The sequence below is a fragment of the Musca autumnalis genome, unplaced genomic scaffold, assembly GCF_047663935.1.
Source record: "Musca autumnalis isolate F117 unplaced genomic scaffold, ASM4766393v1 scaffold_4, whole genome shotgun sequence".
In the NCBI taxonomy this organism is placed as follows: Eukaryota; Metazoa; Arthropoda; class Insecta; order Diptera; family Muscidae; genus Musca; species Musca autumnalis.
Window position 1 is genome coordinate 156,314,710 of NW_027411977.1, and position 72,089 is coordinate 156,386,798.

At 36.7% G+C, this 72,089-nt stretch overlaps 1 protein-coding gene and 2 long non-coding RNA genes across 4 annotated transcripts; 1 reads left to right on the forward strand and 2 right to left on the reverse strand.

The window, feature by feature from the left end:
- The first annotated feature begins 501 nt into the window (after positions 1-501).
- Positions 502-26,820, forward strand: LOC141401792 (uncharacterized). Its single transcript, XM_073982289.1, has 7 exons — positions 502-870; positions 923-1,265; positions 25,364-25,905; positions 25,962-26,172; positions 26,239-26,391; positions 26,460-26,636; positions 26,692-26,820. The coding sequence occupies exons 1-7, from the start codon at positions 644-646 to the stop codon at positions 26,731-26,733; spliced, it is 1,695 nt and encodes a 564-aa protein (XP_073838390.1). The 5' UTR covers positions 502-643; the 3' UTR covers positions 26,734-26,820.
- Positions 26,261-28,306, reverse strand: LOC141401796 (uncharacterized). Its single transcript, XR_012412441.1, has 2 exons — positions 27,116-28,306; positions 26,261-27,031 (listed from the first exon to the last, which is right to left on the reverse strand). It is a non-coding gene; the product is annotated as an uncharacterized lncRNA (long non-coding RNA).
- Positions 28,307-36,796: 8,490 nt separating this feature from the next.
- LOC141401382 (uncharacterized) lies at positions 36,797-39,092 on the reverse strand. 2 transcript variants are annotated; one of them, XR_012412326.1, is made up of 3 exons: positions 38,529-39,087; positions 37,454-38,478; positions 36,797-37,392 (listed from the first exon to the last, which is right to left on the reverse strand). It is a non-coding gene; the product is annotated as an uncharacterized lncRNA (long non-coding RNA). The 2 variants fall into 2 exon arrangements; XR_012412325.1 differs by lacking the exon at positions 36,797-37,392 and having other exon boundaries at positions 37,638-38,478; positions 38,529-39,092.
- Positions 39,093-72,089: the final 32,997 nt, after the last annotated feature.

Consider the following 72,089-nt stretch of genomic DNA (forward strand, 5'->3'; position numbering starts at 1 on the left):
AGGTTCTGAATACAACTTTTATTTATAAAAATTTATTATTGTGATGTCTCAACGATAAAATCATTTTTTAATTTTTTCATTTGTTAGGACTATACACAATTTATACGATATATAGATAATTTTACAATAATTTTAGAAACAAAGTTGTAAAGTTCTATGTATGTATATTGTCGTATAGTTTTGATGACTAATTCAATTTACAACAACTTGTAATGAAAATTCATGTTCGACCAGCTGCGCATATGCATCTACCTTGATTATTGTAATATGTTTGAAATCACCAAAAAATAAACAAAGACATAAATATTTATGTCTTTGAAAAAAATAAGTGTATTATATAAGTGTATTGCTGGATTTCGTGAAATCCAGTGGATTTTGGAGGCAAGTATAAACTTGGCATAACCTTTCAAACAAAACCATGGAGCAGAGCTTATTTTACTCGACATTATCGGCGGTCGTTTGAAAAATGAGCGGCGTAGCAACTCTGATTAGCGAAAAGCGTTTATAGATCCCTGTAGATGCTTGTATCTACATGTTGTTTTATCAAAACATTAGTTTTGCGGCTGAAAATTTGCAATTTGGAAGTTGTGTTTGTTGAGATATTCGTGAACAAAAGCCATAATTGTTCGGAAATCTTCGAAACATGGATTTATATAATGAAAAGGAGGAAATTATTAGCAGCGATGAATATGAATACAGTGACGATGATGCTCTTATGAATGATGCTATTAGAGCCCAATCGAAAGTAATTAATTCCCACTCTCAAGTTAACGAAAAGCCATGGGGATTTGACCAAAAACAGAAACAACTGAGTTCATTAATAAGGAGGAATAAAATATCAGTAATTTATAAGAACAAGTCTATAAAATGGTATGTGGATTAAAACGAAAATTGTCACTTTTAATACTATATTTCGATTTAGGTTAAACAGCAAAAAACATCGGGAAAGATATAAACGTCACATTGCTAGAAATGCTTCGGAAATAAATCAAAGTAATAAGCTGGGAGAGACAAAATGTGAAATAAGTTTAAATGTAAGGGACGAAGAAGCGGATAATATTGAAATTTATGACGAAGATAGTGATAATGAAAATTGTGTGGATATCGGGAAAAATCTGATAGATGAGCAAGCAAAGACAATATATGCCCCAGCAGCATTGTCGGAAAAGGTGCTGAATGGAAAAGAAACTGGAAAAACCACCGGCAACACAGATACAACAAATGAAGTTTTAAATAAAAAGCGGGTATTGAATCAATCTTCCCAGGTAAATATTTTTAGACAACAAATCTTATTGCAAAGACGAAAATTGTAAAAATTTGGAACAAATTGAATATTCTACCAGCTGACGGAAAAAATCTGAAAAAAATTTCAAATTGTAAGTTTTTTCTAAGTAGCCGGCCTTCGGCCGGGAATTTAAGACTTTCTCCTATGGACAGGAGCCAATTTAGGGCACGAAAACAACATTTTTTTCTAATTTAATTTTTTTTCCTACTTTAACAAGGGAATTTTCGGAACTTATGGACTTCCCCCCCAACAAACTTTATATTTTTGATCAGGACGTAAAGATCTACCTGTGGTAAATACTTCAGATTTTTCCGCCAGCTGGTAGAGTATTCAATTTATGCCAAAATTGTCATATTAATTGTTCGTTTATGGCAACAAATGATGTAAACAAATCTCTTGACATTTGCCCTCGAAATAATCCGTCAAACAAAATGTATTTGCAATTTATAACAAATACGGACTAAAATAAGAAATACCTACTACTTTTAGGTGAAAATAAATGCATTGCAAAGGGAAAAGCAGTACTATAAAACAAATCATTTTTGCAAATTTTTGTAGTCATAATGCATTTTTATGACTTTTGCAGCTAAAATAGGACTAACAGTATTGAATTAATAAAGTGATAAAAAAGCTGTCATGAAGGGTAAAAAACGCTTGAGACCATATTTACAATAAACAATGACGAATCGGCCGCAGACAAGTGTGCAAAGAATGAATATTTGATTCAATATGTATTGTCGGATAAAGGACCAATGCAAAACAGTCCGATTTTGGCTTTGAAAACATCAAAATGCCTCTGGAAAGTATGGGGAAAAATAGAAACGACATACAACAGAGCTCTATTTCCTCCCTCAAAAGTATTGGAATGACTTAATTTTTAGTAAATGGATAGATATTATCCTCTACTATCATAATAAGTCCCAAATCACCTACTGGAGAAGCTGGAATACCGAATATTCGGGTACTATATTCTTTGCCAAGCTAAAAAGTATGCAAAATCAAGTTCACTGACATAGAAATTACGTGATTTCATGTTATCTTTTGCATTGGTTCAAATGAAGTCGTGAAAGATCCGATCTTTTCATCAGCACTTGAACCAATTCAAAGGAAGTCGTGATAGATCCGGTCTTTTCATCAGCTTTTGAACCCATTCCACCGATCCAATAGAGATGCATTTTGTGTTTTTATTTATACACATGTATATTTTCTTTTACTTATCTAAATACGTTTAAAGCTAAGTCCCAATCATTTAGCAAAAAATAGAGTCGGACTGCACTCTTTGGTATTATAAAAGTTTCCTTGCCTGCTCTAGAGAACCCTAGAGCCAGATTGAACAGAGGAACGAACATACAAACATAATAATAAACACTGTTACAACAACAACCATGTAAAATACTGTTACAACAAAAAACTGCAATTTTGGATGTAAACTTTTTGATGATAATTAAATTATAGTTATTTCATGAATTCCTTTGAACTAATAAGGAATTATGGGCCTGTTCATATATGTCGATAAGAAAATGAATGCGCAAGAAAAACTACCAAATTTGAGTGTGTTTTTCAAATTTGTTTTGAAGGAAAAGCAAAGGCAATAATATTTCCAAAACTAAAGTTTGGGTGTGTTTCATGCGCACACATTTTCGTTTCGAAATACATAAACTGGGTGTATATTTCAATACAGCATTTCCAAATGTCATGACAAAGGGTTTATGAAAATGACATGTCAAAGGGTTGGTGAAAATGACATGTCAAAGGCTTGGTGAAAATGACATGCCAAAGAGTTAATGAAAATGCTATTCTAGTATTGGTTAAGATGCCATGCCAAAGGGTTGTTAAAGATGTTAAAGATGTTATGCCAAAGAGTTGGTGAAGATGCCAATCCACCGCGTTATTGAAGATGGCATGCTTAGGATCTGAAAATGAATTGCATCTTTTGGGGGTCACGCTCTTGTAAAAAGAATGAGTGAAGATGCTAAAAAAAAAACGGCATTCCAATTCACTTGCACCCACCTTGAATAGCATCTTTGGCATCGAACATTTTGCTGGGGACATATTAATCTTATTTGTGTGAATTTCTGACGTAATATAACAAGACTAAACTAATAAATACCCCGGCCAAAATACTGATATCAACCCTTGTACAATTTTTGGTTTCATTTTAAGAAAAAAGGTTCGAAAAAGATACTCCGACGAAGGATCAAGATTTACTAATAATTGGGGAACCAATTTTTGCAATTCTTTTATTGCCACCCACAAGTAGTAGATAATTCTTATGTTAGTCCGCATTTGCCATAATTCGCAAAATCCTATGTATATATTGACGGAATATTGTTTCGAGGACCAATGGCAAGAGATTTACACAAAAAACGGGAGTGTTTTACATAATTTGTTGCCATAAACGAACAAAGTTCTAAACTTTTTCTAAAAGACTCATGTTATCTATACAATGTAACAACAATACCCAACTAACTGAACAGTAGTGCGTTTCTCTAACTCATTTTTTGAGTTACCGACAAATGTCGGTAAAATTAATATGCTTATAATTTCGGTAATTAACTATATTATTCGGTAAGTTAGCAACCAATAAAAAGTATTCGTAAAGTACTACCGATAGCCAGAGTGTTGTTAAATTTTATTTGAACTTTTCATTCATAATTTTTGCTTTTTAATGTTACCAATTTTTGTCGGTAACTCAAAAAATGAGTTAGAGAATCGCACTACAGGATATGAGGTTATGGTACAGTTATGCAGTTATGGTTCTAAATCATCAACGATGCCCAAATCACGACAATAGAAATAACCACGACACGTTGCCTGATCCGACTTATAGGGTTTTTTTATTGTTTGAACAGATACCATCTGGAATGGGATGGGCATTACAAACCACCTCGGATTTTTCAACACACCTTTGGGCTTGAACCTCATAGAATTTCTTGCTGCAAGCTTTACGCGACTGTACACCCTTTGAACATTCATAATAGTAGCCACAATCTTTTTCATCACGGAATTCACAAATGCTCGAAACATCAATACATTCCGAAGTCTTTGTATAGACACACATTTGTTGTTTCTCAGAGAAATGCATTGAATCCGGACAATTTGACTTATTGGCATTACAATGTATGAATAATAAATAAATAAAATAAAATTAATAGGGTGATAAATCCACGATAGTATCGATTTTATCGATAGTTTGAAGCGGAAATATCGAAAAAATCGAATGGGGCTGATATCGATAGTTTGCCAGCTCTAGTAGAGCTGGCAAACCATCGATGGAAATATCGATATTATCGATACTTGATTTTTTACACCAATATCGATGAATAGTTTTTTTATATCGATACTATCGAACATTTTGATATAACTAAATAGGAGACGCAGAAACAATAGCCAGAAATTTGTTAAAGCAAATTGTTAACAGACGCGATTGATTCTTCATGCTTGTTGTGTAAATGAATAAAACGATTTCATGAAGTTTTTTACAAGTTTAAAGAAAATGGCGCTAATGGAAGGGTGGGGTAGGAGAGAAATGGGGGCCGCCACTACCAACATGATCCCAAACACCAAGGAGGTTGATGGAGAAGTTACATTGGAATTTTACGGCCATCATTTGTGCAAGATGAAGGGAATGTTCGGTAACTCAAAAATGAGTTAGAGAATCGCACTACAGATACAGAAACAGACGGCGGCATGGCAATTCACCTTTCCTTAAGATATCCAAGAGATGTAACCTGGTTTACATCAGTTTCGCTCTTACCATAAGACGTGATAATCTGAGGGTGTCAGCTTGGGTCTTGAGGCCACATCTACTCAAGAATTGTACCTCATCTTCTATATCAGGATCTTCCAGAGACCGTTGTTTGTTGGCTGATATTTCAGTGGTAAAAGATTCTTTGCTACGCTTTTTACGTTTCTGCAGCTTTTGTTCCCGTTTGTATTGCTTATTCTTGGCAGCCACCTTTTCAGCCATTTTGGAAAGCAATTTTTTAAATTTACTCTTGGAGTCCTCTTCCTCGGTTTTGGGTGTTGCCACTGTTTCGGGATCCTTGCTTTCCTCCTTGTTAGCCAGAATTTCCAATGATTTCTCTTCGACGCTCTTGTTTTCTAGTGGTATGGGGGCCAATTCCGCTTCTGCCATTTCCAGTTTCTTTTGCACCTCCTCGGGATTGTACACATCACTGGCGTCACTGTCTTCCTCTTCATCGTCTTCCAGCAGACTTCGGGTGCTAACGTTGGCTTCGTCCTCCTCCTCATAACTCATCGATTTGTTCACCCTCGTCTGAGTTGGGTTCTTGACCAATCCAACCACGACAAATGGCCGATTCACAATAACAGCGCTCGGCCTCCCGGCCTTAACGCTGATATTGATAATCAAAGGTTATCTCCTCACCCGGCATTATGGACTTGCGACTAAAGAAACCAATTCTCAGCTCTCCATTTACCGTCCACTTCTGGGTCTCGGCATTGGGATCGCAGGAGTGATTAATGAATTGGGAAATATTACCCTTTATGGTGGCATCAATAATGGCATCATCACATCTTCTAAGGCGGCCCAATGATTCTCCTCAGCTTCATCAATGGACGGTTCATCACGAAATAGCACCTAACGTTGATCGAGAAATAACAACTCACTTTGTTCCTGCAAAGCGTAGGCCATATCAAGTAAATGTATTTCACGACAAAATTCTGATTCTTCGCCGGAAGACGCAGTTAGGCAAATGACTAAAGGCAATGCCGTCCATGTTGCCACTTGTGGCAATAAGGGCAAATGCCGCCGGAAGACGCAGTTAGGTAAATGACTAAAGGTAATGCCGCCCATGTTGCCACTTGTGACAATAAGGGCAAATGCCGCCGGAAGACGCAGTTAGGTAAATGAGGTAATGCCGCCCATATTGCCTTTTGTGGCAGACGCAACATTAAAAAACAAGCCACACACAAACTAATTTACCACTACAAGAACAATTTATTTATTGAGAGGGAGAACGCAATGAACAGCTTATTGCTCAAAGAGAAAGTTGAAGAATACACTTCAGACATTATAGAGTCAAAAGATGCTGACATCTTGAAGAAAGATGGTTTTTGAATTTTTGCTCTAAGTCGGACAAACAACTAGAATTGTCTAAAAGCTTATTATGTGATTTTAGAAATTGCGATTTCGCATTTTTTGATGTTTAAGTCGAGTGTGTTGTCTTCATAGGATAGCCGCAATCTGCATTCAAAGTCAACATTTTTGTGCGTACATTTTTCTAAAAAAAAACAACAACTGTCATTCAATTGCCGAGGTAACCGACGTTAAATTACACTGTGCAACATTTTTAAGGTGATCTTGTGCAAACAATTCGAACTGAGGATTTTTTGAAAGTACAGACCCAAACGACCAGAAACCCTAGTTGGGTTTTGTTGTGTCAGATACAGCTCGGATTTTATGGCCCCATCTAAACATGGTTAAATATTGAGTTTTTAAAGAAATTCGAAGCAAATTTGTAGATAAGGACAAGAATGAAAAATTTGGAGAAATAATGCACTCAAAAAAACTACATTTATTGCCTCAAATTTCAAAGTATATGCAAAAATGCCACAATTTTTATACATTTCGCACCTTATCTCCAAAACCGTTAATTTTTTTCTGAATATTTTCTTTTGGAAAAATATTCCCTGGAATGTAATATACAACTCTTCAGAACATGTCATTGTTGTAAAATGCCTCTATGCCATTGTTTTCAGCACATTTTTCAACGACGATTTAATAAAAATGTCAAACTGTTGGTGTGAACTGTGTTTAAAATACGTGTTGTAAAAGATATGATGCAGAAACAACATGAAGTAAGCATTTTAGAGTTTCAGAATGTTCTAAAGAATTGTTGAGAACTTTAGTTGGAAGATTTTTGCAAACGGTTACTTGGTTCAACTGCCAATAGTTTAGCCGATACTGACCAGAATTTCAGCAATTATGTAAAATTTTATAGATTTTCATGCCCTAGATGGAGTTTTTTTATGTGGTTTCTTCAAGAGATAAGTTCTACTAGTTTAGGGCTACAATATTGTTAAAGACAGCAAGCACAAATTCCTATTCGTTTCTGAGATAAAGGCCTGATAAATGCAAAAAAGTGTATATTTAGCCCGGTTTAGATGAGACCATAAAATCCGAACTGGGTCTGACAGGACAAAACCCTACTAGGGTTTTTGTAGTCTAAATACGTACTTTCAAAAAATGCATACTAGAAGTTGTTTGCATTTCCAGTGTTGCATGGTGTTATTTTTTGGCGTTCCGAATGTTAAAAGGCGCGACCTGCTTTTACGTGTTTCAAGTGTTGTAATATTTACTTTAACTTTATTTTTTGCCACAATTGGCAGTCGTTGTGATTTAATATAATGATCTAAAAATGTTCGCCAATAGGTAAACTATAAAGCAGAAATTGGTTGCAATGGAATATCTTCATTATTGCACAAAATTTCGACGGAAAAGAGAAAGAAAATTATAATGTAAATAATTCGTAATTTTTACCAGTTCATTGCTATGGCTAAAAAATTAATTCTACAAAAAATTGTGAAAATCGGTTCGGATTTTAATATTAGCTATATAGGGCCCAAATTACCTAAAATTGGCCAGATATGCTATTAGAGCAATATCAAAATTTTATACGATTTTTATAAGTTTTTGTAGAATTCGTTTTTTAGCCACAGAGCGAATTCGTGAAAATTCGCTTTTGGCCTTAGGAAACTTTGAGGCCACAGTGGCACGTGTTAACCTAATCCGATAGTCCTCAAACTTTGGCAATCTTAAAACATAACTAAACACTTTAGGGAGGTGCCACCCAAAAAATCCGACATCGATTTTTTAAAACCACCCTAGTAATATATAAGTAAATATTTGTTCAAAAAACTTAAATCAAAATTTTTCTTTATAAAGGCAATTATAAATCTTATTCGATGCGGAAACTTTTTTTCACGGAATCGAACTAAAACACGTGTTTTCGTTATCAGGGCAATATTCCGCACATGGTACAGTCGTGGTATTTTTTTTTTTTTTTTTTGTTATAGCCCTAATGTATATATCACAGACTACACAGTCCGACACTAAGCCCACCAGATTGTTATCTTTGTTGTCAAATGTCACAATAATGTAAAATCTATTATATTTTTTGTCAAAAGTTGTTTATTATTGTTGGTTGTGTTTTGCTAATTGACCTTTGGTAAATTTAAGCTAATCGGGCATGTTCTGAAATTCACCGTGCATCCATTTCACATCACATATGCACTTCACCTGTGAAAGCAATTGCTGTTCTGTATTTCACGTGAAAAGAGCTTTCATATTTCACGAAAGCACTTTGGAAAGCTTTATTAGAGCTTTCAAACTTTATCAATAACAATGAGAAAAATATCAGTATGTGTTGGCGCATCAACGAATACACATGCGTGTGTGGGTATGTACGCTTTGTTCTTTTGATTGTTTACGAAGCAGACGTAAACAAAGAAACGAACTCTTACAAGAGCTCGTACATGTTGAATTTAGTACTTCAAGAACAAATACATTTTTAAATCATATTTTGTTAAGAAAATTAAATATTTTTTAAATGTTCATAGAAAACAAATTAAATTTTAGTTCTATGCAGTTATTTGTAGAAATTTTCAATTATTTTCTTTAAAAAATAAGGATTCACTCAGCTCTCGCCATCAAAATTTCAGTGTGAGGAATACACCCCAACTAGGTGTAAAATGTGTTGCAGAACAGCTTTAGGTGTGTTCGATACACGTGAGGTGCAGAGGTGAATGCCAGAACATGCCCGAATAAAACAAGGAGTTTATTGCTTTTCTATCCAACCGTTTCGTCACTTATTTGGCGGCATCATCAGGGGATTTCGTCTACTTAAATGAATAAAATAATACAAATTCCATTTTTTCAAAAACAAAGAAAGTACACAAATTAATGACTTACGATTATGGGGCATGTTCTAGAATTCGCCGTGTATCCATTTCACATCACACATGCACTTCACCTGTGAAAGCAATTGATGTTCTGTATTTAACGTGAAAAGAGCTTTCATATTTCACGAAAGAACTTTGGAAAGCTTAATTTCAGCTTTCAAACTTTATCATTAACAATGAAAAAATATCAGTCTGCGTTGGCGCATCAACGAATACACATGCGTGTGTATATATGTTTAAATCTTGTTACATTGATTTGTATTATACATATGAGACAATTAACAAGAATAAAAACTAGTATCACAGCGATATTACAGTACCCTGCATGCAAAAACTATCGCGGAAGTGACTTAGGCGTGTCGCCCAGTGCGATGAAAACAGTCGCGGCGATAGTCGCGGAAGTCACCATGAAGTGACCTCCGTTGTGAAGAAATGAACCACGCCGGCGTGTCGTCTTGGAAGTCACTCCATCGACACTTCTAGAAGATCATTTCCGCGATACTTCTTGGAATTAAAAAAAATGTATATTTTTATTTTTTAATTTTTTTTTCTAAAGTACGCTCTTTTAGAAAAATTATTCTTTGGAAATTCCACCTACATTAATTTTGTCATTTTAAAAATATGATGTTTTGTAGCCTGACTTGGGAAGCGAACCCGGACCTTCAGAGTGCAAAGCGAGTATGCTTACCACTGCACCACCGTCTCATATAATCATCAGATAGCAAAATGTTATATACATATTTGTTCAAATGTGTTGAATCATTAAATAAATGTAAACAATCGCCTTGGAAGTCACTCAGAAGTCACTCCGAAGTGTCGGCATACGCGATAAAACGATAAAGGCTATGGAAATTGTTTGTGTAATTCACCAACGATCTTCCTTGGCGTGTCTCCGTAGTGACTTCCTAGGCGAGGAAGTGAGAAACTCACTTCCAAATGCTAGCAGGGTATGGTAATGCTTACACTTATGTTGTCATTGTCTTTTTTATGTTCATTGCTCATTCGATCTGTTGTTTTTCTCTTTTCGTTCTTTATCCAATATTATGACATTGTCAAAGTCAGGTGTATGGTCTTTGCTCAGAGCATTTTTTGAGAGTGTTGTCGTTTCCTATTGTTTCTCAATATGTAATTTGTGTTCTCCCATTCTAATACTTAAAATTATTTTTGTTGTTCCAATGTAAATTTGGTTGCAGTGGTCGTTATTCTTTCTTTTGTAGTTGTTTTGTTATTGCTTTTCAATTGGGGCTTTAGTATTTGTAAATGTTCCAGAACATGCAAGAAGCTACTATTTTTTACTATGATAACAATTTTTTCCTTTATGATACTCTTGTGCCACACTATGAAAATTTTCATGAAAATGTTTTGAGTTTATGGGTAAGAAGGGAGAAAGGGAGCTCCTTCACCTCCTCTCTCTCCTAAATGGTAAACATTTTTCATATCATATTTTCAATGTCTGGTACAAGAGTATTCAAAGAAAATAGTAAAAAGTAGTATATTCTTGCAGTACTGCAACAGACCAATTGTGTTTAGTGTTGTATTTGGTTTATAGGCGAACCTCATGTTTGTTGTTGTTTATGATTTTTCGCAATTGTTGGCTGTCAAAAGGCCTGGGATGTAATTTACACCGTAAAAATGTTTTGATTTCATGTTAAATGTGACAGATATTGTTAAGTTGTTTTCTTCTCTACTGATTTTACTTTGTATAATATTGCTCGGAAAGGTGTTGTTTTTCAAAGTGTTTGTTATTATTGTGGTATTTTTGTTGTGAAATTATTTGTCACTGATGTTAAGAATTCTGTACATTAAATTTTGGCAGTATTGACGATTGGCGACTTTGGTTGTGTTGCATGATAATTATTATTCTGCCAGATGCTGTATCTTTGCTATACTAGTCAAAAGTGATAGTATCATTGGTTCGAAGCAGTTTAACGTCTAAATATTATGGTATGGACGTAATCTGAATTTTTCTTAACGTAAACTGAAATTTATTATATTTGTTTAAAGTATTAAGAATTGTTCCCACATCGTCCTTGTTGATTACTGCAAAAATATCATCTACATATTTGGTAATGTATTTGATATTTATGTCCTTATGTTGTGGCTCAGATATGGCTAAGTGGTCTAAAACTATCAGGGTGATAATAAATGTAAACTCCACGTGAGTTTTGTCTTTCTGCCGTTTTAACTTAAAGGAAAAAGTGAGAAAACTTACGGGGAGTTCATATTCATAATTGGGCTGTATATCTGCGATGGTGGGCGAAAGGATTTCCCATTGACATCCCCAAAATTTGGTTATATATTTTATCATCAAATACAAAGTAGTTGTCCTTGAGTCAGAATTCTAACAGTTGAAGGAAGAGTTTTCTTGGGATTTTGGTATGGTTTTTGACTTGGTCCCATTTTCGCATTTCGATTTTAATTGCGGTGTGTACAGGTATATTTGTAAATAAGGATATGACATCGAATGAATTAAAACATCCGTTTTGGCCAGTTTAATATTTCTAAGGACGTCTTTTATTTCTGTAGAATTCTAGAAATTTAGAAATGGCTCCTTATTTGAATAATATTTTTAAAATCCATTTCCATCCATCCATATTCGCCAAAATTCGAAATAAATCCCTTCAGAGAGAGAGAGAGAGAGAAAAAAGTTCGTCAGGCTAACCGGACCGAGTTCGGACGTCCGTCATTGTGTTTGCTGGGTAATATATATTTGGGGTTATTCTAAACGAAAATTCTCACGTTCTCTCTTACTTTCTCCCTTAGTTGGAAAAGCGAATAGACACAACTCACGGGAAATTTTCATACAGAATAACCCCCATTAAATAATAATTAGGTCGTGTCAATAACTAGGACTGTCAACCCGTATCAACCAATCCCACGGCAGCAGGTGTACATGTTCGTATGTTCGTATTTGTTTCGTTTTTCTGTGTTGGGAGCAGCATATCCCGGAATGCCTGCTCCGAATTCTATTGGTCCGAGCCGGGACGGAGGAAAACCCAGGACCAATATATCTGTGCTCAGTTTGTCACATTCGCATCTTCACCCACATCCAACCTTCGGTGAGATGCAATAGATGTCAGGAGTGGGTGCATCTAAGGGGTTGCTCTGGACTCGTCCACGTGAGGGACTACGACAGGGACTATGTTGCTGCATGCTGTGTGAACACAGTTCCCAGTGAGTCGTCGTCGGATTACGAGACTCCCTCGTCGTCTGATAACGAAACTCCCCCGCAGTCCCCTCGACAACAAACTCACACGCAGCCTTTAACACCAGCCGTTGTTGTCCCAATCCCCGAAAATGCAGCCTTTTTGCAATTGAATTGCAATGGACTCCGAGGTAAGATCGAGGAGATAGTAGTTTTTATGAGTCGGAAGAACATCAAGGTCGCGGCGGTGCAGGAAACCAAGCTGAACAACAACCACAGCTTAGAGCATTGTGATGGTTACAATGTTCTGAGGAAAGATCGCACCAGAAGTGGAGGTGGGGGATTGGCTTTCCTACTGCACCAGTCTGTCCAATACAGACCTATCTCGCTTGAGCCTGTCTCTAATGACCCATACATGGAATGTATGGGGGTAGCAGTCAGGTGTGGAGCTGCCGAGATAGAGTTGCTGAATGTATATATCCCGCCGAGAAATAGCTGTATCCCTGATTATAGGCCTGACATTAGCCCGCTCTTGCAAGGTCATAATCGTCTGGTCCTGGGGGATTTTAATGCACATCATGAGATGTGGCATTCGGCCCTCGGAAACGACCACAGAGGTACAGCGCTGGCTGAGCAGATTGATAGTTCTACGTTTTGCACGGTCAATGAGGACGCCCCTACCAGAATTAGAGGAGAGTGTCACAGTTCGCCTGACATAACCATCGTGTCACCTGGTCTGACAAATGACGTTACATGGCAACCCGTTATTTCCCTTGGATCAGACCATCTCCCCATAATTGTCTCCATTAGCAGACCACCCGACTTCATCACCTCTGAACGCCGCACGTTCGTCAATCATAAAAAAGCTGATTGGCCGAGTTTCAGAGAGTTCACCAATCACCGCTTCAGAGAATTGCCCAATCCTTCTGATGTTCGGGTAGCGGAAAGGACGTTCCGGGACATCATCACTGCTGCAGCCGCTCGCCATATCCCTGCTGGTCGAATACCCGAAGTACGACCAAATTTCCCAGCAGAGGCGACGGGAATAGCGAACGAGCGTGATGAGCTTCGTCGTATCAACCCCAATGACCCCAGAGTCAGGGAGCTGACACTGGAAGTTAACAGGCTGGTCGGCGAGCATAAGCGGAACAAATGGTTAAATCATCTGAAGAGCTGCAACGTTGGAGCCGGTATAGGTGAATTGTGGGCAACGGTTAAGTCACGCTCGAACCCTGGAAGAAGGGAAGATAGGACCTCAGTCACGTTTGGCGACGTTACGTTGACTGACCCGAAGAGGTGCGCAAGTAATTTCAATCGACAGTTTGTCGAGCATCCCGAGAGTGACAGGGCGAAGAGAAGAGTATTACGTCGTATCAGATCTCTTCCTGCCGAGGATGAACCACCACAATTTACAATGGATGACGTTGCCAATGCCATCAGAAACGCTAAATCATCCAAAGCGTTGGGCCCTGATGGAATCTCCATGGTAATGTTGAAGCAGCTGGATGAGCCGGGAGTCGAGTATCTCACCAAAGTCTTCAACTTGTCGCTAGCCACCCTTGTTGTTCCCGAAGTCTGGAAAATGGGCAGGGTGGTCCCACTACGGAAGCCAGGCAAGGATGCCAGCAAAAGTGAATCGTACAGACCGATTTCGCTTTTGTCGCCCGTAGCAAAGACACTTGATGCCTTGATCCTCCCCAGTATCAGAAACAGCTATCAAGTTGCCGATCATCAACATGGATTCCGTAAGCAGCACAGCACGACAACAGCGCTGCACGCCATTACCACATATATCTGTAAAGGACTCAACCAGAGACGGCCGTGCGATAGAACAGTGATGGTGGCTCTTGACTTATCAAAAGCCTTTGATACAGTCAGGCACTCCACGCTGTTTGAGGACATTGAGCAGACAACCCTCCGGCCAAGCTTGAAACTTTGGATAGTCAACTATATGTGTGGACGCCAGTCGTACGTGGAATTCAGGAATAAGAAGTCCAAACCCCGTAGCGTGAAACAGGGAGTTCCCCAAGGTGGGGTGATATCTCCGGAACTGTTTAACCTCTACCTCTCCTGTATTCCACCCCCTCCAGACGGCATTGAGATCGTGACGTATGCGAATGATTGCACGATCTTGGCGTCGGGTACCTATCCTGATGATATCTGTGAGAGACTGAACAACTATTTAACTGATCTTACCACCTTTTTCCATTCGAGGAATATGCAGATTTCCCCCACAAAATCTACAGCCACTCTGTTCACCACATGGACAGCGCAGTTTGGACGTGAGTTGAATGTCGTGGTCGACGGTAGCAGAATTCCGACCACAAACTGCCCTAAAATTTTAGGGGTCACATTCGACACTACATTCACGTCGTGCGCACACGCCACAGCTATCTGCGACAAGTTGAAAAGTAGGAACAGGGTCCTCAAGTCCCTGGCCGGCAGCACTTGGGGTGCAGATAAAGAAACCTTGTTGACCACATATAACGCGATAGGTCGGTCTGTGGTAAGCTATGCGGCTCCAGTCTGGTCCCCGAGATTGTGTGATTCGAACTGGAAAAAGATTCAAACTTGCCAGAATGTCGCCCTGAGAACAGCGACAGGGTGCCTCCTCAAATCTTCAGTGGACCATCTACATGAGGAGGCAAAAATTCTTCCTGTAAAGCAACACAATGAGATGCTTTCGTTGCAGTACCTGCTTGGATGTTATCGTGTGAGCCATCCCAATCACCATCTTGTGGGTAGGCCCGCCCCATTCAGGGAGATCAGGAAGGATATCCATGCTCTAGAGGGAGAGGTCCAACGATACAGGAGAGAACCCCTAGATCAACAAGCATATCAAGCAGGATTGAATAGCATGCACACGGACGCAGTTGCCAAGGCCTTAAGCAATTATAGTGTGAATAAAGTACTCGGAGTACATCCTCCATCTATCGCAGCTGAGGAGCGTCAGCTGCCACGACAAACTAGAGTAGTTTTGGCTCAACTACGCTCGGGATATTGCAGTCGCCCAAATTCCTATTGGGCGGAAATCGATCGCGCCGTGCAAAACATCTGCCCTGTATGCGGCATGGGCCCGCACGACACACAACACCTTTTTAACTGCCCCGCCAAACCTACCCATTTAACTCCAGTGGATCTGTGGCTACATCCCATCGAAGCAGCCATTTTTCTGGAACTGGAGATAGACCCAGAGCCAGATTGAACAGAGGAACGAACAAATAAACATAACAAAAACACTGTTACAACAACAACAACAACAACCCGTATCAACAGATTACCTGCTTTAGTGCGTTTTCCGTGCGCGTGAAGAGTGAGGATACAGTCATGGGCATAATTGTTTTGACAAGTTTGAAAAAGTGATGTTTTTGTTATTTTTTATTGGATCAGTTGTTTACAAAAGTATTCTGTTTAAATCATTTAAAAATGTTTTCTATTAAAAATGTTTCTGTAAGGAGGTGTTAAAAGTCATTTTAATCTTAATTATGTACAGTATTTTGTTTGCTTTGGAGTAGTAAGTCATAAAATTTGTTATTTTAACATAAAATGTAGTATACAAGGTCGGAACACTGGGCATTAAAATTGAAAATAAATTGAAATTGAAATATTTCGATAAAATTCTTCTATTGGTTTTTTTAGTTCTCAACAATTACAGTAAAAACAATATATTTCATACACATTTGTACATTTGTAAATGTACAGATTGATATTTCAAGGTTATAGGGGCATTCCAGAGATTTATCACTAAACTCCATTTTGATGGGTTTCTCTTATTACTTCATAATAATTTGCGGATTTCTAATTTTTCATGAGACTCTTTAATCCTACAAAAAATTTTTAAAGGAAACTAGCGGACCCGGCGAACTTCGTCTCGCTATTAAGGAATAAAATTTCATACAAAAATTCAATTTTCGATTTTTCCCATTTTCCGACTTTTCCAGAGAGATTTTCCAAAATTTTCTTCCGTAAAGACCTTCTCCTCGAAAATACGAATAACTGACAAAAAATTTTACAGAAATCGGCCTAGCCGTTCTCATTCTATGAATTACTATACATTTTTTACACCATTTTTATATATATAGATAATTAAAAGTTTGCACCCAATGAATACATAACACTTCAATCGGTTTACCATCATATTGTTATGAAAGATCATTCAATATGTAAAAATAGTAATTACAGTCCACAGCATTAACGATGAAAAACAAGTAAAGGGTGGATAAGGTAATTTTGATACCCAACTTTTTGGAGATGAATTTTCTCCAAATCCGTTTATTTCTGCGGTGTAGCATTCTTATTGAAGACTTCCTAATTGGGATTTTAGTTTAAGTTTTATTTTTAATTTATTAAGTTCAATTTTATATTCTTAATTCAATTTTAACATCATTTACTGTATAATTGATATATGTTTGTATTCATTTTTTGTTTATATATGTAGTTTAATATTCAATGTAGCTTGCTTGCAACCAAATAAAATGGGCATATCCGCCTGGTGGCAAGTTTTTGAAAAATAAATAAATAAAATAAAATATACATTTATATGACCAAAGAATGCTCTGCCATAATGATTGGGGAAGGAAAATGATTTTAATTTAAAATCACATGGGCATTTTTTGTGGATATGCGTTATGAACCGAGTGGAAAAACAAAATATGACCTCAAATTATTTTTTTCTAATGTCTAGAGGTTCTAGTATTAATATAGAGCTTCTTTTGAAATCTAACTTTCTCAGGAATTGGGAATTTTTATGCAAAAATTTTATTTATTGGAGATCAAAGTCTGCAAATCCAAATTTTCTGCCTACATGGTGCATTTTTACAGCGTTTTCAGTACTTTTATTTGTTATGGACACATCCCACAATAACAATATGGCATCGCATATTGCAACACTAGTGGAGTGGCATCACGTCTTACAACACTGTCAATATGGCAACACTCTTAATCAACCGCCACTTCATTCTCAGTAATCACTCTCAGTAGTCTTGTAATTTCATCATATTTTCTAAGTTAGTAGCTGTGAACGCTCATCATCCAATAAATCATTTAAACCTTTAGTATTATTAAATATTGTCTTTTATTTAACAACAATAAAAGCACAACAAAAGTGGCGACGAGGATAGTGGAAAATTAATCAATAATTGCACACACAACAGTTTGCCAAAATGTCTCAAGAAACAATTGTGAAATTGTTAGCAGAGCAACAACAAGCTATGTTGCAACAAACGCAATTACTTCAACAAATGGCTGAACTTCTTCAAACGCAAGGAGCATCAAGTTCATCACAATCTCCACAAACATCGAATTCGTCCAAAGCAGCACTAATGGAATCACTGGCACAATCAATGACAGCATTCGAGTACGAGCCAGAGAGCGGTCTCGAAAGAGAAGCAAGCTCACTCGAAGACCATGACAAAGTGGCTCTCTTATGGAGAAAAATGTCAAACCAAGTACACGAGAGATTTGCCAACTACGTGTTACCAACAAAACCAGAAGACATGACTCTTAAGCAAACAGTCGAGAAACTTAAGAAACTCTTCGGTAAGACAGAAACACAGGTTTCACAAAGGTACAAATGCCTACAGTTAGTGACAACGAAGACTTCAGAGAATACGCAAGCAGAGTAAACCTACAATGCGAACTTTTCAAAATGCAAGATCTGAAAATCGATCAATTCAAGTGTCTTATTTTCGTGCTAGGACTCAAGTCAGCAAAAGATAACGACATAAGAATACGCTTACTAAAGGTACTGGATGATGAAAACACTACACTAGATGACCTAGTGGACGAAACACAACGTATTCTCGACCTCAAAGCAGACAACAGTCTCATTGAACATCAACCAAAAACAGTATCCCAGATAGCATTTAGAAGACTGTTTTTTCAAAAATCACATTGAGGAGTCTTTTTAGAGTCCTTTTGGTGATCAAAAATTGATTAAGTCGCTTGTGTGATCAGAAAGGGACTCGAAAGTGACTCCCTGTAATGATTAAAAAGAGTTCAATTTAAAATACAACAACAAATGTGTAGCAATCACAAATAAATCATTGAGGTGTTTAAAATGTGACAATTTTTTGTTATTTATTGTCACATTTTGATCATCTGGAAGATTGAAAAATGCTTAATCAAAAAAGGGTCATACAGGTGTTTGAAAAGTGATTATAATTATGTATACTCTGATCATATTTTGAACAGTTAGGTGATTAAAAACTGATTGCTTTGTTTTATTTTTATTTGGTTGTAAATAAAAAAATAAAATTCTCATATACACTTTCTACAAAATTTTGATATAAATGTAACGTATAATATTAAAGGTACAGACAAACACAACACAACAGGTTTTGCCAAGTGAAATGAAGAAGCAGTATACTAACCACCAAGCAACATAAAGGATAATTAAAAGACATAACAAAGCTGAAAAGACTATAAAACAAAGGAAAGAAACAAAGAAGAATAAAAAGAAAATTTTTTTAATTTATTTCGTCTAACAAAAAGACTCATAAATGATTATAAACATGACTCTAAAAAGACTCGAAAAAGGGTCCGAAATTAATCAACAAAACACCAATAAATGATTGAAATACGACTCGAAAAAGACTCATTTGTGATTTGTTTAGAAGAGTCGCCTGAGGTTATGTTTTCCTACCGACAAAGGAGTCATTTATGATCAGAAAATGAGCTCATATTCTAGCTTTTTAATCGTGCAGTCGGATCAAAAAAGACTCGAATTTGATTAAAATTTTCAAAAAATGCTGACTGGGATGTTCACTCAACAAACACACAGAAAGTTCCAAGAAACACAAAATACCCAAATCACCTTGCTGGTATTGCGGAGACCTCCACTACGTAAAATTTTGCCCTTTTCAGAAACACAAGTGCGCAACATGTCACCAAGTGGGTCACAAAGACAACTTCTGCAACATCGCCAAATCTGGTAAGAATTTGAAGTCATCGTCAGACAACAATCAAAACAAATTCAAAAACTTCAACAAAGCGAAGAAAGCATTCAACACAAAGGCAGTTCACAAAACGAACAACATTAATTTCCGTGATCTCAGAAAATACACAACAGTCAAGATCAACGACAATCCAGTCAAACTTCAAATTGATACTGCATCAGACATATCAATAATATCAGTCAACATATGGAAAGCCATAGGTAAGCCAGAAGCCTACATAACAGAAGACAGCGCTAGCGACGCAAATGCAAACTCAATCAAGCTTCTAGCAGAATTTGAATGTGACGTCACAATCGACGACACAACAAAAACACTGAAATGCTATATATCAGATATAGATAAACTCAACATCATGGGAATCGACTGGATTCAGGCATTCAATTTATGGCAAAAACCAATAACTTCATGGTGCCATCAAATAAAATTCGATAACGACATTGCACAATTAAAAAGCAAATATCAATCCGTATTTGACAACAGCACCCCAGGTCTGTGCAAAACAAAAGTCAACATACAATTACTGCCAAACGCGAAAGAAGTATTCGTTCCTAAACGACCAGTCCCTTTCGCCGCAAGAACCGAAATTGAAGCAGAACTTCAAAGATTGGAAAATTCAGGCATCATAACACCGGTAAATTCATCAAGATATGCAGCACCAATAGTGGTCAGCAAACGTAATGGGAAAATACGAATATGTGCAGACTATTCAACAGGTCTCAACTCAATGGTAGAACCGAATCAATATCCATTACCCACACTGGAAGAAATCCTTTCAGATTGTCATAACCGTGTAATTTTTAGTCACTTAGATTTGTCAGACGCATACCTACAAGTCGAGGTCGAGGACGAAAGTAAAGAATTACTCACCATCAATACACACAAAGGATTGTATAAATTCAACCGTTTAACCCCAGGTATAAAATCAGCTCCTGGAGCATTCCAAAGGATTATGGATGAACTATGCGCAGGCATAGACGGAGCAAACGCATATATAGACGATATTATGCTAGCAAGTGCCTCTATTTCAGAACATAAATCCAACCTAAATAAACTTCTTCAAAGGATTCAAGATCATGGTTTCAAACTAAAATTTGAAAAATGCCAATTTTTTCAAAAACAAATCAAATATCTAGGGCAAATTATAAATAAAGATGGAATCAAACCAGATCCAAACAAAATTGCAGTCATTCAAAATCTGAAAATTCCAGAAAACGTTTCAGAGGTAAGATCATTACTAGGCTCTATTAATCATTACGGGAAATTTGTCAACAACATGAGATCTTTACGAAAACCTCTTGACGATCTACTAAAGAAGGACACCAAGTTCGAGTGGACGTCACAGTGTCAAAAATCCTTAGACGATTTCAAAAACATTTTGACATCGGATTTACTTTTAACACATTATAACCCAAACCTGCCCATACACGTAGCAGCAGATGCATCATCACACGGAATAGGAGCAGTTATATATCATATGTTTCCAGACAACAGTATGAAAGCAATACATCATGTATCAAGATCCCTCACACCAGCTGAAAAGAACTATAGCCAAATTGAAAAAGAAGGCTTAGCCCTTATATTTGCAGTTCAGCGGTTTCACAAAATGTTATTCGGACGCAAATTCACTTTGCACACCGATCACAAACCATTACTGGCAATATTCGGATCAAAGAAAGGTATTCCAGTATACACAGCGAATCGTTTACAACGATGGGCTCTCATTTTACTCGCTTACGACTTCGAAATCAAATACACAAACACAAAGGACTTTGGTCACGCAGACGTTTTATCAAGATTAGTCAACAATCACGAAAAACCACCAGACGACTTTATTGTGGCTTCAATATCATTCGAAGAAGACATACGTAACGAGGTAAACGAAGCTATATCAGTTCTTCCAGTCTCATTCAAAATGATCGTGGATGCAACAGCAAAAGACACCGATCTACAAATGGTAGATATAGACTATGCAGGTCCAGTAAAAGGTAAATATTATCTCCTTATCATCGATTCATACTCGAAATACCCAGTTATTTACGAGACGTCAACTACAACCACACATGCAACATTAAAAATGCTGAACGAATATTGTGCTCTTTTCGGAAATCCAGAACAATTAGTCTCAGACAACGGATCACAATTCTGTTCAGAACAGTTCGAAAAGTGGTGCAGCAAAAAAGCCATCAAACACACCAGAACTGTACGTTTCCATCCAAGTTCAAACGGACAAGCAGAACGTTTCGTTGATACACTTAAACGTGCATTAAAAAAACTCGAAGGGGAGGAAACGCCTACGGAAGCTCTTCAGACATTCCTGGAAGTCTACAGATCTACACCAAATCCAAATTCACCAGAAGGTAAGACTCCAGCAGAATCCTTCATCGGAAGAAAAATGAGGACAGTTTTCGACGCCTTAACAAAACCACAACCAACTGAGCGCAACATCAATCACAAAATGGAACAGCAGTACAACACCAAACACGGTACCAAAAACAGAGAGTTCAATAAGTCGATGGTCAGACTAGCAAGGTTTCTTGAAACCAATTTCGGTAAAGTTTCTTTTCAAGTTTCGTTTGTGTCCACACACGTTAACGTGAAATTTAAGATTTTTGCGTGTCCTCTTTATTTTACCATTCGCGTTTGTTGTGTTTCTCACACCAATAAAAACAAAAAAAAGACATAAATAAACCAAAAAAAACAACATAAAATAATTAACATTAATAATTAAATTAATATTAATAGTCAAATTTTCACTATTTCATTAATTAAATGTTTTTATTAAATCTTTTTATGTTTGTTTTGTTGTTAACGTTTGCTTGAGAAAATAAAAATGAAAGAAAATGGAAGAAATAATCTTGCAACGAAAAACAAGAAGAGGCAACATAACAAACACAGAAAACCATGTACATGGGTTTCACTACTTCATACCCCTCGCCTATAAACTTGACGTCGCCATGTTGAAATCGTGCTAGTCTGACCATCGACTAACGGAGACTTAGTTTATGCAAGAAACTTCAAAGGAAACCAAAGTTATTGGACTACAGGCGAAATCATCGAACGCAAAGGTAAAGTAATTTACAACGCTCTAATTGACGTTGGAGGTAGAAAAATTCTCGTACGCGCTCATACCGATCAACTAAGACACAGAGACGCAGATTCTCCAAGCAGCGAAGAACCTTCAAAATTGCCATTGGACTTCCTACTTGAAGAATTCGAAATTGATCTACCAACACAACAACAAGAACACTTTGCAACTCCAACAGGTTCACCACATTGGTCTCCCAAAAGGATCACATGTCGCAGACAACCTGTTGAAACTATTTCAAGATCACCCATTTCATCTTAAGGAGGGAGATGTTAGGGACACATCCCACAATAACAATATGGCATCGCATATTGCAACACTAGTGGAGTGGCATCACGTCTTACAACACTGTCAATATGGCAACACTCTTAATCAACCGCCACTTCATTCTCAGTAATCACTCTCAGTAGTCTTGTAATTTCATCATATTTTCTAAGTTAGTAGCTGTGAACGCTCATCATCCAATAAATCATTTAAACCTTTAGTATTATTAAATATTGTCTTTTATTTAACAACAATAAAAGCACAACATTATTATTATTCGTTTAAAAGTAGTAGCCGAACTAAGAAAAAATCTCCAATCCTCTCTGTTTGCTGCTGTATTTTCCCAATCTGGGATATGTAGCTTTGTGATATCTCGTTTCACTTGTTCGCTCCAACGAAGCTTTGGCCTTCCAGAACCTCCATGCGGCCTAGCCATCTTATGACATGGCCTAGCCATCGCAATCGTTGTATCTCGATTCGTTCAACTACATTGATGTCATTGTATAGTTGATACAGCTCGTTGTTCATAAGACGCCGATATTCGCCGTCAACACAGATTGGCCCGTAGATCTTTCGAAGAATTTTTCTCTCGAACACACAAAGCACTGCCATATCTGCTTGAGCAAGTACCCATGCTTCGGAACCATACATTAGCACGGGTAGTATCAGTGTATTGTAAAGTGTTACTTTTGTTTGACGAGAGGTGGCTTTATTCCTAAACTGCTTACTCAGCCCAAAGTAGCATATGTTAGCCAACACTATTCTTCTTCGTATTTCACAACTGATGTTATTTGTTGTGTTTATGGCGGTGCCGAGGTAGACGAAGTCCTTTACTACCTCAAAATTGTAGGTACCAACATTCACAGATGGTATGGGGTTTGTGGACAGATTACGCGTCGATACCATCAACTTGGTTTTTTCGCCGTTTACTGCCAGACCAACTTTACCAGATTCTCTTTCGACTTTTGTAAAGGTGTCAGTTACTTCCTTTACCGATCGACCCATGATGTCAATGTCGTCGGCATAAGCCAGTAACATATGGCTGTTCGTGTATATCGTTCCATTTCTTTCGGTCATCAGGATAGAACAGTCATTTTATTTTCGTGAATTGTGGAGATATTAACGCCGAATTTTCTTTCAGTCGATAAAGCGGGGCTTTCTAATCATTTTTCACCAATAAAACCATATAAATAATTCCGCGGACGCCGAAATAACAGCATAAACGGGTTTAAATTGACAGATAATTGAAACATCTCGAAATATCAATAAGAGTCGCGCAGTTATGTCATATTTCTTCACAATAGAATATAATATGACACAGACAACCTCGACGGATACAATAGAGTGCTTCGGATGCTGATAAGATGGAACATTTTCAAAATAATTATAAAAAACGTCAAAATTTCTTATAAAAACCTTGATTTTTTCTTCAATGAAATGATTTTTCCGCGAACAAGTCTGCCGTTTAAAGGTTTGGACATGTGCTCCAGATTTAGAGGAAGATAATCTGATATTTAAACATCCGCTATTTCAATACACTGAGGGAAATTTTAGCACATTTTTCAAATTGAACTCACCCTTTGAACTTTGTATTTTATATGTGTTCTTATTTCGGCGTCCGCGACTGTTCTCAATAGTGTTATGTTCCAATAATAATGGACCAGGTTATGCTCTCCATACCGGATTTTACGAATTAGTCGTTTTTTAATGAACTCGCATATGTAAAAGCCCAGTCATGGAAATTGAGGTTTTAGGTTGCGTAAGTTGTTTTTAAAAAGTACTAAAATTACGCTCAGTGTATTAAATTAGCGGTTGTTTTCATATCAGATTATCTTCCTCTAAATGTGGAGCATATTTCCAAACCTTTAAACGGCAGACTTGTTGGCGAAAAAATCATTTTATTGAACAAAACATCAAGGCTTTTATAAGAAATTTTGACGTTTTTCTTACTTATTTTGAAAATGTTCCATGTTATCAGCATCCGCAGCACTCGAATGTATCCGTCGAGGTTGTCTGTGTCATATTCTATCTTATTGTGAAGAAATATGACATAACTGCGCGACTCTTATTGATATTTCGAGATGTTTCAATTATCTGTCAATTTAAACCCGTTTACGCTGTTATTTCGGCGTGAAAAATGATTAGAAAGCCCCGCTTTATCTGCTGAAAGAAAATTCGGCGTTAATATCTCCACAATTCGCGAAAATAAAATGACTGTTCTATCCTGATGACCGAAAATAAATGCATATTTTTCATAGTACTATCGGAAAAATGATCAGAAAATCATTTCGCGAGAAGCTAGAAACATAATTTTTCTGTGTTTGATACGGAACATCATAGGCATTAAATCCCTGCAAGATTAAAAAGATTCATTCGCTTCGGGATAAATAAGCTAACATTAACAGAAATTTAGGTGTTCTATTCTACTGACGTGGAGTGTATTATACGCAATAAACTGAAATTGAAATTAATTTATTACCGAACCTCAATATTTTGATATGAAATTTCTATTTATTTCCCCATTGTTATTTATTTCTTATGGTATTAAAAAACTGGACTCGACAAAATATAATTAATACAAGAAATATTAAAAATAAAATCACAGCTAAACTTAAGCTAATTTTATAAAATCACCGTTTCTCCATGATCGCAATTCAATAATGTTCAAATTTTAATAATTTTTATGTATATTATACTCGTAGACCGATTTTCCTGAAAAGAGAGCAAGACCTTCAAGTCCACTTGGCAACGAAAGCAAAGAAGAACATCAGTGTCACGAGAAAAGATATAAGCCAGACGGTTCGGAATTGTATAAACATATTAATGAGATGTTTCCTACATTTAATGAAATTGCAAAAGCCCACATTGATCACATAACCAATAACAGTATAATATCTATTGAAAATAAGATGAAAAGCATATTCCAAGAAATTCAGACATTGAACGAAATTTTACAAACTAAGGAAATGGAGTGGAATAGAATATTACATTTAAAAATTGTAAAAGAAGAGTTATATTCCCGTTTGTCCAGAAAGAAAACCGCTGTAGAGATGAGCGAAAGTTTGACTAAATCTCGAAGTCAAAATGCATTATTAGAACTGAAGGAGTTGGAATCATATTTATCAGAAAATACTACAACATCCAGCGCAACAAATTCTTCAATACAGCAGATAATTGAAAAACGAGCAAATATGAAGCCTGAAGACTTAGAACGGGAAAAAAACAACACAAGCAGACTTCACAGGTAACCTTAAAATTTTGTTATCTAATTGATAGAAATTAATTCCTGTTTGTCTATAGGTTACTTGTATCACGTAATATGTTGCCTGATATAGAAACAGCAGATATGAATCCTAATGCCAACGGGGAAGTAAATGTAAAACCAAATGTTGGAGCGTTTCAAAATTTACAATGCAGAAATATTCTAAATAGAGGCCGCCAGGGAGAATTCAAAGATGTCAAAAGCATAATAACAGACTTTAGAGAGAAAAACTCAGATGTTTTGATTCAGGTTTGTATGAAATAATATCAAACATACCATACATAGGTCCATATGAATGTAATTTATTTTATTTAGGATAAGCAAAACCAGCAATATATTAATTTCATGAAAGATTATAACTCGTCAAATTATATTGATCGAGAATCTTTATTAGAAACATCATTTGCAAAAACAGGAGGTGTAGGAAAAGAACTGATAAATCCTGAAATCGCTTTTTCTCACAATTTGGTAATTATATAAATATAATGTTGTTCAAACATAAAACAAAAAACTTATATAAATATTACTACATGCAGCGCAATAATTTTAATACATATTTGGACGGAAATACAAATATGAAGGAGCACGACAAAAGAACAAAGAATTCGCCTAAAAACATGCAATATCCATATTGTCAAGAATGCAAAATCCATGAGTCACGCTTCGTATGTGCAGGCTGTGGTAACCAGTGGTACTGCAGTAAAAAATGTCAGGTATATAAAAGAAAATTTATGTGTTATAACTAATAACTAATGAATATCTTTACAGATATCTGCGTGGGACAGACACTCTGAGATATGCACAGATTAACCACTTGATTCTTTTTATTCTGTATTATATTAAATGCGAAAAACTAAAACGGAAAATTGATATAAAATACATTAATATGTGAATATATTTGTTTTGTTTTTTTTCGCTGAAGATTTTCGTTCCAATGATACCGCCTTACATGCAGGTCCAGAACACTGATTTCTCTCAATATTGCGGTGCCCAGACATATTGTTGTTGTTGTAGCAACGCAAATGTGTTCGTTCGTGTATTATTTCAGTTATCAGGTTCCTCTGTATCCAGATTCAAGAATTCTGCAACCTGGGGCTGGATTCTTGTTCTATGAATATTTGAAATGTGTTTAAGTAAGAATTAATATTTAGTTTAAATTTGCATTGTTTGGAAATGCCCGTTTTCGCCTTACATTCATTGTGTTCAATTTGCATGTCGGTCCACTTCTTGGTATAGGTCCCATATAAGGGTATACCCCGATAATTTTTTTACGTTTTACCCATATTTTCCAACTAATATCGCAAACTTGTAGCATTTTGAGACTTTGTAAATAGGAAACATCTAGGTCTATGTTTCGGAGTAGCGGCCATATAAAGATGACTCCAGATTTTACCTGTTTCGAGGTTCTTGGCCACGTTTTCCAATCGACTCGGCTAAAATTTTATTTTGGTTATAATATTAACATTATAGTTAATACAATGTTAATAAAAAAGAAATAGCATTGGCTGCAATGGCCATCAGCTACAACTGGTAACAAAGTCTGAAACTTAAGACTATTTTATAAAGTTATTTTGATTTGCTTTATGTAGTTATACACATAGCCCAGAAAGTCTGCGTTCACCTTACTACTTTTCAAAAATGATGCTAAAACTTTACTAAATAGTAAATGAGATCAGTGTTTCTTTCATAAATATGTTCTACCTACAATCGGGTATGTGATGGAAAACGATTCGACTCGTTTTGCCATAAATCGAAATCGTATAACTCTAATTTTGGTGAATATTTTAATGAAATTGAAAATGGATTTTAAAAATATTATTCAAATAAGGGTCTTTTGCGAAGCAAAACTATATATATCATAAACGGCGCTCCGATTATATACCATTTCGATTCTGCAAATCGAGTCGATTCGGTTTTCATCACATACCCGAATATTCGCCAATATTTCGATAGCTTTTTCCATAATTTACCTAGAATTTTCCTTTTATCGATGCCAATTTCTTTGTGCTTGTTTTACATTCTTAAAATAACTTACTTTTTTAAGTTAAGTATGCAAACGACCTCACAGAATGACCAGTTGTGACAATATTGATTAAAAATGGGAGAAAACTGCAAAAAAATCAAAAAAACTAACGGTATTATTGCAACTAATTTATCAGGGGCCTAATTATGTGAGTCGATATCGAGTTTTTTCGAACAGAGTACCCATAGTTGGTATGATAACATTCGGTATCGAGTAAAATTATCGAGTTATCGATCAATTTTCTGCGAGACATTTCTCGTTGCTACATTACCAATCGTAAACAAGCAAAAGGAAAGTAAATGCAAGAAAAGTAATGTGCAAATTGAATCTTGCTTTCGTTTATGCAAAAAACAGATAAATTAGTTAATAAATGTGAAGATTTCTGAACAAAGTAAGAATAAAAAATTGTGTTGAGAAATAATAGCAAAACTGAAACAAAAATAATTTTCGTATTCAATTTAGGAAAATTTGTGTTTGCAGTCGTTTAAGGAAATAAGAGGAACATGTAGGTATTTCTGCGAAAAACAATGAAAACAAAATTGAAGTTGTTATTTTTTAGGACTACAAAAGTAAACAGAATAAATTTTAAACAAAAAGCGATTATGGCAGAATTCATGTTCCAACACCCATCTTTGGCCAAAGGAACATTTAGTTGTCCAGAAGCTCGGGCATATTCAAATCGTTTATGGGAGCAACTTGCATCTAAATTAAATGCCGCGGGGCCCCCAATTAAGAATACAATATTGTTTAACATGTTTAACAATTTTTGATGTAACACTCTGACACAGACCTAAAAGGAAATCATTCCCTACAGTATATTGGAAACCGCCACTTCCCAAAAGGGACAACGTTGCTGCCAACTGCAAAATTGGGGGGACAGATTTTGAACTTTGGCACGAAAATTCCAAACAAGAAAGTACATAACGGAAAGCCTCTTTTGTCAGCCTGAATCTTTGTAGAAATCTGCGAAGAAATATAATATACATTTTAAATTGATCAATTTATGATTTATACTTTAAAACACGCAGCTAACGGTAAAGATGAAGGTTCACTGTGTGAACGAATTTGTTTACGAATTAAATTAATGTTGTAATCATTAGTAAAGAGTGCCAATAACATATTTATGAAAGAGAAACTGATCTCATTTACCTATTTATTAAAGTTTTAGCATCGTTTTTGAAAAGTAGTAAGGTGAACGCAGACTTTCTGGGCTATGTGTATATTGCATTAATTCAGTACCGGGCACCCTCACAATTGAAAACTAAACATTGTGCTTGTATTGTGTTAAACAGGTTAGGTTAGGGGATGTGCAGTCACTAATTGTGACTGCGTCACTCGGAGACCTTCCGGTCCATTGTGATCATCCAGTAGAAAAGAGCTGCAGGAAAGAGGAGGTGAGAAAAGGGAGGATAGGGGAAAAAATAAAAAGAGAAAGTTGTTAGCGCAGTGAAAGAACGAATAGATTACAAGAATGTTTAAGAGTGGAGTGATAGTTTTAGAGTAGGAGAAAAAATTTATTTTTAATGGTAGGCAGAATAGTTGAATTTATTTACGCGTTCAGGTTGCGCTGTCCCAGCCACTTCAGATTTTTGATGATGTTGTAGATCACAGCAGGCTCCACAGTTGAGTAGAAAGTTAGACACGGTGGGAAGTGAGCACCTACTAACCTATGCCGTCTACCAGCCATTGCTGGACAACGACACAAGATGTGCTCGATCGTCTCTAACTCCTCCTCGTCCTCACAGAGTCTGCAGTAGTCAGTAATAGTCCTCATCCCATTTGTTGGTATGGGCCCTGATGTAGCAGTGTCCAGTAATGACTCCCGTCGTTACTCTAACTTCAGCTTTACTCAGGTTCAGCAGAGAGTTCGTTCTTTTGACTGACAGAGACGGCCATATGGATCTTGCCACAATGCACCTAGGTTCATAATGCCACAATTCATTGGCTCTTTCGTCAGAGAACGTTTTAAAATTTTGAAAGAAATGACAAATGGGTGGTTTGATAGAGTCCTCGCCTAGCTAATTCGTCTGCTCTTTCATTACCCAGATAGTCGCGGTGTCCTGGTACCCAGCATAGCCGGAAACCGTTAGTTAGCGCTCCCAAGGCCGATCTACACTTAAGGACAACATCGGATTTGATGGCTTTAAGAGCCGCTTGGCTATCCACAAAGATAGTCACCGGGTCAAAGATTTCTGCATCCAAACTTTTTATCAATTCCGCTGCCTTCCAAATCGCGAAGATTTCAGCCTGGAAGACACTACAGTTGCTGTCTAGCCTGTAGGTGTACTCAAGGGATAGCCTTTCACAGTAGACGCCAGCCCCGGTACCTTCCTCCATCTTGGAGCCGTCTGTATAGAAAGCCAGACCGTCCAGAGGGGGGTTACTGCGGTTCCAGTCATCTCTACTAGGTATAACGACGTCTACATCGTCAAATCTCAGGACTGGTGATATATAGTCGCTCAGTTTTCCGCGTTGGTTCACATTTATGCCTGATTCATTCAGGATACAACCATGCCCATAGGCACAACTGCGCCAGAGATCCTGTTCATGCAGCCGTAGGGCACTGCGAGTTGCCTGACACTTAATGCTGAGACTCAGCGGTTTTAAGTTCAGCATTGCGTTCAGAGCAGCCTGTGGTGTGCTCCTTGTGGCTCCAGTTATGAGGATCGAGGCTGCTCTTTGTACCTTGTCGAGCCTACCTGATGTCGATTTTTGGCGCAGTGAGTGCCACCAAACAAGAGAATATAATCGATGGGCTTAGGCCCCAACTTTTCCCAATGGAATTCTTGCATGAATAAAGTGCAGTCAATCCTTTCATCGCCCTTTCCTCAGCATCCCTGTTCCATCGCAATTGACAGTCCAGGATAGTGCCGAGGTACTTTGCCTCGGGCGAGAGCTGAAGCTGCACTCCATCCAGTGTTGGTGGTACAAATACGCCGAGCTTACGCTTTCTCGTTTCTTCTTAAATATATACAGTTAGGCAACAAATGTATTGCAAAAACCAAAATTGTAGAAAATTTCACATTAATTGTTCGTTTATGGCAACAAATTATGTAAAAACTATAAAACTATAAAATTTTTGCAAATTTTTTGCGGCCATTGCGCATTTTTATGACTTTTGCTGCTAATAATAGACTAACAGTATTGAATGTAATAAAGTTCAGTGATAAAAAATGCGGACATGGAGGGTCTTCAGACAGGTAAAAAACACATGGGACCATATTAACAATTAACAATGACGAATCGGCCACAGGTAAGTATTCCAAGAATGAATATTTGACTCAATATGTATTGCAGGATAATGGAACAATGCAAAACAGTCCGATTTTGGCTTTGAGAACATCGAAATACCTCTGGAAAGTATATGGAAAAATTTGACACCAGTGTAGTATTTTGAAACGACCTACGACAGAGCACTATTTCGTCTCTCAATGGTATTGATATGATTTAATTTTTACTAAGTGGATAGATATTATCCTCTGCTATCATAATAAATCCAAAAAATTGCGATGTATACATTAAAGGCGTGCATTGATGGAATTGTTTGTATTGTTACGAATGTAACTGATAGGTTTAAGTTAATTTAGTTTAATTTCCGTTAATTTAAAAATTTGAATTGTAACGTAACGTTTTATTACGCAGTTATTTTATTTAAGCAACAACAACTACCATGTAGAACTCTCTTCATCATTCTAGTCGTTACATTACCTTTTGTTAATGTTCTTTTGTTTGTTTTGCCAAAATCATGTAATTATCGTTTAGTTTGTTACTTCTTTTCTTGCATTTATTTGTTGTTGTAATTACGTCATTGATCATCCCCCATGTATGTGAGTCTGGTTGTTCGCTTAGTGCGAATGTGCGTCTGTGTGTTCGTTGTACATATTCGAGGAGTTGCCAGACATTTTCTAGAGGACTCTCGAACAGGGAGACTTTGGGATATAAATACAGGGGAACTGGCAATGACGAGTTAGTTGTGTTTTAAGCGTTGAACTGAACAGATCGGTTAAATAAGAGCTGCGTGCTAACTAGAGACTTGCTGTGTGCTTTGTAATTAAAGTCGGTTCTGAATAAGTGTAATAAAGTAAATAAAGCATTGTAGAAACGTAATCTAAAACGAGCCCTGTTTTATTTGGTACAAATCGTATCGGGGAATAAAACAACGTCTACACGGACATTAGTTAAATCTAATTCCGTAACAGTATCAACGAAACAAATACAACAGATACATACCAGTAACTGTTGGTATAAAAGAGAGAATGAGTGTAACAGTTATTTTACGATTTTGTGTGTGCGAACTCACCCTACCATAACAGAGAGAAACAGTTGTGTGTTGTATAACAGCAAGTAGGATCAGTATTTGTTTTTTTCTAAAACTTCTCTACAACTGATGTATATTTATTTGTGTGTGCGAACTCACCCTACCATAACAGAGAGAAACAGTTGTGTGTTGTATAACAGCAAGTAGGATCAGTATTTGTTTTTTTCTAAAACTTCTCTACAACTGATGTATATTTATTCATAGTTTTTTTAAAGGATATAAGCTTCGTAGTCCATGTACATTTATTGATTTCGCTTGTCCATTGGACATGAGCCTCTTATGACGAGTGATAGAACTGTAGAACTCAAATGCACTCATCTCATTTATTCAATATTTAGCCATTTCTATGAATAACACCAAATCACCTCATCTCGTCCAAGAAACCAAAAAGAGATATTGTTTTATATAAATAAAGACAAATGGAATTTAAATCTATTGGTTGCATAATTACGAGAATGCTATACAAAAATCCTTAGTTACCGGTGATTTAGAATGTCAAAGAAAGAAAATAAAAGTTGTCATGCGTTTTTCTTTAATTTATTGAAATTCCTATATAATAAGGTCTCTCTAGTCGTTTCCTCTTTTAGCTAAAAATCCCAATAAAAACTTAACTATTAATCCCAATGCTTTAAAGGAAAACAAGAGACCTTCTTTCTAGTGGAAAGGAACACGCCACATCGAATTTTCAGGGAACAATAGTGGAATTCTCTAACTTATTTTTTGAGTTACCGAGAAATATCGGTAAAATTAAAGCGTAAAATTATGAATGAAAAGTATCATTAAAAGTTAAAAACTCTTTTGCTATCGGTAGGACTTAGCGACAGCTTTATTTTGGTTGTTAACTTACCAAAAAAATTGTCAATTACCGAAAGTAAAAGCATTTTAATTTTACCGATTTTTGTCCGTAACTCGAAAAACGAGTTACAGAATTCCACTACTGGTTTGCCAACACTATGTTTTAAATATTGTTGTTTATCATAGTCAGTCATCTATGCTTGAACGGTAGGAAAATCATTTGACAGATTCAAATAGTTAATTCCATATTTGTTATGTCTGTACTACGACATAATTAAATAAGAAGACGCGTGGTCGATCATTGTTTAATATTAAAATCACTTTATTAATAAAACATTACAAACTAAAGGAAATAATACGTGTGACACTGTTGAAGGTTATAACAAGAAGGAGTTAATATCGAAGAAATGGCTTCTATGTAAAACCTAAGATTACGGTTTACAATAAAGAAGGTATTGATAAATGAGTGTATAATGACAAACATTGATGACAGTAAAATACAAGTATAAAAAATAGGGATTTCGATAAAGATAATGAAGGATACAACAATCTCCCACGCTAATAAAAGACATGGCCGCTTAAATATGGAGTGGTCTTCTGATACGGGCAGCTCTTCTAAGTGGTTTAGGCATTGTTGAATGTTGTTCTTGATTCGGTTGTGTCGTTTGAGCCAATGTGGACATAGATGGCTGTTTATCTTCAGTAAATATTTCGTTTTGATTCGACGTGGAATTTCTTTGAGCCAATGTGGGCATAGATGGCTTCTGATGTAATGAGTCTCGATTCGTAGTGGGCACTTGATGACGCTGTATTAGTGGTTGTTCCATTTGTTGACGTTCGTTGTGGGAAAAGAGTGTGTCAGAAGTAGTTTTGATCTGCTGTGGCTCACACGTTTTGTATATGTGATTGATGCGGCGTTTGATTACATACCCATTATCCAATTTGACGTAACAATGGGAACTTGATATTTTATACTGCACGACTCCGGATTTCCATTTTTGTTTGTGTTGCACGGAGCATTTGATCTGCACCCTTTCTCCCACGCTAATTTGATAAACTGCAGGTTTTTTATTTTCTTTAGGCTTTTTGAACCGAATTGAATTTAAAACGTTTTTGCGGTTTTCATCTTGTCCATACTTCAGGTATTCTGGATTTTTTGTTGTTAGAAGCACTTGATTTTCTTTTTCACATTTCTCGCGTAGAGTAAAAGGAACTTGTACTTCCTTTATAAAAACTGGTTTTGTACTTTCCTCACATCCATTTTGGTCTAATTCGTTGAAATCAATTTTTAGATGTCTTATCCACACTCTGCCCAATAATGGTGTATATTTTTCTGGAACGATATACATTTCCTCATTTGATTGTTTACCTTTGTATGAGACTTGCACTTTTACCACTCCAATTGGCACAAAAGTATCACAAGTGTACGACCGGAAAGCAATTGTTGATTTTTCGATTGGAATTTGTAATTTCAATTTTTTGAACTCGTTGACTGGAATTAATGTACAACCTGCTCCTGAATCGACCTCGAAGGCTTGTTTGCGTCCATTTATCAACACTTTTGTATTAAATTTATTCACTTCTGGTGACGCTATTTCTGTTTTGTTGTAAATGTCAATAATTTTGTTTACACCATATTCGTTCGATGAGAATGATTCTATATGTGACGTTTTGTATGTTTGTTGTTTTTGTTGTCGCAATTTTGTTTTTATGCATACATCTTTAAGATGTCCAACCTTTTTACACATAGCACAGTACAATTTGTTTTTGTTGATTTTGCATTCTCTTGACATATGGTTACTCTTACCACAACGTAAACACATACCATCAATGCCCAATTCACGGTAGTTGATTTTATTAAAAATTGATATCGTTGATCGATTACTTTGATATCGGTTATTGTACCTTTGATAACCGTTTGATGTTTGGCGCACAAAATTTACATCACTTGTTGCATTATTTGATATTACATTGTTGTTGATTTTTGCAGCTTCCAGCACTTTAGCTTTTTCCACAATTTGTTGAAATGATTCTTCCGGCTTTTGAAGTAATTGCTCTCGAATGTTGTTGTCACGTAGACCTCTGATGAATTGTGCCCTGGAAAAGAAATCAGTGACAGACTTCTTACACATACACACAAATTCGCACGTAGCGGCTCTTTTTTGCAATGTTGTCACAAATTCGGCAATTGATTGATTTTCGTTTTGCACTTCTGATAAAAACCTGTGTTGCTCCACAAGAATGTTCTTTTTTTGACTATAATGTTGATCGAGGAGTTCAATAATTTCTTCATACTTCAGTTCCGAAACAGTTTTTGGTGCGGCCAATGTTGAAATGGTTGAATAATTTTCCGTTCCAATGTATTGCAAGAGTAGCTTTGCACAAAGCTCCTTGTTGTCGAAAACGTTTTTTATTTGAAAATGAATTTCTAGCCTTTCTTTATACAATTGAAATGTTTCCACTTTTGGGTTAAATGGTTCGAAATTTGAAATGATGTTGATGCTCGTACTGGATGTAGCTTGCTGCTGTGCCAATGCAGCAGTCATTGAGGTTATGGCTTCAAGTAACTTTTTCATTTGTTCGTCGGCCATTTTGAAATTGATTATTTTCTTGATCTTCTTGTATTGTTGGAAAATGTTGTTTTGCACTAGTTTATCCTCGTACCAATTGTTTTTTATAAGTTGACGTAATTATGCCAATTGTTGTCTTGATTTTTTTTTATCTTGATAATTCGATAGCTGAAATTTTTTCTTAATCCATCCTCGTTGCAATTGTTGTTGGCTTGATCATTTTATTGTTGAAAATTGAATCGATTTTTCTATTTGATCCTCATCGCTAATTGTTATTGGCGTGATAATTTGAAATGTTGAAATTTAAATTGATTTTTTTTTTCTATTTCATCCTCGTCGCCAATTGTTATGTCTGTACTACGACATAATTAAATAAGAAGACGCGTGGTCGATCATTGTTTAATATTAAAATCACTTTATTAATAAAACATTACAAACTAAAGGAAATAATACGTGTGACACTGTTGAAGGTTATAACAAGAAGGAGTTAATATCGAAGAAATGGCTTCTATGTAAAACCTAAGATTACGGTTTACAATAAAGAAGGTATTGATAAATGAGTGTATAATGACAAACATTGATGACAGTAAAATACAAGTATAAAAAATAGGGATTTCGATAAAGATAATGAAGGATACAACAATATTGACTCTATAACTGAGTTAATAGTGACTATCTAGAAAGTCGAGATTTGGACCAAAAACCTTGAAAAACGTATTTTTTCTTATTTGTACACTAATTGCTATTGTTAAGAACGAAAATGGCAATGAAATAAATAAGAATCTAATAATAAGAATCTAATCATCGAGGTAAGAAAAATATGTCGTCACCATAAATGCCCGAAGACGTAACCTTCAAAACCAAAACTTTACAGGAGAAGCAAAAAACGTTATAAAAGTAAAAACTGTTTTATGGAATATTAATCTTATGAAGGCGAGTATATGTGATATTATCGATCATATACGAAGGGGAATAAGTACTGAAACCAAAACCGCTGAAGTGCTTAGTTTTGAGATCCTCCATTACAACAAAATATGCAATATTATCCTATTTTCCGAAATGCCATTTCTTGAATAGGATCGTTGTTTTTGAACGTAGAAGCTTGAAATTTTTCCAGAGCATGTATCAGATTACGTCAAAACGCGAATTTCGATTTTCATGTCGGTTACGTCTTCGGGCATTTATGGTGACGATGTGATGTCCGGATTACAGAGTCTACAATGTAAAAAATTCTGGTGTCCGGATTACCGCGTTGTCCGGATTATCGAGACTATACTGTATTTATGCCGAGTTTACATATAAAGTGTTTTATCTGTCGGTTTGTTATGGTGTTTGCGAATCTATGTGTGTTGAGCTGAATCTTGGAACGTCCGTATTGCTTGTAGCTGTTGTCTATTTGCCTCATGGTGATGTTGGTACATTTCGGAACAAGCATGAACGAATTTTTGATGCATATGCTAATGTTTTGCTGCTTGGTGATTTCAATTGCAATTTATTTATGTGTTCTAATTCCAGGCAAATGAGGGCTGTTTGTGAATCGTTGGGGTTAGCCATCATTCATAATTCGCAGGCGACTCATTACGATCTGGCTCATAATTCCACATCCTTAATTGATTTCTGTCTGGTAAGTGATTCTTCGATATCAGGTTTTTCATTCCAAGGCCAGTGTCCTAGCATATCTCACCATGCTCTCATCTTTGGAATTCTTGACCTTCCTATTTCCCTCGAGGAGACGTTCATTGAGTTTCGTGATTTTTGTAGAACTGATTGGGCAGGGATTTTTGATACTTTAAATAATTTTGATTTCAGTCCATTATATCTTACGTGCAATGTTGTCTGTCAGCTTGCGTTATTTGATTCCTTGTTTACAACATTATTGGGTCGATTCCGTATTGCGATGCGAGTCGTCTCGCGTTGCCAGTTGCAATTTTTCTATTACGTATGGCAAAAATGAACTTTACAAATTAGCTGTCGCCGTGCATTTTTACAAACGAATAAAAACGAAAAATTGAAACGTAAGTAACATTTTTATATATTTTAAGTGAATTTATTTAATATTTTATAGGTTGTTTTTTTTGATGTTTCAGTACTTAAAAATTACTACAAAACAGCAATTTGAAATGCTGCTTGCAAAAATTGAAACACACCCAAACATAGCTCGTGGAGTCAGACTTTTTGGCGAAACTAAAGCCACTTTTGATGAGGTGTGGAAGGATGTTGCCGAGCAATTAAATAGTTGTGCGCGTACACCAGATGAATGGTACAGAGTATGGACTCATTTTCAATCCAAACTAAACAAAAAATGCCTCAAAATAAGAAGAACATTACAGCTACAGGAGGTGGACCATCACAAGAAATATCTTTGTCGTCGATGGAGCAAGCGGTAGCAGAAGAACTTCAAAATGAAGTTGAAATTGACAACGTACTTGCCAACGAAACGTTTAAACTAAAATATCCTTTTCTATTCAGATATAAATAGAGAACATCTTCATTTGGTCATTATATCTACGTGTGTTCCGTCAATGCATCGGGTAATTTGTTTTTGAATAAAAATAGTTTTTTGCGCTTTTTCTTTTCTGTTAATTTGGAAACAATCCAAATTTTACACAGTTTTTCCTCTATTGACTCCAGAACTTCACTTAATACCTTTGACAGTGTGGGCTGAGCCATCCCGAGGTTAAAGTCATTGCCATGGGTTTTTTGAAAGCTTCCTTCTGCAAAAATCTTAAAGCGCACACACTTTAAGGTGTGGCTGTATTGCTGTTGATCTGTATGTTTTTAAAATCATTTTTAATGCCTCTACTATATAAATAACAGCGTCTTTTGGAAGAGGAAAATAGCCTTTAAACCTAAAAAATTAACAATTATTTTGATGAATTTTGGAGACCAACATACTCACAATACTGATGGCAATTATAAAGGATTCGGTTTATCTCTTATATGTATGTCGCCTGATAGATGCTACGTTAACTATAATTTCTTCACTATCATCAAAAAATAGTTCCACTGAGCTTATCATTTTAGAAAACTATCGGTCTGTTCCAGAACTGCAAGAATCTACTAATTTTTACTATTTTTTCCGATAACATAAAGGAAAAAATGTTATCGTAGTAAAAAATAGTAGATTCTTGCAGGTTCTGGAACAGAGCATATAACTTTTGTGTACAACTTGCCCCGATATTTTTTCTGATTTATTCAAATCAAAACAAAAAACGCTCCGCTACATCACCGATAACTTGTTATCGACGATTATTTTTCATCGCTTTACGAAGTAATCGACCCATATATTCCTTTGTTACGCTGGTTTGGCTAAAATCTGATGTGGTGAACTCAGCTCGTAACCTTAGGGACTTGGCATATTTAGAATGGCGAGCGACGTCGACCTTCTGATGAAAGTAGACGAATTTTTTGCGTATATAGGAACCGTTGTAAGGCTATTATGCGTAAAGCGGGGTACACACGATCAGTTTTGACTGTCAGTTTTGCTCAAATAATCGTTTGCTTGCCAGTGTGGCCGTTTATTTCTGTCAGTCATCAGGCAACCACAAAATATTTTGTGGTTGCTGGACTGTTTGACAGTAATCGATAATTCCGAAAAATCGACAGTCAAAACTGATCGTGTGTACTCCGCTTAACGAAAGAAGGAAATTTTATAGTAGGCTCTTTGGTCGTATGGATAGTAGTGAGTTGTGGAAATCTCTTCGGTCATTCGGCTGCTTAGGTGATTCTAGTGAAGTTCTCTCTATTGATGTGAACAAATGATTATTATGTATTATGTGCAAATGATTATTTTTGTAATGTTAATCCGCCGAATGGTTGTGGGCATTATTGTGATAGTAATGGTGGTAGAGAAGGTGTCTTTCGGTTCTATTGCATTGTTTTTTTTTGATGATGTTGTGATTGCTTTGCGTAAGGTCAAATCTGGGGCTATTGGTGTTGATGGCATTCTTATCAAATTTTTTAAAAGTGTTTTTCCATATATTTCTTTGCAATTTTTGCACTTTCTAAATACGATATTTATGACGTCTACTTTCCCACAGTCATGGAAGGTAGCTCGAGTGGTTTCGGTTCCGAAAAAGGGGGAGGTGTGTGATGTTTCGAACTTGCGCCCTGTTAGCATCTTGCCTGCAATATCTAAAGTTGTGGAACATATTATTAGGGATGCTATTGTTGAATACTTGGATGACTCCAAGTTGTTGAATAGTTCGCAGTTTGGTTTTCGCCGTGGACTTCTACGTATTTGCTGTGTCTCACTGAACTCATCAGAGACGTTTTTAATACAACTGATGTTGGGTTACTTGTTGGTCTTGATTTATCAAAGGCCTTTGATTCAATAGATCACACTCTATTGCTTAAAAAGCTAAGGTTAAAGTTTGATTTTGCCCCTTCAGCGTGTAAGTTGATGTCGTCGTATTTGTTGGGGAGATCTCAGTTTGTTGAGCACAAGGGAGTCAGATCTGAAGTTTGTAGTGTTCGCTGTGGTGTCCCTCATGGCTCTGTTTTAGGCCCTTTATTGTTTATAATGTTCGTTAATGACATTGTGAGCTCTGTCTCGGACGATAGATGTAGTTTGCTTTTATATGCTGATGGTGTCCACATATTCTTTCGAGGTGCGAGTATTCCTGAATTGGAGTGGTTAGCCAGTACTACTTTGCAGTCTGTTTCGGCATGGATATCCTCTAACGGTCTTTCGATTAATTGGAATAAAACCAATGTCTTGATTTTTAACAGTTCTGGTGATGTTTCGTCGCCTCGTGTCATTGTGAATTCTATGGTAGTTAACATTGTAAGGGATATGAAGTGTTTGGGTGTGATTGTTGATAGTAAACTAGATTTTGGTAAGCACATTGATATGGTAGCGTCGCGCGTGAGATTCCAGCTTCGGCGTTATACTGTCTACAGGTGTATTTACCCTTGCATGTCAGGAAGAGGGTGGCATTATCGTTGTTGATGTCCCATGTTAATTATTGTTTGGAAGTTGCATCTGGTACTTTTTCTTATCAAATTCAGCGTATTCGTAAAATTGTACATTCAATTGTCCGTTATGTGTATGGGTTGGGTCTAAGGGAGCATGTTTCGCAGTTTGTGGTTGATTTACTTGGGTTGCCATTTGATAAGTATGTTGATTTTCGACTTCTCCAGTGCCATTACCGGATTATGAAGAATTCTTCCTCGCCCCTCCATTGTAAATTTGGGTTCTGCAGGTCATTTCGGAATCCTCAATTTTTGTATCCACGGGTTTCGTCATCTATAAGCGAAAGTTCGTTTGTGATGGGAGTTGCTAGGTTGTGGAATATTCTGCCTTTGCCCTTGCGTAAATTTTCATTCTCTCCCCATTGTTACAAGGTGCGATGTATTGACCTCCTCCGTAGTTAAGTGTATACATACAGCCTTATTACGGTTGGCGTAGTCGTATCAAAAATTGCAAGTTGTCGTGAAACGACTGATTGGTATTATGAATATATTCGCCCTTAAAAGCTAAAACATCAAATTTTAAAGAATTCTTTTGGTAACAAAAATTAGTAGAATTGTTAGTGGATCATGTTTAAGCTTTTAATACAGAAGAAAAACCCACCCTATGGTTTTTACAATCAAAACAATTGTTTGGCGAAGACGTTTTTGCAGTCATTGGCGTAGTCGTTTATTTTAAGGTATCACGAAAAATTTACGACAATTTTTTCTCATACAAAATTAAAAAAAAAAAAAATTAATTGTAAAATAATTCGTTCGAAATCATCTTTTGAAGAAGAACTAAGATGTTTCTGAGTCGATTAGGGCCGAAATTGATGAAAATAAAGTATGCTTTCTTGCTCTTCTTGACCATTCGAAAGCCTTCGATACTGTCGATCACCAAAATTTGTGTTTAAAACTACATCGATTTTTCAGTTTTTCTGTCTCATCGATAAAACTAATAATGTCTTATATTACCAATCGGTCACAATCGGTATACACAGGTACTTTGAGGAAAAACCGCGAAAGACGCCGAACAAAGAGGACGTGCAAATTTTTTTCAGCGAAGAAAATTCAGAAAATAAAACTCAGATTTATTTAATTAAAACCTTTTTTGCTCATTAATAACTTAGTGGTATACTATTAATCATGGTTTGGCCTGTGGCCGACGAAATAACCTTGGAAGATGGGTTTAAGTATCCCTTACCAATAATTAAAAAATATACCAACTATAGAAGCGAATATGTTGCGATTTTGCAGGGATTTTCCAAGAATAAAAGTATTCCGATAATGAAGATCGCCGATGAATTACACGGAAAATATGATAACTTAGAAACTCATTTTGTAACCAAACGCAAAATGAAAATAGTTTGCAAAGACCGTGATACAATCAACCAAATTGTGGCCAATGATGACATTCGGAAAAAACATAGCATCTTCATACCAGCTGAATTGTGTGAAGTCAAAGCCGTAGTGCAAATTCCAGCCGATCCACAATTTTCTGAACAATACTTGTTCGAGAACCTGATCATTAAACACAAGCCTGAGTATGGACCTATGTATGATAACATCACAATAACCGAGGTAAAACGTTTTACTAGACCTGACTCCACTAGAGATGGTAAAAGAATTGACTCCGACGCGGTTATGCTCTCCTTTGATAGTGACAAATTGCCTTCTCATATAAGCCTACATAAGGTTTTATTCCCCGTAAAACCTTTTATCGAGAGAATTCTGCAGTGTAAGAAATGCTGGAGATATGGACACTCCACCAAAGTATGCAGTCGTACCCATGAACTTAGTCCGCGCTGCGGGCAGCGCATATTGGTGTCTGCTCATTGATACCCAAGTGTACCAATTGCGATGGTCGTCACGATGCCAGATCTAATAAGTGCGGAATACGAGTAGAACTTGGAAAAAAAGCAAAAACAGAAGCATACCAAAAAACGCTAAAATTGATAAATATAGAAGAAACTATTCTTCAAACTAATTCTACAAACGTATTTAATATCACACAGGAGGACTTTCCTGAAATCGGCGCAAAGAGGCCAAAGTTGAAAACTAGACCTAAAGGTGGTACAAAACGTAAAATCATAAATTACGCAGATACTTTTACCGAGGAAACTCTTCACTCAAATGACATTAATACCTCAAATATGTCCACTGAGGGTACCCAGGAAACACCCCATTCAAAAACTTCTGAAGACATTTCAGCTAACACTGAAACTTCAGCAACCCAACCAAACTCAATAATTCCTTTGTCTGGTTCTTTGGATAAGGCAGCCAGCATTTAATTCGACATGAATTCACTGTGCAACTCCACAGACATTGAGACCAACCAATCAAATGTTGAAGGAAATCAACTAAAACAACAACCCAATCAGTTAAAAAACAATTTTTCAAAAAATCAAAAAACCATTCAGTCATCCACATCCACCGATAGCAAAATCAACACACCCCTTCATCTTTTTGAATCGTTTCAAAAAGAAAATATGAATTCTCTTCATAATGAAGATACTACAAATTAACTTGAGAAGTATACGCAACAAAAAACCGCAATTGTCTCAATTCCTGAGAGATTCAGAAATAGACATTGCCTGCATATCGGAAACATACTTGGATAGTTTGGATGACTTTTATATACCTGGATATGACATTATAAGAAAAGATCGATCTACAATGGTGGCGGAGTTGCCATATTAATTAGAAATAAAACCAACTTCAACAGTTTTAATATTAATGTTTCGAATCAAAATATAGAAACAGTTGCTTGCAGTGTAAACAGTGACGCTGGTCCAATTATCATAATTTCTACATACATCCCACCGAATGTGACATTTAGTAACACGGATCTTATGAGCACGACATCATGTATACCCCAAAATGCAAAAATTATATTATGCGGAGATTTCAATTGTCACCACCAGATTTGGGGTTGCAACAACACTGATCTTCGCGGACAAAACATGCTTCAGTTTATAGAGGATAAAGACCTTGTCCTCCTTAACGACGGTTCAAAGACTTATTTTGGTCAAAATACCCCTTCGACTTTGGATTTATCCATCTACAGTCCAGCAATTGCACTGATTACGACTTGGTACAATCTGAACGAGTGTTTCGGATCGGATCATTGCGCAATAATTATCGAGATCGACTTACACACAAATTGCCGTAAAATTTCTTACGGTGTGCCAAGAAATATAGCGCGATATAATGAACGACGAACAATATATAGACTGCCCGGAGAGCAAAAAATTCGATAATCTTTCTCAAAAATTTTATAGTAAGTTCAAAACACCTATAAGCAAGAAAATATATCCAGACAACAGTTGGTGGAATCTGAGATGTAAGCGAGTCAAAGCGGCCGTAATCAGAGCTCCTGCTCGCTATAAAAAAGTTCCGAACAGAGTAAACAACGAAAAGTTAAAAGCATGCCAAAAAGATTACTTTTATACACTCAGGGAAGAAAAGCGGAAAGGCTGGCAAAATATGTGTGAAGACATAAGTGCCGATATCACCCCAACACAACTTTGGAATACTGTGAAAAAATTCAGAGCAAGAGGCTCAAATAAACAAAAAACAATGCCAGAAGAATGCTTGGATAAATTTTATGATATATTATCCGGACCCATAGGACCTGTCAATGCTCTTCCTACAGTGGATAATTTTCCAAGAGACAGCGATTTTACCGTGGATGAATTAAATGCAGCTATAGATGCTTCCAATGACACAAGTTCGGGCCTTGACGGCATTCGTCACGGTCACATGAAAACATTCAACAGTGAGGTAAGACATAAAATATTAGCTTTATACAACCATGTATGGCGTTCTGGAGACATCCCGAGCTCATGGATGGAGTACAAAATATGTCCAACATATTAAAAGGGTAAACCGCCTGAAGACCCTTACTCATATAGATCCATTGCTATGATATCGTGTTGGAGAAAGATATTCGAAAGAATGATCTTTAGAAGAATTGACCATCAACTTGAATCGTCTGACTCTCTGAATAATGCGCAATCTGGATTTCGAAAGAAAAGATCTACACGAGACAATGTAAGCTGCATATGGTCTGCAGCACACCTAGCCAAGAGAGAAGGCAAATTTCTAGTTGCAACTTTTCTTGACATCAAAAGTGCTTTTGAAAACGTCAATATAAACGCCTTGGTGTAAGTGAACATGTATGTTCAATCGTACATAGTCTCTTTCAATTCAAAGAACTTGTCATCGATTCGGAAAACTACGTTGCTCGAAGGTCCTTTACGGGTACACCTCAAGGCTCTGTTTTGAGCCCTTTGAGTTTCAACGTCTATATCAACGATATCTTTAATGACCTGGATGTGGAAATTTTGGGATATGCAGACGACTTAGTCATATTTTGCGCAGATGCCGATTTAAATACAGCAAAACAAAAAATTCAAAATGCCCTAAACACCATTGTTACTCGTTTGGACGAAATACAATTGGAACTTTCCCCTCAGAAATCAAAAGGTATGATTTTCAAACCATCTTATTGTCGCGCCATACACGTCCAACCAGATCTGTACATCAAGGGCGAGAGTATAGAATTTGTAAACAATTTCAACTTTTTGGGTTTTATACTGGACTCTAAACTAAGTCTAGTGCCGCATCTGGACCACATTCATAAAACCACATTTCAATTTATGAATATTATCCGGGCGTTATGTGGAGTTTCCTGGGGAGGCAACACATAACAACTTATCCGGCTTTATATTGGCGTAGTTAGGCCCAAAATTGAATATATGGGTCATCTACTGCTTGACTCTCCACTAAGTAAAATTCTCAAAATACAAAGGATTCAGTTCCGAGCATTGAGAACCTCTCTCGGAGCCATGATTTCCACACACACTCAATCGCTAGAAGTGGAAGCAAACGTCATGCCATTACCGGAAAGATTAAAATTCTTGGCAAACAGCTATATTAAAAACATCTTAGCCGATTGCAGAAACCCAGCCAACAAGTTTATTTTAAAGTACAACGAAATGTTTTTTGCCAGACATCCTCTCTTCCAAATGTACGAAGATAAAAGAACAACAACGAATTTAATAAAATTACAAAGGCCTATTCAATACCAGTTTCCACTGAATGCTAACCTGCTAATTCCCAAAACGACATATTTAAACGTTTGTAAAAGCCAGTCATCGCCAGCCGACATCATCAACTTATACAACACAACGGTGGAATCAGAATTCAGTGATTACATAAGAGTCTTCACGGATGGCTCAAAAACACATGACAAGACCTGCTGTGCTATAAAGATGCCTTCTTTAGACATTGAAGCCTCCTTCTCACTTGATAACTCGTGTTCTACATACTCCGCTGAAGCACATGCCATTCATGAAGCTCTAATGCGGATAAGAACCTGTGAAACTGGAAAATACCTCATCATTACGGACAGCAAGGCAGTCCTTATGGCCATCAGTTCCCAAAACAGTAAAAACACCCATCACTCTATTTACAAAATAAAGAATGAGGTGTATGGAATGTCAAGGGAGGCCTTCTCCGTGCACTTTCTATGGGTGCCAAGCCATTGTGGCATTGATGGAAACGAGTACGTGGACTCTCTTGCCACCAATCACAGCCCTGATGATTCTTACCCAGAAATATGTCCATCGGACTTAAAACGGCAAGATAGATCCGCTGCCATTGCATCATGACAAGAAAAATGGAATAATAGTGTATTTGGAAGAAGATTTTACACATTTTCACCCAAGGTCAACTGCCATCCTTGGTTCCGGAACCTAAAATTACCCCGAAGTGTCATAACAAATACTACGATTCGGCCATAATCAAATGAAATGCCACTTGCATAAAATTAATATAACCAGCACTGACAGATGTGATTGCGGTGAAGTTCAAACTGCAGACCACATCACCTTTCATTGTCCAGACATACACAATAACACAAGGTTTTCCTTGCTGCAAAAACTGAGAACACTGAATATACATCAACCAACTATTGACTTAATACTAAAAAACAACAACATAAATGCATATTTTGCCTTATGGAAATTTTATAAAGACGCTAATATCAAAATTTAAATTTAACATACAAAATTTACATTATACCCATGAACAAATTTCAACTAATCAAATAATAATAAATAATATCAAATTATTATTAATAATAATAAATAATATCAAAATTTAAATTTAACATACAAAATTTACATTATACCCATGAACAAATTTCAACTAATCACAAAGTTCCCGAGAAACATAATAATACCCGTGAAAGTGGCAACATAGACTTAGTGTCTCATGTCACTTTAAATTCCACCCCAAAGTTGGTGGAATGGCCCTTTTATTTTCTATGTATGCGAACGATCTTCCTTCTCAATTGGTTCACAGTCGTGTCCATATGTATGCAGACGACGTGCAAATCTACTTAAGTAGCCATCTAGGTGATATCAATGAGTCTATTGGAAAATTAAACTATGATCTACATCGTGTCTATGTGTGGGCCAGGGCAAATGGTTTGCTGTTAAATCCCAGTAAATCAAAATGCCTGATAATACATAAAAATAAGAAATTTTCAATACAAGACATTAATATATTTGTTAATAACGAACGGGTAGATATAGTTCCCAGTTCAACAAATCTCTTAGCTGGGAAAACCATGTAAATTTGGTCGTTGGGCAGACCTTTGGAAAGCTACGAACACTTTGGCCACTCAACATACGTTGTCTTCTCGCTAAAACCTATCTGATTCCAGGATTACTTTATGGTAGCGAACTTTTTCCAAATTGTGATGCCAAAAGTCTCCGTAAATTAATAGTAGCATTGAATAGCGTTATTAGATATGTGTATGGCTTGAGAAGGTCGCAGCGTGTCTCTCAATATACCACCTCCCTTTATGGAGTAAGTTTCAAAGCGCTTCTCAGTATTAAGTCTTTGCAATGTCTACACAAAATCATCATTACTCAAAAACCGAAGTATCTTTATCAAAAGCTAAAATTCGGTAGGTCAAATAGAGGAAGGAATATTATACCTCTGAGGCGACCTAGTCTGGTGTATGAGTGGCAGTTCTATATCGGAACTATACGTCTTTGGAATACTCTTCCATATAATTTGCGGGGCATCAGTAACGTATTTACCTTTAAAAATAAATTAAAAGATTATTTTTCTCACTCAATAGAACAATAATTGATTACCTGTTTTGTTTTGTAATTTTTATACATTTTGCTTTTTGAAACCTTACTTAATATGTATTTTTCATATATTAGAATAAGTCGGATCAATTTTGCAATTATAAACCTGTACTTTAAATTATAAGACATTTTCTTGTTGTGCAGGGAAAACAACCTAAAAAATAAAATAAGAAATTTGCATTGCTGGAATCGTTCTACGAAGACTCTTAACAGATTCTCAATAGAAAGTTTGTCATCTGATAAAAACACGAAAGTTGTCATGCGAAAATTAATTTAAGAAGTAAAATTTTTATTTATTTTAGTCATTTTCCAATATATTTCTTTTGAAATTGATTTGTTTTTATTTTTATATGCAGTCGTTAACAAAATCCTCGTATTTCAACGCCATACGTGATACCGATTTGTCGTATCAAAAAAATAAATGTTATTGGTAACCCAAGAAACCCGTGCAGGGAATGATGAATGTGTTTCTTTCGATATTTTATGGATATATGATGCTATAAAAAATTCGTAGTATATAATTGTTCATCATATAAAAAAATGCAACTGCGACTACGCCAACCGTAATAAGGGTGTTATTCTGTGTATTTAGTCATATGTTTCACCAATTATTGGATCCATTGAGATATTTTTTTTAATTGTTTATTGGCTGGGGAGCCTTAATTATATGTTTTGTTTAATCATTTTTTGTTTTTTTTTTTTTTTTAGCTTTTAAGGTATTGCATAAAATTTTTTTTCTTCTGCCTTGAAGGCTTTTGATGTTGTAGGTTCTAAATTCATTCTGCTTGTTAAGAATGAATTTTAGGAATATTTTGTGGATATGGTTCCTACTACCTCTTCCCACTCCTTCTTGCTATTCGGGTAAAAGTTATAGGCGGTGAGATGGGTTTTGTTTGTGGGATCCAACAAAATGAATTATTGAACTTAAGGGGTCGATTATGAATAGCAACCCAACTCCAGTTGCTTTGCAGAACAGAAAGTATATCTAAGTCTCTTCTTATTGCTTTGTTACTGACAAACCAGGGTGCATTGGTTATAAGTCTTAATGTCTTCGACTGGAATCTTTCCAAAACTTCAATATTTGAGTTGCTGGCAGTACCCCACAGTTGTATACCGTACGTCCAAACTGGTTTTATTATCGCCTTATATAGTCGAATCTTATTGTTTAAATTTAGTTTCGATCGTGGTCCCAGAAGCCTATACAATCGTTTACATTTATTGTTAAGTTGTTTTCTTTTTGATTGTATGTGGGGTTTCTATGTTAATCTGGTATAGGGATAGGTAATGGAAAGCAATAATCGATTTTTAGACTTTTCGATTTTGGTCTAAAACTAAAAATGCGATTTTTCGGTCTTGCGATTATTTCAGTTGTTTTAAAACTCGACTTTCGACTTTTTCATAACCGCAGAAAATCGATTATAATCGACTATTCGTCGATTTTCGAGTTTTCTTTTGAAACTGTAAAACCGCCAAAAGTGTAAAACCGCCAAGTCCACAATCTATGGGCAAACTCGAAAATCGATCACAAGATAATCGATTATGCGATTTTCCCTCCAGACAAAAGTCGACTACGATTTTTAGATTTTTGACTGCAAAAAGTCGATTAATCGATTAACCGAAAGTCGACTTACCCATCCCTAATCTGGTATTACACTGCCATTGAGGTATACAGGAGAACATGTTTGTCGTCGATATGTAAATGTCATGTGATTTGATTTATCGCTGTTTACTTTGATGTTCCACTTTTTTAACCATGTTTCTAATTCGTTGAGGTAATTTTGAATATGAGTGGATGCTTCTACAGGACATTCGCTAGTTGAAATTGCAGCAGTGTCATCGGCATATGTCGATACTGTAACATCTTCATTTGTTGGCAAATCATACGTAAAAAGTGTATAAAGGACAAGTTCCAAAACGCTTCCTTGAGGAATTCCTGCTTGTATAACAAGCCTTCATGCCATGCCCTATCAAATGTTTGTTGTACTTCTAAGAATACAGCAGAACAGTATTTTTTGTTTTCAAAAGCTTCCCTTACTGTTTTCACGATGCGATGAATTTGCTCAGGTGTACCATGATGGGCTCTAAAACCAAATTGATGATCGGGTATAATGTTATTTTTCTCCAATACAGGAGTTAATCTCTTAAGGAATAATTCTTCAAACATCTTAGATGTTGTTAACAGACTTATTGGCCTAAAAGACGTTTTAAAATGTTCAGGCTTATGGATCATTACAATTTCGGCACATTTCCATTGGGATGGAAAGTGCCCGATTCGTCCGATTCGTATACTGCAATTATAAATTAATGTAAGAAAAATTACAGCTTTGCGGCTGAGATGTTTAACGGCCTATCCATCAATACGGTCAAATACCGGTGACTTCTTTTTATTTAATTTAGATATTTCATTTTGTACTTCTGCTGGAGATATGTGTTTGATAGGAAAATCCATTTTAAAGGGGGAATTTAAGAACTCTAAGACATCTTCTTTTTCTGCAGAAGTGTTGAATGAAAAAGGTGTGAATGTGTTCTCTAGATGTTCTGCAAATGTGTCCGCTATGCTTTTATCTGTTCTGCAGAAAGTACCATCAGGGTTTTTTATCAGAATATTGCGCCTCGTTGGCCTTTTAATGTACTTTGTAGTTTTCCATAAAAGATGTTCATCATACTTCGAATTGTTTATTTCATTGATAAATTTTGATGTTGTTTCGCTTCTATAATCAGATAACAATTTTTCAAATCTTTGCATGCTTTATTGAGATCACGTTTATCGCTTATACTTCTGCTCAACTGCCATTGCCGTCGTATTCTTCTCTTTTCTCTAATTAAGTAGCGTATTTCATCAGATATCTGAAAATTGCTGATATTGGATGATCTGCTGTTATGAACTTCAGTTGCCATCGCTGCTGCATTATGAATAGAATTTGAGAAATGCTCCACAGCCATATCAATATCAGAGCCAGTTTTTAATTTAACAGAGAGGTCTAGTTGTCTATCTAATAACCTGTGAAATTGTTGAATATTGGTTCTTGATGATTTTGTACAAGTTTTCCTTCACTTTTATCGAAGCATGATAGTTTATAATTATATGCGAATGGTCCGAGCTCAGATCATTACATCCTCTTATTTCCTTTATAAACTAAAAGGTCTAGTATATCTGGGATTTTACTTGTATCTGTTGGCCAATACGTTGGCGTGCCAGTTGACAATACAGAAATATTGTTTTTCTCAATGCATTTGTATAATTCTCTACCATTTGGGTTAATGAGCCTTGATCCCCACCACGGATGCTTTGCATTAAAATCTCCTCCTACAAAGTACTTTACACCAAAGGAGTTGAAAAATTATTCATATTCACAACAGTTTATGTTATGTCGGGGTGGAAAGTATACCGACGACATGCTTGTAAGTAGTTTTGTTGTACTCCATCTATGATGTTATATTTTATGTTTGATTTTATTAATATTCTAGATCCAGCATGAGCCCGGTTGTCTGGTTGGTTTGTATAAATAAGATCATATCCATTAATTTTCATATGGCTCTTATTTGTAAAATGAGTTTCTGATATTAATAAAATATCGATATAATGCATATTTAGAAACACTTCAACTTATCTTATGTGGTTTAGAATACCATTGGCATTCCATATGGCTATACGCAAATTTACTTGCATAATTTAGATAACAAAAGGGACATCATGTTTAATAGAGTGTTTGTCAACTCTGTTTGTTTTTGAAGAAGTTCCTCAATTTTTGAAAAAGAGGTTTGTTCTGTTATGTTATTTCTTATGGCAGTTGCATATGAGTTTTGATTGAATTCGTTGTTCGTATTTGTGTAAACAAAATTAGTTTCTTGAGTTCGATTTTGTGATCGGTAATTACCTTTTTTCTTTGGACGAGTTCTTTGTAAACTCTACAGCCCTTGTAATTAGCTGGGGGTTCTTCTAAGCAGTTTATGCATTTTGGTGGTGTATTTTCGGGCTTCTTGCACTCTGTAGCGTTGTGGCTTAATCCACATTTAACACAACAAAACGGATTTCGACAGAAAGATTTGGTGTGCCCGTACAACTGGCATCGATGACATTGTACAATATCTCGGGATTTTAAGGGAGGTTCAACAGAAACAATGGCTTTTCCAATATCTTTGTCCCAATTTACATTGGGCGAGTTTACTTGCGGCAATTGTCATTTTGTAGGAGAGAGAGGTGAGGCATATGGTAACCCTTTGCCTCTCAGCACCCTCTCTCACCTACAAACTGACAATTGCCGCAAGTAAGCTCGCCCAATGTAAATTGGGACTTTCAAGTTATATATTTCTTTATTATTAGCATTTGGTTCCAGGTCGATGAAAAACATCGACATTGGTTTCTTTGTTAACCTGTTCCTGATGTTACTTACATTTCAAACTCGATGACCTTGTTTTTCTATTTCATTTTTAATTTCCGAAACTGGTGTTGAATAATGTATTTTCTTCAATACAACTCTATAAGCCCTTTCCTGCTTAGGTTGATAAGTATGGAAACTTTTATTCTTATCTTCAAGATATTTAACCACAGCCCTGTATGCTGTCATATTTTTGACCATTAGCCTTATTTGACCGTCTCTGGAATGTTTTTTTTTGCTTTGTTTTGAATAATAATTTTAAATAGAACTTTTGTCCGCGCTATACTTGCTTACAGTATCACTGACAAGAGAAGCCTGAAGTAAATAAATGAAATGAAAACTAGTAGGAAAAGCGTTAAGTTCGGTCGGGCCGAACTTTTTATGCCCTCCACCTCAAATTTCAGCCATTTCGGTGGATTAATGTGGCCACAACCTTCAAAATACCGAAAATCGGAAGGTACCGTTCTATGGGGGCTATATGATGGCGTGGACCTATATAAACATTTTATGGTAGAAATATTTCTTAGCCTCTGGAAACACAAAATACAAAGTTACAACCGATTCTATTGTCAAATGGAACTAATACATTCAAAATATATTAAAATGACGCGTACTTTATATGGGGCGTTATATGGGGGCTATACCAAAACGTGGACCTATATAAACCAACTTTGGTAGGAATGTTTTCTGGCCTCTGACACAAAATACAAAGTTACAACCAATTCGATGGTAAAATGGGACAAATATCTTAAAAATTCCTTAAAATGACGACGCGTCATTTTGTATGGGGGCTATACGAAAGCGTGGACCTACATATCCCGCTTTCAATACCAAAAGTCCTACTTACAAATTAGATTTTCCCAAAATTTCATCCACCTACGTCAATCCGTTCGGACGCTAGAGTGATTTCCACAGACGGACGGACATGGCTATATCGATGTAGAATTGCATGCTGATCAAGAATATATATAGTCTGTGGGGTCTACAATGATTATTTCGAGTAGTTACAAACGTAGTGACTCGAAAAATAAGCGAAAATGGGGTGAACAAAATGCTTGAGGCGTGAAGTGAGAGGTGAAGTGTTTCTCAGAACATACCCGATTATGAAATTGCTTCAAATGTTCCTGAAATTCATTCAAATGCTAAAGATGGGATCTTTAACAATTATCTTTCTTTTCGTTATGTTTTTATTTATAATATTTTTATATTTTACTTTATGAATTTAATCCTTCCTATTTTGACTTCTTCTTGTTCGTGGCATATGACATGCCAAAGCGTTAGTGATGCCATGCCAAGGTGTTGGTTAAGATACCATTCCACTGGGTTATTAAAGATGTCATCCAAAATGATTTGGATTATTTGGGGGTCACGGTCAAGTAAAAAGGATGGGCGAAGGTGGTAAAAAGGTGACATGTCTCTTGCACTCATGCTTGAATAGCATCTTTGGCATCAAATTTTGATGGGAACCATAGTGAAAACACAATTCAATGCCTGTTCCTGCAAGAAGGTACTACTTTTTACTACAATAACATTTTTTCCTTTAGGATATCGAAAAAAAAAAAATTCTAAAAATTAGTAGATTCTTGCAGTACTGGAACAGACCATAAGTAATATGCACATTGTTCTATCGAGGAACAACAAATGCAGAAAAGGTTGCTCCCGATTGGGTCCTATTCCATTCCAGTTGCCATCCTATAATTCTGAACCGCTTCCCATATCTGAAAAATATTGGCCAACTTCAACTCCGCCTCAAAATTAGGCCAAACTGGATTGAGGTCTTCATTGATACACGGATGAACATACATAGTTGCCAAAAGAATTTCTAATTGTTTTTTATTTATTACTTTCAACGTAAAACACAAATAAATACCATTGATTATCATTAAAAATTCAAAATATTCGTTTTTGTCGATTTTTTCATATATTTTATTTATTTATTTATCATTATATTAACTTGTAGTAAATTTTTTTTTTTTAATATAAAAAATGTCCATATTGCATCTTTTTGTTCAACTCACCTTGATTTTTGTAGTGAGAGAAAATTGCCTCCCATTCTCACTTTTTTGACATTTATGATAGCTACTTTTCTCACGAATGTGAGTTTTGTTCTCCCTTATGATGTTTATAACAAGGGAGGAGGCGAGAGTGAGAAAACTCACGGTGAGATGATGTTTATGATTGGGCTGAAAGATTATGGTGATGAGATCATGGTTGTAGGTGAGATGCCAATGACGATTGTGGCTCTGGATGTGGTGATGATGGGTATGGTTGTGGTGATGATTGTAGATTGGGATTGATTTGGTTGTAGTGGGCATGCACAATTGCTCGTGATTAGCCTTTTCTTTAAGTTCATATTTGATATACATATGTTTTCAAATCCGTTTTTTCGATTATGTTGAGCAAGTATATTTAGCAGCGTTGTTCTCTTTAATACCTACGTGGCCGGGAGTCCAGTAAAGCTTTATGTTTTTGTTGACGGTAAGCAAATCACGAATCTTGTTTATTAAGGACCAATGGTTGTTTAATTTACACAACAATGATTTGAAGAATGGGAGGCTGTCAGTGAAAATTATAGTTTCAAGTTTGGAAGAAACTACTATATTAGGTTAGGTTTAGGATCCGTAACTGCCGTGCTGGCAGCCACTCCACTCCGAGACCTTGAGGTCCATTGTGATCATCCAGACTATTGAATTATGTGTATTGTAGAGATGAAGATGTTGTTGTGATGTGATGGTGTGTACATTGGGTTATTTGTTTGTAGATGAAGAATGTAGCTATGTGTGCTATGTGTGTTGTTGAAAAGGTGTTCCGGTTATTGATTCGGCGATGGTATAGAAGAGATGTAAGATGTGATGTTTGTTATGTATGGGGTGATTGTAGTGTGGCTATATGGTGATGTGCATGCAGATGGTGATGTATGGCTGTTGATAATGATGAAGTGTGCTATGTGGGAGGAGATGGTGGATTAAGTTGGAAACGAGGGAAGTGGAAATCAGATTGTTTTAAGAAGAGAAGATTTAATAACTAAGATTTATTAACTAACTGTTCTAAGTCTGTACTTACCCGCCCAGAGCCACTTAAGGCTCTTGCAGTAAACTACCAGGGCAGTAGGGTCAATAGAGGAGAAGTGAATATTTTAATGAAATTGAAAATGGATTTTAAAAACATTATTCAAATAAGGGGCTTTTGCAAAGCAAAACTATATATATCATCAACGGCGATTCTGATTTCTGACTTGCACAGTGAGAGGAGGGATGCAGTTCTACGCCCTGCGATTGCCGGCCAGATTGACTTGGATACCTTACAACCAGGTACGTCCTGCCAAACTTGAACGGTTTTCCCTGCGTAGAGCTTACTGATCTTGCCGAGGAAAAAGCAGAGAGGTGGCTTGACACAATCCTCCACCCTGAGGTCCGAGGATTGGGAGCCTCTTCTTGCCAATTCGTTTTCCTCAACATTGCAGTGCCCTGGAACCCAGCAAAACTTAACTATGTTACATGATTTCAAGATAGCCCTGCATCTTTGAACTGACATAGATTTAATACTGTATGACCTTAACGCTTTTAGAGCAGCCTGGCTGTCCACATAAACAGTGACTGTCTTATATACAAGGTCCGTCATTCCTACTATTAGCTCTAAGGCTTTCAAAACCACAAAAACTTCTGCCTGAAAAAAACTACAATTGTCATTAAGCTTATACGAGTTCCTGATATTTAGTTCTTCACACAACACACCAAATCCCGTGCCTTCTTCCATCTTCGACCCATCGGTGAAGATTGATAGGCTATCGGGAAGTGGTCTGCCTTGCGCCCATTCACTTCCATTCGGGATTATTACATGCGCTATGTCAAAGTCCAGGCTTGGTGAAAGGTAGTCAGTCTCACCTCCCCCGTCTCTTAAACCAAACTGACTAACTATCCGCTGCAGAACGTTTGCGTGTCTAAGGCGTGAGTAACGCCAAAGATTTAGCTCCTTAAGCGTCAAGGCAGATCGTGAGGCTTGGTACTGTACAAGAATATCCATGGGCTCGACGTTCAGTATGGCATTCAATGCTGCCTGAGGGGTGCTTCTTGCTGTCCCAATAATGAGAATTTACGCAGCTCGTTGCACAATAGCTAACTTAGACAGATTGGAATTATTGCTTAGGGCATGACACCAGACAAGACAACCATAGCACAGTGCGAAATATGGGAAGTTTAGTGGAACTTTAAGGAATTTTAAAGTACATAAAATTAATTAAATTTTAATTGAATTCGTTAGCTAAGTACTCCACTGCAATTGACCCATACTCAGTTTGGCGATTTACTCCGCGAAACGACTTAAAAATGCACTTAAAGTTGCACTTTCGTTTCATAATTTTTTTTTTCTAAAAAATATAATTTGGATTCATTAAAAAAATAGCGTGGCGCGGACGAATGGTAAGACAGTATGCCATGATTTATTTTTCTTAATATTTTACAAAACTATTATAATATTTTACTCTTAAAAAATGCAAAAGCCCTTATTGTTTTCGTGCAATTTTAATCGGAAAGAAGTGCTTTTTTGAAGTTTTCAAAATATTTTTTTTATTTTCCGTGGATATTTCAAAAGTGATTCCCGTACATTCACGTTTTAAGATATATATGATATATGAAAGATTGGGGTCTACTCTGTTCGCAAAGCCATAAAACAGCTGCGGTAACGTGCGGTCTTCGGAGAAATTAAAGTTTTTTAAAATGACTTCGGAAACTTCATTTAATTGCATTTTCGAAAGTGGAAGGTAAACGCGGCGATGAACGCCGTTGTTGACTGTGTTTTGAAGAAATGGACTCAATAATATTACCACATGATGATTTCTGTTAAATTAGGAATCCTTTCGCAATTTTTAATAGTTTTGACCTGTAAACGTTGGTGATTTATATATAGTGCAACTTTTTTGAATATTGTGGTGCAAATACCAATATACGTTAAAAATAGTAATGCAGTTCCAACCCGAACTTGATCTGCGAGACATTATTAATAAAATTAATGGCACAGACCTGCTAAATAGACCGATAAACATTATAGATACAAATGAAAACAAACAGTTATTGACATTTTACTCCTTAATGGATATGTAGGGTTGTGGGGCTTCACCCAGAAGTGGACCTATGTTGACAGCTTTTATGTGAGGTGGATTTTTATTCGCTAACATCTTAAAATGTACATTTGCATCAAAATCTGTTGCAATTTTTGTCTTCAAAATTTAAAATACCTAATATGGGGGAACCCGTCATATGGGGGCTATACCAAAAACGCGTACCTACGATGTTAATATTTCGCACAGATGTTTTCTATTTATGAAGAACATAAAATGCCAAAATACAACCAAGTACGTTAGAAAATGTGTCTGTAACATTTAAAATATGTCCCATCGACCGGTACCGTTCAATGGGGTCTATACCAAAACGCGAACCTATATTGAAAATATTTTGTACATAAGTTTTCTATCCGCTGAAAACTCAATATACCAATTTGCAGCGAAATCGATTGAAAAATGAATGTAAAACGTAAAAACGACAGCCGCCGTTACATGAACGCTACGGGAAACCGCGGGCCTATGTGGCCCAATTTGAGCCCCACAATTTCCACTAATATAAGAAACATTTTTGCAAAATTTTAGGAATCTACGCCCTTTACTTTAAAAGTTTTTAGTAAAGTTCCGCTAAAGTGCTCATATTTCGCACTGTGCATAGGTCAAAATGGGACAGACCAATGTCCTATACAGCGAGTGTATTACATGTGGTCTGAGACCCCAGCTCTTGCCTATGGAGTTCTTGCAGGAGTAGAGCGCAGTCAGCCCTCTCTTGATGCGCTCCTCTGTGTTCCTTTTCCATCTTAGTCCATCTTAGATGGTCCAGGACCACTCCCAGGTATTTCGCCTCCAACCGCACACCATCCAGCATTGGCGGCACAAATTCGGCAATATTTCTTTTTCTGGTGAATAGTACCAGCTCAGTCCTAGCAGGGTTCACCCCAAGATCATTGTGGTGAGCCCAGCGAGAGAGCTTTACCAGCGAACCCTGCGGCAATATTTCTTTTTCTGGTGAATAGTACCAGCTCAGTCCTAGCAGGGTTCACCCCAAGATCATTGTGGTGAGCCCAGCGAGAGAGCTTTACCAGCGAACCCTGCATCAGTTCCGACAGCGTCGACAAGAATTTTCCACTGATTAAAAGGACAACGTCGTCAGCATATGCTACTACATTAGTCCCCAGTCTGTCGAACTCCTTGAGTATCCCATTCACCACTAGAAGCCACAATAGTGGAGATAAAACTCCACCCTGTGGGGTGCCCCTAGTGACTGACTTCCTTACGGAACTCTCTCCAATACTGGAATTGATCAGTCTGCTTTCCAGCATTCTGTCAATCCAGTTAATTAGGATAGACGAGACACTCAATAGCTCTAGAGAAGAATGAATGGATTCAAGTTTCACATTATTTAACGCTCCTTCTATGTCTAGAAAAGCGGTCAATGTGTGATCCAAGTTATCCATGTTCTTCTCTATATAACCCACTATCTCGTTTAGCGCTGTTTCTGTAGATTTCCCTTTCATATAAGCATGCTGAGAACTGCTTATAAGGTCACGATTTATATAAGATCTAATCTCCAAGTCGAGCAGCCTTTCTAAAGTTTTTAATAGAAAAGAGGAAAGACAAATCGGACTGTAGTCCTTCGTCAACGCGTGGCTTGTCTTACCTGCCTTGGGAATATAAGTCACTGTTACCTCTTTCCACAGTGCCGGTATGTGCGACAGCAGTAGACAGGCCTTAAAAATAACCTTCAGTATAGTGATCAATATCGGCGGTGCGTTTTGAAGCATCGCCGGAATGACACCATCTGGGCCAGGAGATTTATAGGGTTGAAAAGTGCTGATCGCCCAAGAAATCCTTGAATCACTTCGGATACGAATCAGCGTCCTTGCATTCCAGAAAGTGGGTCTCTGCCAGTAGGTCAAGAGTCTCTAGAGCGGAGTTCGTTCACGTACCATCACTTCGTTTGATGCTCCCAATAGGTTTGGGATCTTTTGAGATCACCTTACGAAATCTTGCCGCCTCGTTTACTCCCTCTATCGCTTCACTAAAGTTAATCCAGGAGCTTCTCTTGGCTTTCCTGACCTCACTTTTGTACCTATTGAAACTGTTCCTATACAAATCCCAATCCGTACTAAGTTTGGCCCTGTTCGCTTTGTTATAATCTCTCCTGCTAGCCTTCCTGAGGTTAGCCAGATCTTTGTTCCACCAAAGTGTTGTGTTCTCCGGGTTGTGTTCAGTGCAAATATGCATTTTGTAAGATAAAACAAAAGTACAGCATCCAAAAGTATGCTATAATAATTTGGTGTAACTAATTTCGAATTTCGAAATTTCTTCTCCCATGTTTTGAGAATATGGAAAACATGGCAATGAGAAATTTTGCTCCCATGGGAATGTTCAGAATAGGGCTGTGTATTTTTTTATTAAGCAAACACATGCAATTCATAAATATTTTAAAAATATTATTTTTTTTTAAAGTAGGTCAATCTCCCACACTGTTTGCTTGGGAGATTTTCCCAAAAAAAGAGACCAAATTCTCCCACAATTCAAGATAGAGAATACCAGCCCTATTATAAACATTCTCATGGGAACTGTTTCCCACGGGAGCAAAATTTCCCAGGTTTTCCAGATTCTCAACGACGTGGGAACAGCAAGAAATGGGAGAAGAAATTTCGAAATTAGTTACACCAAATTATTATAGCATAATTTTGGGGACTGCAATTTTGTTTTATATATAATACAAAATGCATATTTGCATTGAATTCACGGTTTTTGAATTAGGTTAGTAAACGCACAACTCTCCTAATTCAACAACCGTGCATTAATTTATGGATTTTTTAAGTGAATGGAGTCAAACATTGTGTGGTGTTGTACTAATAAGTACATTTTCTTCAAAATGTGCGAACTGGTGTAAGAATTTTTTTAATTATTATGCAAACATACTTTTGGCGTATAAAAAAAATAATAGGTTTTCGGAATAATTTGAGTTAGGGGTTTAACGAGTATATCGCTAGTTTTACTTATTCCTAATGATGGCTATCGTATTTTGCATATTTAAAAAAATAATTTCAGATATTTTTCTTGATTTTTACATATTCACATTTATTATATTGACATATTTTTTACGCCTAATCGGTATTATGAAAACCTAAAACATTAGTTTTTAAAAATTATTTGGCAACAAAAATTAATACCTTTAAATCAATGGTCTTTTCCAGAACCGCAAGAATCTACTCATTTTTACTATTTTTTTTTTCAACATCATAAAGGAAAAATTTATATCGTAGTGAAAAGCAGATCCTTGCAGGTTCTGGATCAGGCATCAACAAAAAAGCCAACCCCACATTTTTTACAATCAAAACAATAATTTGGCATATATGTATGTTTGTGTGATCGTTGTCGTAGTTGTTGAGGAGACTAACTCTAAAGGTACACGCTGAAACTTTCATACGAAACTTTCCCATTATTTTGGCGTTTATAGATCGAGTTCCATACTAAAGTGATTTTATGAAATTACTGTATTGGGGAACTCGACCTAAGACCGCCAAAATAATGGGAAAGTTTCAGCGTGTGGCTTAGAGTTACAGATTTTCAATAGAAAGTTAGTCATCTGATAAAAACTCGAAGGTTAACTACGTTAATGAATAAAAGTTGTAAAAATTGTTTATATTATAGTTATTTTCCAATATATTTTAATCATTATTGTCTACAATTCTAAAAATGATTTGTTTTTATTTGCTGTGCGGAGTTTATAGAATCAACCATGACTCTTTTTCGGGTATTTCAATACATAAAAAACAAATGCTCCTTTTATGCCAAGAAATCCGTCCTCGGAATGATGAAGTTGTTTCTTTCGATATTTTATGGATCTAAGACGCTAAAAATTACAACAATTGTCGTAGTATATAATTTTCCATCATTTAAAAATATGCAAAATCTGTCTACTAGTGACATATTTTACAGTACATTTTGTATGATTTTATTAAGCAAACATATGACGATTATAAATATTTGCAATAATGTTGTCATGTAAATGTCTTAAAATATAAAATTTCATAAAAATATGAAATTTATTGAAACTTTTTTTCAAACTCCCACACTGGCGAGATTTTTCCCACAAAAAGACCCCAAATTCTCCCACAATTCAAGATAGAGTACTTCATTCAGAATGAGAAGAGATGGGAAATGGGAAAACACTTCCACAACATTTTATTTTATTCGGAATACGAACATGTGGGAATGGGAACTTCCCAAAATTCCCAACTCCCATGCGTTCAGAATAGGACTGATAATTTCTTTCCGAAACAAAAGAGTATAAATTTCCAAAATTTTGTTATAAAATTAAAATTAATTCACGAAAAAGAAATTCGCAGAGGAGTGCAGTTGAATCTGGGGCCTAATTTGGGATTCGATATCGAGTTGTTTCGACCCGAGTACTCAAAGTTCGTTATCGAGTTAACTGAACTGGTGTTGGGAAGATAATCAGTTGTGGAGAGCGGAGAAACTCCACACTAGAGTAATTTCAATGAAATTTTGGATTTTTTGGTAAAAACACATAATTTCATAATGTACGCCCATAATTAATATTCAATTTAACGTACTCAAATAATTCACCAACCTACCACAAAAGCGCTTTTGGGGCGTCAGTATTACCCATGGTACAATAATTTGGAAGGTAGGTCAGGTTCGAACAAATTGTGAAAAACAAGGCCTGGGTGTATTTGCTTATTCTGTCAGAATTACCATAACTGAATATGCAACAGGTTGTACTGTTTATTTGATATTTTGGACCATTAACTAAAAACCGCGAAAAATAAATAGGAGGCTACGTTTTCTTTACAAAGGCAGCTTCTGTATATGTTCAAAAGTTTGTTTCATCACAATGTTGTAATAAATATAAATAATAAATGTTGTAATAAAAATTTTCATTTCGACTGAATTTTAACATGTATAAAATATTTTGTCATATTTTTCAAAACTATACACATACATACTCAATTTGTGTATACTGATTTGAAAGAATAAGCAAACCAATAGAAAACAAGTAAGGAAAGCGTTAAGTTCGGTCGGGCCGAACTTTTTATACCCTCCACCACAAATTTCAGCCATTTCGGTGGATTAATGTGGCCACAACCTTCAAAATACCGAAATTCGGAAGGTACCGTTATATGGGGGCTGTATGATGGCGTGGACCTATACCTACAAATTTCTGGGGGAAAGTTTTATACGCCTAAAGAAGACTAAATACCAAATTTCAGCCATATCGGTGTGATAATGAGGCTAAAACGTTCAAAATATTGAAAATCGGGAGATATTGTATTATGGGGGCTATATCAACACGTGGACCTATATAAACATTTTATGGTAGAAATTTTTCTTAGCCTCTGGAAACCCAAAATACAAAGTTACAACAGATTCTTTGGTCAAATGGGTCTAATACATTCAAAATATATTAAAATGACGCGTACTTTATAAGGGGTCTTATGTGCGGACTATACCAAAACGTGGACCTATATAACCCAACTTTGGTAGGAATGTTTTCTGGCCTCTGAAGACACAAAATACCAAATTACAACCAATTCTGTGGTCAAATGGGTCTAATACATTCAAAATATATTAAAATGACGCGTACTTTATATGGGGCCTTATATGGGGGCTTTACCAAAACGTGGACCTATATAACCCAACTTTGGTAGGAATATTTTTTGGCCTCTGGAGACACAAAGTACCAAATTACAACCAATTCGGTGGTAAAATGGGCCAAGTATCTTAAAAATTCCTTAAAACGACGACGCGTCACGCGTCATTTTGTATGGGGGCTATACGAAAGCGTGGACCTACATAGCCCGCTTTCAATACCAAAAGTCCTACGTAAATATAACATATTTTCCCAAAATTTCATCAACCTACGTCAATCCGTTCGGACGCTAGAGTGATTTCCACAGACGGACAGACGGACGGACATGGCTATATAGATGTAGAATTGAACGCTGATCAAGAATATATATACTTTGTGGGGTCTATGATGATTATTTCGAGTAGTTACAAACGTAGTGACAAACTTAATATACCCCCATCCTATGGTGGAGGGTATAAAAATTGTAATCAGCTGTTTGCTATGCCCTACCTTGTAATGATTCTACCATGGTATTACCCAAATACGTTATGACCAAAATCCCGTTTAAAACACAAAACAAATATGAAACCTTTTTGCATTCGTACTTACTTACTTAGCTGGCCTTTTACAGAACATTTGTTCCATAAGCCGAACTAAGAAAAAATCTCCAATCCTCTCTGTTTGCTGCTGTATTTTCCCAATCTGGAGTATGTAGCTTACTGATATCTCGTTTCACTTGTTCGCTCCAACGAAACTTTGGCCTTCCAGATCTGCGAGAACCTCCATGCGACCCGTATTTATACGCCTTTTTAGCGGGTTCATCATCACTCATTCTTATAACATGGCCTAGCCATCGCAATCGTTGTATCTCGATTTGTTCAACTACATTGATGTCATTGTATAGTTGGTACAGCTCGTTGTTCATACGACGCCGATATTCGCCGTCAACACAGATTGGCCCGTAGATCTTTCAAAGAATTTTTCTCTCGAACACACCAAGCACTGCCTTATCTGTTTGAGCAAGTACCCATGCTTCGGAACCATACATTAGCACGGGTAGTATCAGTGTTTTGTAAAGTGTTACTTTTGTTTGACGAGAGGTGGCTTTATTCCTAAACTGCTTACTCAGCCCAAAGTAGCATCTGTTAGCCAACACTATTCTTCTTCGTATTTCACAACTGATGTTATTTGTTGTGTTTATGGCGGTGCCGAGGTAGACGAAGTCCTTTACTACCTCAAAATTGTAGGTACCAACATTCACAAATGGTGCGGGGTTTGTGGTAATATTAGGCGTCGATACCATCAACTTGGTTTTTTCGCCGTTTACTGCCAGACCAACTTTAGCAGATTCTCTTTCGACTTTTGTAAAGGTGTCAGTTACTTCCTTTACCGATCGACCCATGATGTCAATGTCGTCGGCATAAGCCAGTAACATATGGCTGTTCGTGTATATCGTTCCATTTCTTTTAACCTTCGCGTCTCGTATGACCTTTTCCACCAGGATGTTGAATAGATCACACGACAGGCCGTCTCCTTGTCTGAAACCTCTTTTGGTAATAAACTCTTCGGAGAGGTTCTTTCCTATTTTAACTGGCGAATGAGCTTTGCAGGAATACCAAAATCAGACATGGCTTGGAACACCTTTGAACGTATAGGGCTGTCGAATGCTGCTTTATAATCGACGAAAAGATGGAAGGTTTCGATCTGCATTTCTTGGGTCTTTTCCAGGATTTGTCTCAAGGTAAATATCTGGTCAATGGTGGATTTGCCAGGTCTAAAGCCGCACTGATAGGGTCCAATAATTTCATTGACCATAGGCTTTAGTCTCTCACACAATATGCCAGATACTATCTTATATGCAATAGGGAGCAGACTTATGCCCCTGTAATTGGAGCACACAGTCTTATCACCCTTCTTGTGGACTGGACATAGGATGCTCACGTTCCAATCGTCGGGTACGCGTTCTTCCTGCCAGATGGTGCTAACTAGCTGATGCATACACCTTATCAGCGTGTCGCCTCCGGTTTTGAACAGCTCGGCTGGTAGGCCATCTGCTCCTGCCGCCTTATTATTCTTTAGCCGGTTTATTGCTGTCCTTTCCTCATCTTGGCTGGGCGGTATACATTCAATACCATCTTCTGTGATTGGATCTGTGGTATCTTCGCCGTCTTCACTGCTATCGGATACCAACAGTTTGGAAAAAATGTTCTTTCCATATCCTGAGCACACTATCTGTATCAGTTACCAAATTACCTTGTTGGTCTCTACAGGAGGATATGACTGTATTTTGCCATTGTGCTGATATGTTATCGGGACGAGAAGCGCTTTCATTAAGCAATGTGTCAGTTGAGTGGAATATGCTGTGGCTATCTGTTGTGTTTGCAGCTTAGCGATGTCCAACTTTTGTGTTGTGTCTGTCCGTGCTTTATTTGCAACGTTAAGACGGGTACGTACCTTTGCTGCAACGAGGTAATGGTCCGAATCTATGTTTGCTCCTCGGAACGATCGTACATCCAACACGCTCGATGAATGTCTTCCATCTATCACAACGTGATCAATTTGATTTATTGTTCTTTGGTCTGGAGACAGCCAAGTGCCCTTATGAATATCGAGATGCTTAAATCTGGTACTGCTAACTACCATGTTTTTTGCCGCTGCGAAGTCTATCAGCCTCATTCCATTGTCTGATGTTTCACTATGTAGACTGAATTTTCCGACTGTTTGTCTAAAGATATTCTCCTTTCCAATTTTGGCATTAAAATCGCCTAGAACAATTTTAATGTCATGGGCAGGACAACGGTCATATGTTTCTTCTAAGCGCTCGTAGAATATATCTTTGGTCTGTTCGTCCTTGTCTTCGGTTGGAGCATGAGCGCAGATAAAGCTGATGTTGAAGAATTTTGCTTTTAATCGAATTGTAGCAAGTCTTTCATTCACTGGGGTGAAGCTGGAGACCAGATGTTTTAACCTCTGACCAACTACAAAACCGCAATCAAACTCATGCTTTGTGTCATGGCAGCTATAATACAGTGCGTCACCTTTAGGTGTTGTTGTGACATCTTTCCCAGTCCATCGTATTTCCTGTATGGCAGTAATGTCGGCCTTGTACTTTTCAAGTACATCTGCCAGCGCGTAAACTGCACCTTCTCTATAAAGAGTGCGAACATTCCAGGTGCAGATTCGCAGATCATGGTCCTTAAAACGTTTGCGGGGGTCGTCAACTTTAGAGGGGTTTGTTTTTCTTTTCTTTCGTTTTTTCATAGTAGGCATTCGTAGACACAAATAATTTTCCTTTACAATAAATTTAAGTTGTTTGGTTTTTGTTGTTAAAATGCAAAACCCATGGGTGTGTGCACACACATATGTATAAATACAAAACATATTATACGTTCTGTCAAAGTTGAAAATTTGCAACTATAAATAAAATACTCTCGACGTATATCTGTAGTATTCATAAGAACACTACTTTTTTCACCACATACGCTTTGAGAATACGGGCGTGGCATGAGACTTACAGCGTGTTTTTGTAAAAATGCTTGCCTGTCACACGAACCGTTCGTACTAAAACGCATACGTTCAAAATTTGGTTCTTGTAAAATTTTACGAACCTTTCGTTTTTATCTAAAAGCTTTCGTCTATTTCATAAAAGCTTTTATATTTCAGTGTTTCCATGATACTTATTTTGTGAATTTTGCATAGGCATCTGCGCGTAAAATGTGTTACTTGATGACAACCCCGATAAACATATGACAAACAAAAATAAGAAGAAACTGTAATCAAATCCAAAAATAATTTGTGATAATATGAAGAAACGGATGTACATATACGAGTGTGCTTCTATGGAAATAAATAAAATTGCATTCCCTTCCAGTTTTCGTATGTTTTGTTCCATTTATTACTAAAATTATTTAATTTTCATTCAAAACGATGGGTCTTTTCCATTCGTTTATTTTTGACGTATTCGTTCGTCTGATTTTGTTACGAAAACCACACGAATACAAACTTCAACCGCTATGAAAACCAAAACCAAATGGGCAAAAACCTTTTTACAAAACCACGCTGTTAAACTAATAAAGAGTAATGCTTGTCATGATAATCATATTTCAATACAGCATTTTTCATTTTCCAAACGAGATATGAAAATTTCATTCCAAAGGGTAGTATCCAAAAATTAATGTCATCATTTGGGGATCACGCTCATATAAAATTCATGAGTGAAAATGATAATGATATTGAAGCTATCTTTATATAGATCCCAATCAGTAGCAATTTTAATCTTATTAGCTTTATTATATGCTTCCCTACTGTTCTTCCTAAGTTTGGTCAAATCATTGTTCCACCAAACTGGTTGATTTCTCGTACCAAGGTAAGTTAATGGGCAAGTCTTCTCATAGCAACCCCGGAGAACAGATGTGAGATTTTCAACTTGTCTGTCGATTTCCCCCCTTGTGTGTAGATCTGGGATTTCACACAACCTCGAGGAAACGAGAGAGCCATAGTTTTCCCAGTTGGCCCTCCTTGGATTCCGATGAGGCGGCTGCTGTCTACTTCTAAAGCAGACCTGAAAATGTATCGCCATGTGGTCCGAGAAGGAACTCTTCCCCGATACCAACCTGCCCAATATAGATGCATCCTCCATATTTGTAAGGGTGAGGTCAATTACATCCTCCCTTAACCTATTCTGGACTCAAAGGATGGACCTGCCCGAGAAGCGTCTGATGCGAAGCACTATAAACGTGCTGCATCGTATCTCCGCAAAGTTCGTAGGGCGAGATGCGAACTTGCATTCAGAGAGGGAGGTCTACTTCATCAGGAGAAAGGTAAGATTCGTAAGGAAGTTAGAAAAAAAACTTACCCACATGCATTTCATCGCGAGCTCCTGGTGAAAAGAATCTTCCTCCCGAATCAAGTTGTTGCTCGATCCGGAGCCTCTAAGGTAACCCCGGTGATGAGCGAATTGGTAGAGTCGGCGAAAACCACTGCCTCCGGCAAAGGGGTGGAGCCCAATTGAGTGCGCCCCAAACCAACTGATACCCCTAAGGGTGATTGTTATAAAGGGATATCCACTGAAAAACGCGTTTTAAGTTTCTATGCTACATACAAATCACAATGAATTTTTAGCTTCCAACACTTATATCTCAGTCAATTTAGTTCCGATCGACATGAAAATTTTACCACATATTCTAAGCTACTTATACTTTAAAGTAATTCAATAATTTTTTCCATTTTCTGAAATTTACAAGCAGTTTTATGGTGTGTGTGGCTGACTTCATAAATGCAACATGATGAGTCATGCAGTGTTTGAATTTGCTACCAGCACAGCAATGAAAACGCCAAAAATATGCTGTTGATATGCTGCGCTAGTTTTTTATTTCAATAGCAAAGGGAATTCATGTTCAATCCTGCAAACATTGGAATCCCTATTCACTTTATTAAGCAAATTTTTCCCTTCATTGCGTCGTTTGTACTAGATTTGGTGAATTCTATTTTAACGTCATCTACTTTCCCTAATCTGGAAAGCTGCCCGAGTGATACCTATACCCAAAACTAAAGTCATTCATGGACCTGATGACCTTCGCACTATCTCAATTTTACCCCGCCTCGTCTAAGGTAGTTGAACACGTTATCAAAATTGCAATTGCTAGAGTTCACTAGTCCAATTATATTTCATTCTCAGTATGCTTTCCGATATGGACATAACACTTCTTCCTTACTCCTACATCTTACCGATTCTATCCGTTTAAAAATGAACTGTAACAAGATTAATGTTTTGGTATAGCTTGATATGTCTAAGGCTTTCAACAGCATTTGTTTTTCTAGGTGTACTGCTTTTCTAGGTCTGCTTGTAGGCTCATATATTCCTATCGAGTTGGAAGAACGCAATTTGTTGTTTGGAACGGAGTAGAGTCCAATTTTATTGAATTGTTTCTGGGGTCCCACTAGGATCATTCTTGGGCCTTTGCTGTTTATTCTTTATATTAATGACCTTCCAGACATGTTTAACCCTCGTACATGCGCCACCTTCCTTTTTGCTGACGATGTGTTTCTATTATTTTCTGGTACTACGACTAGTGTTGACATTTTGTAAAGTTCGACAAACTCCTATTTGGATCGCGTTTTGAACTGGACCTCCTTGAATTCTTTAAAGGTCAATGCCTCCAAAACGAAAGCCATGATTTTTTGCCCTTCCAATCGTTCGTTGGTGAATTTAAATCTTTTTCTTGTTAGTGTTCAACTGGAATGTGTTGATAGACATAAATGTCTGGGTGTAGTTCTTATTGTTTTATTGTTTATTGAAAGACCGAAAAATGTGTATTCAATATTACAAAGCAAACAAATATCAATTCCAAGGCATACTATGTTTGATATGACAATTTAAAATAGAAGTGTAAATACTCTCCATGAATGTAAACTGCTTTCAATTAAATAAAGGATTATGTTCCGAATATTTTTAAGGATTTACAAAAGACCAAACTTATTTCTAAAACATTGTAATTTTTTGTTAGGTAAAGTATTTATAAATACATCTGCTAACATTTCGTTGGTAGAAATGTACTCCAAGGCTATTTCTTTGTCGTCGATTTTCTGTCTTATGAACTTCGCCTTTATGTCGACATGTTAAGTTCTATTGGAATAATTATTGTTCATTGCAACATGTAGTGCTCCTTTGTTGTCACAAAATATGTTCATAGTCTTCTTACACTAAGGATTAATTTCATTTTCAAGTCTCTTAAGCCAGACTGATTCCTGTATAGCAGCTGTAATTGCCAAGACATAGCGCTACTGTCTTTTGCTTCTTAGTTGACCAACATATTGCAGCTTATTGATACGAAAATAAATATCCAGTTGTTGATTGGCGATCATCTATATTTCCAACCCAGTCTGCGTCGCAATAACCAGTAATTGAATTTTCGGAACTTGACTTATATACTAGACCTTTGTCTATCGTCCCTTTGAGGTATCGCATAACTCGCTTCACCACTTCCCTATGAGCTCTCCCTGGATTGGTACTGTATCGACTTAGCATGTTAACTGCATATGAAATGTCGGGACGAGACACCTGTGCTGCAAATACCAAGCTCCCAATCGCCTGAATATAGGGAACCTTCGACATTTCCTGTTTTTCCTTTTCATTCTTGGGGCACATTGAAATTGATAACTTCTGATTTGTATCAACCGTCGTTGAAACTGGATTGCAGTCGTTCATTCCGAATCTATAACATCCTTGATATATTTTGTTTGGTATATTTTTATAGTGTCACGATTTCGGCTTATTCGCATTCCTAGTATCGTAGAGACCTCTCCCATGTCTTTCATTTTAAATATTTTTTCGAGAGCTTCTTATTTATACTCCTTATAATCTTGTTATAATTGCAGAATATGAGGACGTCATCAACGTATATGGCAACATAAAGTTTATGTCCATTGACCAAGTTGTGGTATATACATTGATCGACTCCACTGCGTACAAGTCCAATTTGATGAGTTCTGAATTTATGGTCTCGTTCCAGACTGTTCCAGATTGCTTGAGACTGTATATTGACTTTTTCAGTTTACATACTCTTTTCGTTCCATCGGAGAATCCTTCAGGTTGCTCCATATAAACAACCTCCTTAAGGTTTCCGTTAAGATATGCACTTACGGCATCCATTTGATGAATTTCCATACCATATTTTGCAGCCAATGCAACTAAGTGTCTTATGGAATCATATCTCACTACTGGCGAAAAGTTTCGTTAGTCAATACCTTCTCTTTGACTAAAACCTTTGGCAACCAGTCTTGCTTTCCACATATAAGGATTTCCGTTTTCATCACTCTTTGTTTTGAACACCCTCTTCGATTTTATAGCCTTTTCACCTGGTGGCAGTTTTGTCAATGTCCATGTATTGTTCATTGCACTTTTCCATTTATGGGTATTTTCCGTTGACATTACTTCTTTATAACTTTCCGGATCATTTGAAACGAAATCCATGGCACAGAACGACGATGAATATTGCTTTCGATTTGCTATGAGCTCGGATCTTCGGATGGTTGGTTCCTCCACATTTTCTTGCCTGTTGCTTTTAGTCGGAGTTCATGGTCGATCCTTTTGTCTGCTAACATCGTCGCTATTTGATGGCCAATCGGTATCTAAGTACTCACTATCGGTATCAGATTCTTTTGCATGAATTTCATTCGGTGTTAAAGTTTCTTCAGACGAGTCTTTCACACTGATATCTTCATTGACTATTGCTGAAGGTGTTAATTCACTAAGATTTTCTTGGGCATGATGTTCTCTCTCCCTTGAATCTTCACCTTCGCATTGTAATAATTCCGGATAATATAGATCTTCCATTCCTTGCTCAGTTCGTTTGATTTTGCCGTTTTCCAAAAATACTACATCACGACATATTAGTATTTTACTAGCTTTGTGATCAAACAGTCTGTAAGCTTTACATTCGGCACTATATTCCACCATAATGCATTCCTTTGACTTCGGATCTTACTTGGATCTTTTCTCTTTCGGCACGTATGCAAATGTAGGACATCCACTCTTAAGAACTTTAAGTTGGGTCGTCGACCACTCCATATTTCCTCTGAAATTTTTTTTTTGTGCTGGACAGGGTACTCGATTGATAAGAAACGCTGCGGTAACTGCGGCCTCTGCCCAGAACCGAGTATCAAGACCACTATCAATGAGCATACATCGAACTCTTTCAATAACTTTGAAAATTGTCCGTTTACGTATTCTCCACCATTATCAGATCGGAGAATCATCACTTTCTTGCCCGTCGTAGTTTCAGCCATATTTTTAAATTCAACGAATTTTGAGAACACCTCAGACTTGTTTTTGATTGGATAAGCGAAAACTTTCCTAGGAAAATTATCAACGAATGTTACCAGGAAACGTGTTCCAGAAAACGAACATCAGTGTGTATAATTTGCAAAAGTTCTGTGGCTCGTGTACCTTCTTCCTTATTAGGTCTTCGGGATTGTTTTCCTCAAGCTCATCCTCCTTCTCTGAAAAACCTAATCCAAAATTAGCATATTTTATCTGTTTGAGCTTTGAGTTACAAATGTGTCACATTCTTCGATGCCACAAATTGAAATTACTTGAGACTGAAACACTCTGTTTTTCGCGTCATCAGATTCACATTTTAATCTGTATAAATCATTGTACACCTTTGCCGACGCTAGTTTCTCCTAGCTTGTTTTGAACTTTGCACAAATCTCCTTCAAATACCACTGATTTGTTTGCTTTTGTCATTTGTCGTACGTCCTTGACAGTTACATTTTTCACTCCATACTTACC

Bases quoted from the DNA above. Each gene is read 5' to 3' on its own strand.
- LOC141401792 (XM_073982289.1), top strand. From the start codon at position 644: ATGGATTTATATAATGAAAAGGAGGAAATTATTAGCAGCGATGAATAT. The intron at 26,392-26,459 runs GTAATTATATAA...TACTACATGCAG, and splicing joins TCGCTTTTTCTCACAATTTG to CGCAATAATTTTAATACATA. The intron at 26,637-26,691 runs GTATATAAAAGA...ATATCTTTACAG, and splicing joins ACTGCAGTAAAAAATGTCAG to ATATCTGCGTGGGACAGACA.